Genomic DNA, 72,089 nt, shown 5'->3' with positions numbered 1-72,089 from the left:
ACTAAGCGCTCAGGCTGAGTTCCAAATTCCTGGGCCAGAGATCTGGATTGGCCTGACTTTGGTTAGATGCTCCCCTCAGGCCCAAGCAGCTGTGACAGATAGTGGGGAACTTGTAGTATAAACATGGCTGCCAGTACTCAGCTCTGTGAAAGGGGGTGAAGAAGTCTCCTGAGAGAGGGGGAGCTGGGTGGCACCCTAGTAGTGTGAAACCTCAGCCTTTCTGTCTGTCAAGTCATCCCATACAGGCAGTAGGTTTTCTACAGATGGTGTTTCCTTCAACTGGAGCCTTCTAAAAGTAGATGAGTTTGATCACAAGAATTTTGAAAAGTATAATAGCTCTTGCTCATTAAAAAGGCCCCCCAAAAGGACTCATGAGGCAGTTTATTGGGTACTTTTGGAGAATGTTAAATAAAATGGTTTAGTCATAAAACAGTTGGAGTTAATCAGTTGAATAAAAAATGTAAGAGGGCTGCTTCAGTGAGCTAGCTAGTATAAGTCTTATTAAAATTAGAAATGCAAGCCAATGCCAGCAGCCACACAGCACATGAACAAAGATCGTAATAGATGTATTAAAGTGGTTCCCAGGGCAACATATCAGTGAAAGGCAGGAGCTTTTATTTTGGAATAGCTGCTGTGGAAAATGAGGGCACCAAAGACTCAACCTGAATGCTGTCACTGGGCTGTTTTCAGGCAGGAACTTCCATTCTTTCAGCAGGGAAGTGAGGATGGTGGGCGGTTTCATCAGCTATACCAGAGTTGCAAAAGGTAACTTGACATCAGATTTCAGAAGCTATGTGACTTCATCCTGATTGAGGTACTTTAAGATTGGGAGAGAATCTTTTATTCACTCCCTAGAAGTAAATTTTACAGAAGTAAATTTTATCACTGGTAAAGATAGCACAGGGCCTGGCACCAGAGATGATCATAAAAGCAGGCTTTGCTCAGATGTGCTCTGAATGTATAAAGGTGAGAGGGGTGGGAAGGCAGGAAAGAAAGTGACTGGGACTGAAAGCTAGCTTTGAATCCCTAATACTTCAACCCAGAGCCAGTTTTGAATGAGAAAAATGTTTTCCTGCATAAAAAAATGTCTGGGAACAAAATAAACTGTATAGCGTAGGGAACTATATTCAATATCTTATAATAACCTATCATGGGAAATAATCTAAAAAAGAATAAATATATATGTGTATGCTGCTAAGTCGTTTCAGCCGTGTCCGACTCTGTGTGACCCCATAGACAGCAGCCCACTAGGCTCCCCTGTCCCTGGGATTCTCCAGGCAAGAACACTGGAGTGGGTTGCCATTCCCTTCTCCAATGCATGAAAATGAAGTCAAAGTGAAGTCACTCAGTTGTATCCGACTCTTCTCGACCCCATGGACTGCAGCCTACCAGGCTCCTCCATCCATGGGATTTTCCAGGCAAGAGTACTGGAGTGGGGTGCCATTGCCTTCTCCGATATATGTTTTTTCCATTTTTGATTGATATGTAGCTGATTTACAGTATTTCATATCTATAACAAAAGGACTCAGCTACATATCAATCAAAAATGGAAAAAACACATACAATAAAAATATATGCAAATAAAAATTGGGGAAAGTCTACTACAGCCTAGTTTTAAAGGAGAAAAAACAGAGGAAAAATACTGGCTTTGGGTACTTACAAGCTAAAAATCTTTTAATGGGCTTCACCTATAGAAAGTCAGGGCTTTCTGAGATGTGGGCCGCAGTAATACATTCCAGTCCAGATCAGATGACTGAAAGGAAATGGTGGTAGGTGTGGGCCCCATATTCAAGGAGCTGTGAAAGGAGGGTAGAGCCAGGTTTGTTTCAGATGAGGTACGGGGACCTGACTCATTAATTGAGTCTTGGTGGCCTATTGTGCTTTCACACGATAAACAAAATCTCAGAAATCTTCCCTTTAATTTCACTGATTGTCTAATGCCATTCACGAGTCAAGGCAATGGATCTAATTAAGTGTACTTGTATAGGAAGGTGTTCCCATTAGAGAAATAAAGAACAATGGGAGAGTGTGTTAATTTTCACAGCCAACAATATTGGCCCACATTATTGGACTGTTATTATAGTTTGCTATCTATTTATGTGTTGGTTACTTTTTTTTAAAATGACACCATCAAGTATAATTATCAAGTAATCTTCAGGGCATAAAAGGAGCTTCATTCAACTTCTCAGTAATAACAGTCATTACTGTACTCTTTAAAAACACTTGGCTAGTTACTTTCAGCTTCCAAAAGGCTCCCAAATCTGGAAACTGCAAATTACATCATAATGATTACTGAGGTTCCGTGGTAACTTCTGTCATAATTTCAGTGTAATTGGTAGAGCATAAACGACTATGAATTATGTCACATATACAACCTATTTACAGGGAATTCACATAGTTATTTGTGGAATGAATACAGGAGAGCTTAAACTGAAGGTTAATTTTAATAAAAATCACTTTTAAACTTCATTTTCATTTGAATGGATCCATCTGTTTCAAGGTACTAGCAGGGAGGAAAGTAAAAATGAACTTCAAAACTCCAACTATTTGTTGTTTCCCACCTTCTCAAACCTCATGCTGAAAGTCCATGAATGAAACAAGAGACATTGATCCAGTATCGTTTTCCAGGGCGGGGGATTATCAAAGACATCAACAGATGTCCATTTAGAATATTAGGAAAACAACAACAACAAAAACAACCCAATCACAAAACAGGCAGAAGGTCTTAAGAGACATTTCTCCAAAGCAGACACACAGATGGCCAGTAGGCACATGAAAAGATGCTCAACATCACGATTATTAGAGAAACGCAGATCAAAGCTACAGCGAGGTGCCACATCACACTGGTCAGAATGGCCACCATTAACATCTATAAACAATAAATGCTGCAGAGGGTGTGGAGAAAAGGGATCTCGCCTGCACTGTTGGTAGGAATATAAATTTGGGCAGCTGCTATGGAAGACAGTGTGGAGGTCCCTCAGAAAACTAAAAGCAGAATGACCATATGGTCCAGCAATCCCACTACTGGGAATACAGCTGGACAAAACTATTATAAAAGATATAAGCACCCCTACAAGAGTTCCAGAAGAAACATCTGTTTCTGCTTTATTGACTGTGCCAAAGCCTCTGACTGTGTGGGTCACCACAAACTGTGGAAAATTCTGAAAGAAATGGGAATACCAGACCACCTGACCTGCCTCTTGAGAAACCTATATGCAGGTCAGGAAGCAACAGTTAGAACTGGACATGGAACAACAGACTGGTTCCAAATAGGAAAAGGAGTATGTCAAGGCTGTATGTTGTCACCCTGCTTATTTAACTTATATGCAGAGGACATCATGAGAAACACCAGGCTGGTTGAAGCACAAGCTGGAATCAAGATTGCCAGGAGAAATATCAATAACCTCAGATATGCAGATGACACCACCCTTATGGCAGAAAGTGAAGAACTAAAGAGCCTCTTGATGAAAGTGAAAGAGGAGAGTTAAAAAGTTGGCTTAAAACTTAACATTCAGAAAACTAAGATCATGGCATCTGGTCCCATCACTTCATGGGAAATAGATAGGGAAACAGTGGAAACAGTGTCAGACTTTATTTTGGGGGGCTCCAAAATCACTGCAGTTGGTGACTGCAGCCATGAAATTAAAAGATGCCTGCTCCTTGGAAGAAAAGCAATGACCAATCTAGACAGCATATTAAAAAGCAGAGACATTACTTTGCCAACAAAGGTCCATCTAGTCAAGGCTATGGTTTTTCCAGTAGTTATGTATGGGTCTGAGAGTTGGACTATAAAGAAAGCTGAGTGCAGAAGAATTGACGCTTTTGAACAGTGGTATTGGAGAAGACTCTTGACAGTCCCTTGGACTGCAAGGAGAGCCAACCAGTCCATCCTAAAGGAGATCAGTCCTGAGTATTCACTGAAAGGACTGATGTTGAAGCTGAAACTCCAATACTTTGGCCACCTGATGCAAAAAACACTCATTTGAAAAGACCCTGATGCTGGGAAAGAATGAAGGCAGGAGGAGAAGGGGACGACAGAGGATGAGATGCTTGGTGGCATCACCGACTCAACGGACATGAGTCTGAGTGAACTCCGGGAGTTGGTGATGGACAGGGAGGCCTGGGGTGCTGCAGTCCCTGGGGTCGCAAAGAGTCGGATACGACTGAGCAACTGAACTGAACTGAATGTTCATAGCAGCACTACTCAAAAAGCCAAAACATAAAACAACCTAAATGTCCATCAACAGATGAATGGATAATGAAGATGAGGTACATATATACAACACAATACTACTCAGCCATAAAGAACAAAATAATGTCATTTGCAGCAACATGGATGCAACTAGAGATTATCATACTGATGAAATAAGTCAGAAAAACACAAATACTACATGATATCACTTATATGTGGAACTTAAAACATTGCACAAATGAACCAGCTACAGAATGAAGGGTTGGGAAAGGGAGAGTCTGGGAGTTTGGGATTAGCAGATGCAAACTATTACATATAAGATGGATAAACAATGAGGTCCTACTGTAATTGCCTTGGGAGACTGAAAAAGTCCTAATATTCTTTTTTTTTTGAGGTATAATAGATCTACAGTGTTGTGCCAATCTCTGCTGTATAGCAAAGTGACTCAGTTATATGCATATATTCTTTTTTTAATATTCTTTTCCATTATGGTTTAAGACAGGATACTTAATACAGTCTCATGTGCTATACAATAGGATAGTTAATTAAATATCCTGTGATAAACCACAATGGCAAAGAATATTAAAAAAGAATGCCTATATGTCTATAACTGAGTCACTCTGGTATACAACAGAGATTGGCAAATGTTGTAAATCAAGTATACTTGAAAAAAAAAAGAATATTAAGACTTGTTCAGTCTCCCAAGGCAAAATAAGTAAAAACAAAAATATACAAATGGCACCTAACAAACTTACAAGGTTTTGCACAGCAAAGGAAACCATAAAACAAAACAAAAAAAAACCCAAAATGAAAGGTCAGCCTATAAAATGGGAGAACATACTTGCAAACGATGTGTACAAGGGTTTAATTTCCAAAATATACAAACAGCATACACAACAACAGAAAAACAAATAACCAAACTGAAAAATGGGCAGAAGACCTAAATAGACATTTCTCCAAAGAAGAAATACAAATGGCTAATAGGCACAAGAAAAGATGCTCAATATCACTATTATGATCCAGCGACCCCACTCCTTTTTCCTGTGAACCAGTTAGAAGAGAACTCTGAGGCTACCAGAGAGGGTAATTATATGGAAGGAGACTGGGATTCTGAGTTACCATGTAGAAAGCTGCCTACTGCACACCATGTAGAATTGCAATATGAAAGAGAAAGAATTAACACAGCACTGTAAGTCAGCCACACGTCAATAAATTTTTTTTTTTTAAAGAAAGAGGAATAAGTATTCTTTGTGTTAAGCAACTGAAATTGAGTTATCTGTTACAGCAATTAGCAATACCTTGTGTGTGCTTAGACACTCAGTTGTGTCTGACTCTGCAATCCCATGGACTGTAGCATGCCAGGCTCCTCTGTCCATACGGATTCTCCAGGCAAAAATACTGGAGTGGGTTGCCATGCCCTCTTCCAGGGGATCTTCCCAACCCAGGGACTGAACCCAGGCCTCCCGCGTTGCAGACAGATTCTTTACTGTCTGAGCCACTGGGGAAAGCTGTACATCAGGGTCCCCCTTCCTGACTCTGGACTGGCTGCCTGTGGGTAGACTATACCACTGTTTAACAATATCTGGTTTCCTTCCCCAAGGAAGGATTATACTTCTCACTCCCTTGATTTCAGACTTGGCCATGTGACCTGCTTTGGCCACTGAAATGCAAATAGAACTGATATGCTTAATACGCAGATGGAAACTTTTTAAAAATCAAAGCATGATTTATCACCACAAAGGAAAAGATTACCAGGTGGCCTGAATCTATTCTCCTTCTGGGGATACCAACATGTAGCAGGGGGCAATTCAAAGAAATTATTCCTTATTAGTGTGCTATACACACCTCCTGATGGCAGATAATGGAGAGTCTTCATGTATCGAATGTTATTAACAAGAGATACTTGGTCTGTTTGGTTGCTTATCGTCAACAAATCTGGAATATATGCATTCATGGGGCATGGCCCAATGGAAAACTGTCAATCAGCTATGTCATGACTGGAGTATAAGTTGGAGATATTTCTTAGTTGAAAGGCTCCTTTTTCCCAAGTGGTGCCCTTCTTAAAACCTAGATTTAGATTTTAAATCTAAACAAGAATATCCTCTAACCCAGAAAGAAAGGGAGAACTGTATTGATAGTCCCAAATTCCTCCATGTTCACTTATATCTTGGAATTGCCTATATCTTTTGAATTATTAATACATTTTAGTATCATGTAGGATCGAGGATCCCTGTACGTTTGATCTGACAATTCAGTCCCTTGTATTATGTCAGCCATTTTCTTGTTTTTATTTCATTTTTTGTTTTGCAGTGACCAGCAATGCTCTGAAATAAGTGACTGCCCCTTCAGCCTCTCTTGGATTGAGGACAATATAACATGACATGTTGTAGACAGGGAGTGTGATCAGGAAATCAGCCCACGTTCCTCCCTCTGTTCCATGTTCTTTTAAGCCACTAATAATGTGGATGTTATTCCTTAAGGCAGCATAACCTAACCTGTCTTGACTGTCCTAGGATCAGTCCTAACCTGTCCTAACCTGCTCCTGGCCAGCTGCAGGGTTGGAATGACGTGCTTAGATCCCCATCTTCATCAAGATAGTCTAGACAGGACTGTCCCTGAGAAGGGGATGCGGGCAGGTAGATATAGATCACGTTTACTGCCTTACTGCCGCTTTATTTCTGACCACTGGCCCTCTCCAAAGTCCTCTGCAATAGGACTGAGTAGATGTATTAGTTAGGATTCTTTTGATTGTGAGCACCAGAAACTCAATTCAAATGAAACTGGACCACTATCTTAGAGCATACCCCAAAATTAACTTAAAATGGAATTAATACTCAAATATAAGACCAGAAACCATAAAGCTCCTGGATGAAAATATAGGTGGCAAACTCTGACATTGGTTTGGTGAGGATTTTTGGGATCTGACATCAAAAGCAAAGGCAACAAATGCGAAAATAAGCAAATGGGGCTATATCAAACTAAAAGCTTCTGTGCAATAAAGGGAACCATCAACAAAGTGAACAAGAACCCTACTGAGTGGGAGAAAATATTTGCAAATCATATGTCTGATAAAGAATTAATATCCAAAAAATATAGAGAAGGCATACAACAGCATAAAAGCAATACAATTCAATTAAAAAATGAGCAGAAAATCTGAATAGACATTTTTCCAAAGAAGATACACAGATGATCAATAAACACATGAAAATACCCTTAACATCACTCATCATCAGGGAAATGCAAATCAAGATCACAATGAGATATTACCTCATACCTGTTAGAATGGTTTTCATCAGAGATAAGAAATAACAAGTATTGGTGGGGAAATGACAAAAAGGGAACTCTTATGTACTATTGGTGGGAATGTAAATAAAATGTAAATAGTGGCTGCATGCCACTATGGAAGGCAGTATGGAGGTTCCTCAAAAAATTTTAAATACACCTACCATATGATCCAGCAATTCCACTTCTGAGTATTTACCTGAAGAAAATAAAACTAACTCAAAAAGATAAATACATCCCCATGTTCATTGCAGCATTACAACAGCCAAGACATGGAATCAACTTACATGTCCACTGATGGATGAGTGGATAAAGAAAATGTAATATATATATATAATATATATATCTAATAGACAATATTATATATATATAATAGACAATTATTTAGCAATAAAAAAGAAAACCTTGCCATCTGCAACAACATGGATGGACATTATGGAACATGAGGGCACTATGCTAAGTGAAGTAAGTTAGAGAAAGACAAACATCATATTATCTCACTTATATGTGGACTCTAAAAAGCAAAAACACAAATTCCTAACCTCACAGCTGCAGAGGACAGATTGGTGGTTGCTAGAGTTGGGGGTTGGGGAGTGAGAAAAATGGGTAAATGGGGTCAAATGTACAAACTTCCAGTTCTATTTTTTAAATTTTATTTTATTTTATATTTTTTTTACAAACTTCCAGTTCTAAAAAGTCATGAGGATGTAATGTACAACATGGCAACTATCTTTAATGATACTGTACTGCCTATTTGCCAGCTGCTAAGAGAGTAGATCTTAAAGGTTCTTATCAATTTTTTAAAACTATCTATGATGATGCAAGTTAACTAAACTTATTCCAGTGATCATTTCACAATAAATCCAAATTTGGAATCATTACGTTGTACACCTGAAACCAATATGTCATATGTCAACTATAACTCAGGAAAGACACCTCAATTCACACTGGCTGAAACATTCCTTAAGCCCATGCTCCTACGGGCCCCAGGAGTTCTCTCCAGGTCCAGAACGCACCCGCAGTGGTATAAACTACAGAACGGACCAGAGGAATGACGGTCCCTGGCTAGAATGAATCTCTCCACTGTATTTCTGCTGGCTGGTGCCACTGCCTTGAATAACAATGACCTTCTAAATGTCAGATCTCTGTCTTGAGGACCAGCGAGTTCCAACCTGCCTCAGCAGGCACCCCAGGTTCCGGACCCTCAGCTTCCTGCTGCCCACAGCTAGCTGTAAGCCCTGGCCAGTCTTCAGCCTCTCTGGTTCCCAAGTCCTGTCTTGAGTCTGGCAGCCACCGAAGCCCCTATGTCTACCCCAGCTCTCAGGGCTCTCTGGCTCTCTTGGGCCACTTTCTGCTAGCCTGAATCACCTGCTGCCTCTACCCCCAAAGTGAGGGGCAGCTTTTCAGAGGCGAACACACCATTTACACCTCTGGATTTTATAGGTGAAGCAAGGTAAACAGGAAATATCAAATCTGGGCTGGCCGCGGTTGCCGGCTGAGTGCGAGTCTGCCATTTGCCCACTAGGTGGCGTCTACTGAGCTTGAGGCGAGGAGAGCTTTTCTGTTAAAACAGCACAAAGGAAGTGTTCTTTTGCTTTTCTTTTTTTCCACCACCACCGTCGCCACCTCCAACCCTAAAAATAACATTAACACAAGGCACCTTTCTACATCTGCCTCCCGGGAGGACTCAGCTTCTCTGACTGCCCGGACTAGATTAACGCAAGAAGGCTGTTCTTTTATTAAGCCTGAAACGACTGCCCAATCTGTTTCGTTCTCTATTAGGTTGTAATTGGAGCCAGCTGAGCACCGGTAACCCTCACTCCGTCCCATTCCTTCCTTTCATCTTATTTTCTCCAAGGCTCACGACTAAGTTTAGCCACAGATGTTACTTTTTAAATCTCTTCTTTCCCTCCGCCCTTTCTTCCCCCCACCCCTCCCCCTTCTTTCTTGTTGTCCCTTCTCTCCAAGATATTTGTTGTTTTCCTTCCAGGAAAGGGCAGGGCAGCTCGCCTACTTTCAGGAGAAAATGCGATTCTTGGTGCTTATTCTGCCATTATTGTAAATTCGTTGTGAACATTTTTGACAATCTTAACTTGGGGGGGGGGGGTAAAACACGAACCTGCTTTATTTGTTTTCCAACCTTTAGCCCCACAAACTGAAACTTTCCATGTAGGGGGTCCTTGGCAATAGATTAGATTGTGTTACTTCCTTGTCATTCTTGATTATTAAGACAATCCAGCTTTTCAAAGCTGTCCTCTCCCCACTTTGGCGGCCCACCTGGAGGCTCACCGACCTGAGTGGGAGGGGCAGAGCAGAGAACCGCTTGTTCCTCTTCTTTTGCCCTCTCCTCGGGTTCCATCCCTGGGTCTGGAAGATCTCCTGGGGGAGGAAATGGCAACCCACTCCAGTGTTCTTGCCTGGGAACTCCCATGGACAGAGAACCCTGGCGGGTTACAGTCCATAGCGTCTCAAGAGTCAGACAGGACTGAGTGACTAAGAGCAGCAGCAGTGTGGAGGAGCTTGCATCTCCTCTGGAAGGCCTCTTCCCTGTCAACCTCCAGGTTCCTACTGCTCCGGGGTCTTGGGTCTCAGCTCACAACCCTGCATCCCTTCCTCTCTGGAAAGGTGGTGGGCTTGGATGAACAGTCTAAGCTTTCATATGGGGCCTCTGTTCCCTCTGTTGGGTCTAGGCCAAGATTGCTTAGACTTCTCCCATGTTACTTCGCTGGTAGAGTTCTTGTTGACTAGAGCTTCATCACCTCACCTGTCAGCCTGTTCAGGGTCAAGAGTCCATCCCTGTAGCCAGGAGTGTACACTGATTGGCCACACTTAACTCAGATGACCAGCTCTGGAATCAGAGGGTGGGCTTATTTCTCCAATTACCTGGGGCAAGAATGAAGAAAGGATATTCTCTCAAAGCAAAGTTGGAGTGTTATGATCAGAAGAAGCAAGATTAGATGTCTGACAGGTAAAAAACACAGATGTCCACTATGGACACTGAGGGAATCAGGAGTTTTGAGGTGGTTTTATTGGAATATTAAAGCAAACTTTGTATTATAAGATATTCTGACCTTCAACCCCAAATAAAGTGAGATTCCCTTTGTTAAATTGCTTTGCATCATTTGGTCAGATTAAAGGATTTTAAGATTCTTGCAGGTAAATTTGATGCATATATCTAGTTTCTTTTATCTGTAAGAGAACAGAATCCCCATCATGCCTAGAAGCAGGGTCCCTTGATGTGATGGGAACATTTCCTGTTTAACAAAGTCTGCCTTATCTAAGAGTTACCTTTTTCAGCTTCAAGGGAGCAAATAGCTTAAATAACTGTGCTTTCAAATCAGCCTCACAAATGATGTCCAGGAACCAAAGTTAGAGAGTCTATTCTCAGAGAGGGGTTATTAATAAGCTTCAATAAAGAAAAGTTCAAACACATGCAGATCAAGGAAAAAGAAAATGACACAAATGGAAGGTCTGAGATGTAAAAAGGAATCATGCACAGGGGACTGGTAAATATGCAGGTATATCTGAGCAAAAATCAATTGAATAAAACTATTAATAATGTATAAATTATAGTTAAAAAGAGATCTAAAATATTGGATAACAATGGCATATGTATCAGGAAGAGAGTGATCAGAGCAAAAGTATCTAAGGTTCTTTTGTAATTCATGAGAAGGGTAAAATTATTAACTTTTGAAATGACATGCATGCCAATATCTTTAGGGTGGACATAGGGAGTATAATTTATGAGCAGTTATACTCTCATAAGTTAAAACTGAAAAACAACAGAAACAGAAAACAAACCTCAATCCAAATCTTTTACAAGAAAAGAGAAAAAAGAACAGAAAAAGTGGAACAAATGGATAGCACAAAATAAGGTAGTAGAATTAAATCCAAATATATCACTAATCACAATCAATAAAATCTTTCAGTTAAAAGACAAAGCTGGTCAGATGGAAAAGGTGTTGAAACCTAGCTGTTTATATGAGACACATCATAGTTCAAAGAAGAGAAAATACATATTAGGCAAAGACTAAAGAGTGTGGTGTATCTGTATTAATATCAGACAAATAGACGAGAAGGAAAAAAAAAAAAAAGTGGGTCACTGCATAATAATAAAAGTTTTAGATCACCAGAAAAATATGCCAATCAGAAATTTGTTTATATCCAATAACAGAGCAAAAGTGAAACTACAAGGAAAAATAAGCAAATACAATATATTTAGAATTGAATGATAACACATTATTGTGTGTCAAAGCTTGTAGTATATAGATAGAGAGAGGACATTTGTGGGAAAATATATATCCTTAGAGGCTTCCATTAGAAAAGAAGAAAAGCACAGAATTTGAGAAGTTAGAAAAACAAACAGCAGATAAACCTTAAAAAAGTAGAAGAAAGGAAATAATAAACATAGAAGCAGAAATTAATGATGTAAAAAGCAGTTAAATGATTGAGTATTGACTAAAACAAATATTTTTCTGAACAGCTTAATGAAACTGACAAACTTCTGCTAAGATTAATCAATTAAAAAACAAAGAAGATACAAATTACTCCTCTAGGGGAAAAATGGAGACTATAAGTACAGATGCAACAGATTTTTTAAAAAAGAAAATATCGTGGACAACTTTATAATAACTTGAAAACTTCAAAATACGTATAAATTCCTGGAAAAATGTAATTTGCAAAAATAGACACAAGAAGATATGGAAAACTTTAGTATTTTATGAATAATAACATGAATTGAATATTCATTTATTACAGAAATTCTTAGCAAACTAGGAGTAAAAGGAAACTTCTTTAACCCAGTAAAGTGTATCTTAAACTTCTTTAACCCAATAAACAAAGCTCTCATTATCCATAGATGGTATATTCCTGTATTTGGAAAACACTGAAGAGCCAAAATTATGTTTCAATAAAGAAATATAAAACTACATGGTGTCTGCTGAAACCATTCCCTCCGACATCTGGAATAAGGCAAGATGCCTGCTACCACCCTTTCATTTCCTCATTGTACTAGATATTCTGGCAGTGTAGTATACCAAAGGAAAGGAGGAAAAGGTATGAGGGTCAAAAGGATCAAAAGGTATAAGGATCAAAAAGGAATAAACAGTCAGAAAGAGGAAGACAATATTATGTGTTAACACATGTGTACGGAATCTAGAAAGACGGGTACTGATGAGCTTATTTCTGCAGGGCAACAGTGGAGACACGAAGAAAACAGACTGGGGACACAGTGGGGGAAGGACAGAGTTTTACACTGCCATATGTAAAAGAGATAGCAAGTGGGAATTTGCTAAGTGACAGAGGAAGTTCAACCCAGGGCTCTGTGACAACCTAGAGGGGTGGGATGGAGTGGGAGATGGGAGGGAGACTCAGGAGGAAGGGGACATGTGGACGCCTGTCGCTGATTCATGTTGATGTATGGCAGAGGCCAACACAATATTGTAAAGCAGTTATCCTCCAATAAAAAAAGAGAGAGAAGGGGGAATAAAAGGAATAAACAAAGCTCTCATTATCCACAGATGGTATATTTCTGTATTTGGAAGACACTGAAGAACCAAAATTAATTGAGTTTTAGAAAGTTTTCTGGAAGCAAAATCATTACTGAGAAGTTACATTTCTAGACATCAGTAACAGAGTTAGAAAATGTAATTTTAAAAAGATGCCATTAAAATAACTATAATATAAAAAGCACATAGAAGTAAATCTATCGAAAGCTGTGCATGTCCATTATGAAACTTTACTGAAAGACATTAAAGCTGACCTAGTTAAATGGAGATATAAACTTTGTTTAAGGTTATTATATTCAATATTGAAAATATGTTAATATTCTTAAAATTGATTCACAGAGTCAATGAAACTCCAATGAAAATTCCAACAAGATATTTTGGTGGAACTTGATGAATTAATTCTAAGTTTATATGGAAGAGAAAAGGGCTAATAATAGCTCTTTCATTCTTGAGGAAGAGCCAAATACAAAAATCAATTCTAGGTGGACTGAAGACTTAAATGTGAAAGGTATAAAGCCATAAAACTTAGAAGTCAATATATACATGAGAATATCTTTATGACTTTGGTATAGGGAAGAATTTCTTAGAGCAGACAAAAAAAACCAAAAACTGTAACGAAATATGTTGCTAAAATCCAACTACATTAAATGCATGTTTTCAAAAAAAGACCATTAGTTAAGTGAAAAGTCAAGCCCCAAATTAGGAGAAGATATTTATTAAACATACAATCAAAAGGAATTAGTGACTGGAATATATAGAGAGCTTCTTAAGACCATATGAGAAAAGCAAACATTTAAACTTAAAATTGGACAAAGAGTGTGATTTAGGCATTTCAAAGAAGAGAGAACACAAATTCTTCATAAAATGTGAAAAGATACCCAACTTCATTTGTAATTAGGGAAAGACAAATTAAAACCACAAGGAGATACAATTTCAACCCACTAGACTAGCAAAAAATTTAGGCAAGTGATGGTGAGGTATGGAAAATACCTCACTGCTGGCGAAAGTGCAACTTGGTTTGCCCACTTTGCTTTACTCAGTTAAATTCAACAAGTATTCTATGATCCAGCAATTTCACTTCTAAGCATTAGGCCTTAGAAAAAATTTTGCACATGAACACCAGGAAACAAGTGCAAAGAATGCTCATTGTGGAAAATAGTATGGCGGGTCCTCAAAAAACTAAAAGTAGAGTTGCCATATGGTCCTTCAATCTTACTCTTGGGCTATCTCCAGAGAAAACTATAATTCAAAAAGATACATGCTCCTCAGTGTTCACAGCAGCACTACTCACGATAGCCAAGACATGGAAACCACCTAAACATCCATAAACGGATGGGTAAACAAAATATATCAAAGTCTATATATAGATAAGTATATACAATAAACAAAGTATATCTATATTTATATGTATATACACCATATTTTGTTTATATATAAATATATATATGTATACACACACACTATAGAATACTACTCACCCATAAAAAGAATGAAAAAATGCCATTTGCTAACACGGATGGACCTAGAGATAAGCATACTAGGTGAAGTCAGAAAGAGAAAGACAAATGCCACAAAATACCACTTATATGAGGAATCTAAAATACGACACAGATGAACTTATGTATAAAACAGAAACAGTCTCACAGAGAACAGATCTGTGTTGCCAAGGGGAAGGAGATTGAGGGGAGGGTGGAGTGGGAGGTTGGGGTTGGCAGATACAAACTATTAGATCTAAAATGGATAAATGACAAGGTCCTACTGTGTAGCATAGGGAACTATATTCAATATCCTGTGATAAGCCGTAATGATAAAGAATGTGCATATATACTATATGTGTATATACATATATATAACTGAATCACTTTGCTGTACAGTAGAAACTAATACAACATTGTAAATCAACTATTCATCAATAATTTTTTTTAAAACTGAAGCAAAAACAAAAACAAGACTACCCATAGCAACATTATCACTAAAGGCAAAAACTGGGAGGAAAATCATATATCTACCCTCCTAGAAGAAATAAACCAACTTAAGTATATTCATACCAGTGAAATGGGATTACCGCCATAAAAATGAATGGATTATAGTATCATCAAAAGTGAATCTCAAAAACATGAGGCTGCCACATAAGGCTGTGCTTGCAGGTTGTGGGAGTAGGCTCAGTAGGTGCTAGAATCCATTATGTGCGTCACATGCCAAGCTGAAAACACTTGCACAGGGATGTCTATCCCTGAAGGAAGAGGTGCCTTTAGGCTCTTTATGGGTTAGCACTGGCCCTACAAAATCATAATGTTGAACAGGTGGCTAAGTTGTAAGCGTATATATTCTGTAACATTTCATTTATATAGAGTGCAAAGCCAAGTAAAACTAAACAATGATTCATATATAGGTATTAAAACTACATAGGAAAACAAGAGAGTGATTAACACAGAATTCAGAATAATGAACCTAGTGCCTGGGGAAAGGAGAGCATCTAGTTATGGAAGAGTTCATTATGGAGTTGGGGACCTCTTAAGATACTGACGATGTTCTACTTCCTGGGCTGAGCAGTGGGTACTCAAGTATTCTGGGATAGTCGTTCTTTATCCTGTACGTGTACATTTTAAAAGCCCTCCTTATGTAACCCACATAATTGATTTTAAATAAAAGAGATTCCACCCAAGAGTACTATCTAGAGAAGGGGTACCAATATAAGGTCTGGACAGGGTGGATGGCCAAGGGCCCAGGGCTGAGGGGCTGAGTCCTAAGTGGTTACGGGAGGAGAGACTTTGATGCCTCATGTGCGATGAGGTGGAAGGACTCCAGTGGGATCTTTCAAAAGTGCCCCATAAGAAAAGCAAATTAAAACCAAAGCAAGATACCACTATTAGTGTAAAACAATACAAAACATAATGTCAGTACAAAAACTTGTACACAAATATTCATGGTGAAAGTGAAGTCACTTAGTCGTGTCCGACTCTTTGTGACCCCATGGACTGTAGCCTGCCAGGCTCTTCTGTCCATGGGATTTTCCAGGCAAGAGTACTAGAGTGGGTTGCCATTTCCTTCTCCCGGGGATCTCCTCCACCCAAGGATTGAACCCGGGTCTCCCGCCTTGCAGGCAGATGCTTTACCATCTGAGACAAACGGCAAAGCCTAGTATTATTTATAATAGTCAAAAAGTGGAAACAACCCTAATGTCCATTAACTGAGGAAGAGATTAAAAAAAAAGTAGTGTATCTGTGTGATAGGATATTACTCAGCAATAAAAGGAATGAAGTAATGATGCATACTATATCATGGATAAACCTTGAAAACATCCGAAGTCACATTTGGTCACAAAAGATTACATACTGTGTGATCTCATTTATATGTGATGTCTAGAATAGACAAAAAGCCCTGTAGTGGCTTCCAATGGCTGAAGAGGATATGTATATGGGAATGAGGAATGTCTGCTGATGGGTATGAGGTTTCTTTGTGGGATGATTAAAATGTTCTAAATTTGACTGGAGTGATGGCTTTAGAGCTGTGTGAATAGTTTACAAGCCAGGGAATTCTATACTTTAAAATGAGTGAATTACATGGCATACGAATTATATTTCAATAAAGCTATAGCAACAACAAAAGAATTGTTAAAATTTTAAAAAATCAGCAACACCAGATGCCAGCAAAACATAGAGCAACTAGAAAATTTCTACAATGCTAGTGAGAATACAAAATGGTACAGCCACTTTGGAACTAGTTACCTCATAGATAAACATACTCTTGCCATAGGATTAAGCAATCCTACACCTAGTTATTTACCCAGGTTAAATAATAACCTATGTTCACACAAAAATCTGTACCCTACTGTTTATAGTGGCTTCATTTTAATTGCCCCAGGCTGCAAACAACCCACATTTCCTTATGAGAGAACAGATAAACTGTGCATTCATACAAACGGAATACTGTGCAGTACTAAAAGGAACGAATGATACAGACAACAACATGGGTGAATTCCAAGTGCATGGTGTTGAGAGAAAGAAGCCAGACGCAAAAGGTTACACGATTCTATTTACAAAATGGGAGAAACAAAACTCTGCTGTTGCTGCTGCTAAGTCGCTTCCTGCTGCTAAGTCGCTTCAGTCGTGTCCAACTCTGTGCAACAACATAGACAGCAGCCCACCAGGCTCCCCCATCCCTGGGATTCTCCAGGCAAGAACACTGGAGTGGGTTGCCATTTCCTTCTCCAATGCATGAAAGTGAAAAGTGAAAGTGAAGCCGTTCAGTCGTGTCCAACTCTTAGTGACCCCATGGACTGCAGCCCATCAGGCTCCTCCATCCATGGGATTTTCCAGGCAAGAGTACTGGAGTGGGGTGCCATGGCCTTCTCCAAAACAAAACTCTAGACACAGACAAATCAGAGGTTGCCAAGATTTAGGGGTTGGAGAAGGTGCTACTCACAAAGGGATGAGGGACAATTTATGGGTGTGATGGAACTGTTCTAGGTATTGTGATGGTTACATTACTGAATGGGTTTGTCAAAATTCATATTATACTATAAAGATTGAATCTGACAGAATGTGGTCCGCTGGAGAAAGGAATGGCAACCCACTTCAGTATTCTTGCCTTGAGAACCCCATGAACAGTATGAAAAGGCAAAATGATAGGATACTGAAAGAGGAACTCCCCAGGTCATTAGGTGCCCAATATGCTACTGGAGATCAGTGGAGAAATAACTCCAGAAAGAATGAAGGGATGGAGCCAAAGCAAAAACAATACCCAGTTGTGGATGTGACTGGTGATAGAAGCAAGATCCGATGCTGTAAAGAGCAATATTGCATAGGAACCTGGAATGTCAGGTCCATGAATCAAGGCAAATTGGAAGTGGTCAAACAAGAGATGGCAAGGGTGAACGTCGACATTCTAGGAATCAGCGAACTAAAATGGACTGGAATGCGTGAATTTAACTCAGATGACCATTACATCTACTACTGCGGGCAGGAATCCCTCAGAAGAAATGGAGTAGCCATCACAGTCAACAAAAGAGTCCGAAATGCAGTACTTGGATGCAATCTCAAAAACAACAGAATGATCTCTGTTCGTCTCCAAGGCAAACCATTCAATATCACAGTTATTCAAGTCTATGCCCCAACCAGTAACGCTGAAGAAACTGAAGTTGAACGGTTTTATGAAGATCTACAAGACCTTTTAGAACTAACACCCAAAAAAGATGTCCTTTTCATTATAGGGGACTGGAATGCAAAAGTAGGAAGTCAAGAAACACCTGGAGTAACAGGAAAATTTGGCCTTGGAATGCGGAATGAAGCAGGGCAAAGACTAATAGAGTTTTGCCAAGAAAATGCACTGGTCATGGCAAACACCCTTTTCCAACAACACAAGAGAAGACTCTACACATGGACATCACCAGATGGTCAACACCGAAATCAGATTGATTATATTCTTTGCAGCCAAAGATGGAGAAGCTCTATACAGTCAACAAAAACAAGACCAGGAGCTGACTGTGGCTCAGATCATGAACTCCTTATTACCAAATTCAGACTCAAATTGAAGAAAGTAGGGAAAACCGCTAGACCATTCAGGTATGACCTAAATCAAATCCCTTATGATTATACAGTGGAAGTGAGAAATAGATTTAAGGGACTAGATCTGATAGATAGAGTGCCTGATGAACTATGGAATGAGGTTCGTGACATTGTACAGGAGACAGGGATCAAGACCATCCCCATGGAAAAGAAATGCAAAAAAGCAAAATGGCTGTCTGGGGAGGCCTTACAAATAGCTGTGAAAAGAAGAGAGGCGAAAAGCAAAGGAGAAAAGGAAAGATATAAGCATCTGAATGCAGAGTTCCAAAGAATAGCAAGAAGAGATAAGAAAGCCTTCTTCAGCGATCAATGCAAAGAAACAGAGGAAAACAACAGAATGGGAAAGACTAGAGATCTCTTCAAGAAAATTAGAGATACCAAGGGAACATTTCATGCAAAGATGGGTTCGATAAAGGACAGAAATGGTATGGACCTAACAGAAGCAGAAGATATTAAGAAGAGGTGGCAGGAATACACAGAAGAACTGTACAAAAAAGATCTTCACGACCCAGATAATCATGATGATGTGATCACTAATCTAGAGCCAGACATCTTGGAATGTGAAGTCAAGTGGGCCTTAGAAAGCATCACTACGAACAAAGCTAGTGGAGGTGATGGAATTCCAGTAGAGCTATTTCAAATCCTGAAAGATGATGCTGTGAAAGTGCTGCACTCAACATGCCAGCAAATTTGGAAAACTCAGCAGTGGCCACAGGACTGGAAAAGGTCAGTTTTCATTCCAATCCCAAAGAAAGGCAATGCCAAAGAATGCTCAAACTACTGCACAATTGCACTCATCTCACATGCTAGTAAAGTAATGCTCAAAATTCTCCAAGCCAGGCTTCAGCAATACGTGAACCGTGAACTACCTGATGTTCAAGCTGGTTTTAGAAAAGGCAGAGGAACCAGAGATCAAATTGCCAACATCCACTGGATGATGGAAAAAGCAAGAGAGTTCCAGAAAAACATCTATTTCTGCTTTATTGACTATGCCAAAGCCTTTGACTGTGTGGATCACAATAAACTGTGGAAAATTCTGAAAGAGATGGGAATACCAGACCACCTAACCTGCCTCTTGAGAAATCTATATGCAGGTCAGGAAGCAACAGTTAGAACTGGACATGGAACAACAGACTGGTTCCAAATAGGAAAAGGAGTATGTCAAGGCTGTATATTGTCACCCTGCTTATACCCTGCTTATTTAACTTATATGCAGAGTACATCATGAGAAACGCTGGGCTGGAAGAAACACAGCTGGAATCAAGATTGCCAGGAGAAATATCAATAACCTCAGATATGCAGATGACAGCACCCTTATGGCAGAAAGTGAAGAGGAGCTAAAAAGCCTCTTGATGAAAGTGAAAGAGGAGAGTTAAAAAGTTGGCTTAAAGCTCAACATTCAGAAAACGAAGATCATGGCATCCGGTCCCATCACTTCACGGGAAATAGATGGGGAAAGAGTGGAAACAGTGTCAGACTTTATTTTGGGGGGCTCCAAAATCACTGCAGATGGTGACTGCAGCCATGAAATTAAAAGACGCTTACTCCTTGGAAGATAGTATAAAGTATAACCTAGATAGTATAGTGAAAAGCAGAGACATTACTTTGCCCACTAAGGTCCATCTAGTCAAGGCTATGGTTTTTCCAGTGGTCATGTATGGATGTGAGAGTTGGACTGTGAAGAAGGCTGAGCTCTGAAGAATTGATGCTTTTGAACTGTGGTGTTGGAGAAGACTCTTGAGAGTCCCTTGGAGTGCAAGGAGATCCAACCAGTCCATTCTGAAGATCAGCCCTGGGATTTCTTTGGAAGGAATGATGCTAAAGCTGAAACTCCGGTACTTTGGCCACCTCATGCAAAGAGTTGACTCATTGGAAAAGACTCTGATGCTGGGAGGGATTGGGGGCAGGAGGAGAAGGGGACAACAGAGGATGAGATGGCTGGGTGGCATCACGGACTCGATGGATGTGAGTCTGAGTGAACTGTGGGAGATGGTGATGGACAGGGAAGCCTGGCGTGCTGAGATTCATGGGGTCGCAAAGAGTCGGGCACGACTGAACGACTGAACTGAACTGAACTGAGTGAATCTTACTGTACCTTAATTATATCTTAAAATTTTCTTCTCAAAATATTGTCCCACGAGAAAAAAAATTTCATAGACCAGAGGCCCAGAGGCCAACTGACAATTTAACAGTTATATAAAATTGTGCCTTTGTTACTCTGACCCCTTCTCTCCCTAGATCTGACTAGATGGGAAAATACAGTAGCTGAAAGGAGTTAAAAAAAAAAAAGAAGTTGACTGTATCTTGACCATCAGCCTTGCCACCCTGGACATGCACCGCCACCCCCCGCTCTCCACCGCAATGGATTTCAGCCTGAAACAGTACCAGCAGGATCAAGGGGAGGAACTCTATACTGGATACAAATTTGAGGTCCTGCTTATTACACAGAGTTGGACATTCAGTTTCTAAAATGAGGTTGTTCTGTGGCCGAGAGGCCAGGAAAGCTATGGGATTAGCCTGAATTCAAATAGAGGCATGGAAACGATCAACCCCTCCTTCAGAGGGGATCTGAAGGAACAGTTAGAGGAAAAAAGTGACTTTAAGATCACTTTCCTATGGAGTCTAGTTTGTTTAATACAATGGTTACTTGTGCAAATGATACACTATTAAAAATGACTCATTTAATCCCTGCAAGTGCCAAATAGGGAATTCCTTGTATTCCAAATGAGTGAGATGGTATTATCCTGGCTTAACAGAATATTCATGGAGAATGGTCTCTATTTCATAATGACCCAGCACCAAAATTTATTTCTTGAGGAAGTGAACTGGGCCCACTGTACAAGCATAAGCAGCTGGAAGGCACAATTCTATGCTCTTAGAGGTATTCAGATTCTGTAGATGCCAAGTGGTGGAAGATGCCCATGAGAAGCAAAATTTTTCAGCCATGCACACTTCTGCAATCCTAGAACAGTGCCTGTAACAGAAAAATAAAAATTTGTTGAATGAATGAATGGAACTCTAAGATACAGATAGGAACATGAAAAATAGGAATGATTTTTTTTTTCCAAGTGTGAACCACAAATTTTATTTAATTAGAATCCCAATGATTTTTAGATATGGGGCTTGGGAATCTTAAGACTGTGGATTGAGTCCCAACCTAATAAAGGTATTGAGCATCACCTGAAGTCAGCTGGTGAGCATGAATGGGCTATGGTGATCCCAGCAACCATAACTGGAAATCTCTCTTTTCTGCATGAAACACATACTGAAAGAAAAATTTGTTCAAATTCTCCACAGAGAATATTTTATTTATTTATAGTCTTCTTGCATACTCTAAAATGCACAGTGTGAATTTCCTTTCTTCAAAAACAGTTGTGAGCCTGGTCAGTTTGAGATCTTCAGAAAGTCTTCGGAAACATTGCCTTAGGTTTGTGCTAAGGGAGTCACAGAGATTGGTCATGAACTACTACAAAATTACAGAAGACCTAGTTATTATCCAACAGTTACTAGAAAAGCATAGAGAACACCCAACATACAGCCAGACAGAGTAATAGAGCAGATGCTATGTAAGTCACGGGATTTCCATATATAGGATGTTATATACAGTATCAGAATTCTCTTATAGATGGCAAAGTTATACTTAAATCATTATTTTAAGGGCACTCGCATATAATACAAGTCTTACTAATTTCAGTCTTTTCTCTTTGGCTCACAAGTACACAGAAATACCATAAACAATTTTTAGAACTTACTGCATTAATATATAAATAAGATACATTACAAATGGGAAGAAAATACAAGACACCTCTTTAACATGGTAAATCTCTGAATATAAATAAGCAAATATTTCATTTACCTACAAACAGTCATTGAGATCATTACATATATTCTTCCCCTCCCCCTCCTAAGGACAAACAACAGAAATATGCACAACCTACACAAATTAAACTCTAAATATACAGCAATAGGACACCTGAAACAATGACTCTGCTACTATTTTCCCCCTAACAGGATCCTAATAGGGAGGGCGGGACTCTTGCCACCCAGTGGCGCTTTTTCTCATCCATCATGACTTCAGATGGGAGAAATACTGACAGTGAGGTCAATGCCTGCCAACAGCATTTTCCTTGGTCCCCAACACACAGCATTTTGAAAAAACATCTTTTCTGGGGTGGCTGGGCAAGCTGGTTTGAGGCATGTTTGGCCCCTCAGTAACTGAGGAAGAAGGTAAAATGGATTCTCTTGGAGCGGGAGACATGCTGTGATCTATTACCACACTCACTATACAGACGTGTATTTATAGAGAGAGGTATATATAACTGTACATATATACTGTGTTCCTAATGTGCAACTTTTGAAAAAGAACATTATTTCTGGCTAACTCTAATAAGCTTAAGGAAGGTTTTAACAGTATTCTTCAAGATATTATGTTTTTCCTCAATGAAATGGCCTATGTGTCTCAGCAACATATAGAGGTTTGTTCTAAAGTGTGGAGGGGAAAGGGAAGTCCCAGAAACTGATGTACTGTGGGTGGCAGTTACAGATCCTGGCCTAGCCTCTCTATCTCCTCAATGAGGAAGTCAATATCGGATTGGGTGGCGGCTGGGTTGGAGATGACCATCCGGAAGAAGTTGGCCTTGTCCCCCTGAGGCTGGTAGCCAACCATGGTTGTGCCAGATTCCATCATCAGGGCTTTGATTTTCGGGGCCACCTTGTAAGGGAAAACACAAGACAAAACTCAAGATCGATACTAACACCATGCTCTATTTCATAATGCAACCCATTTCTCAGTTAGAAAAAAGGAGCAATCTGCTTTTCATTATGTATTTACACTGACACAAAGGCAAAGAAGTATTTTATACCCAAGTTTCTTCAGTGGCTAATATCTAATGACTAATTTTTAAAGTGACATAAACAGTTGATTTATAATACTGTAACAGTTTCAAATGGACAGAAAAGTGATTCAGTTACACACACATATATGTTATTTTTCATACTCTTTTTCATTATAGATCATTACAAGATATTGAATATAGCTCCCTGTGCTATACAGTAGGATTTTGTGTTTATTTTATATATAGTAGTGTGTATCTGCTAATCCTAAACTCCTCATTTGTCCTTCCCGCCTACCTTCTTTCCTCTTTGGTAACCATAAGTTTGTTTTTTATGCTTGTGAGTCTGCTTCTATTTTGTAAGTAAGTTCATTTATATAATTTTTTAGATTCCACATATAAGTGATATCATGGGATATTTGTCTTTCTCTGTTTGACTTTCCTCACTTATTATGATAATCTCTAGGTTCATCCATGTGGCTGCAAATGGCATTATTTCATTCTTTTTATAGCTAACTTCCATACCGTTCTCCATAGTGGCTGCACCAATTTACATTTCCACAAACAGTGTAGGAAGATTCCCTTTTGTCCACACCCTCTCCAGCATTTATTATTTGTAGGTTTTTTTGATGATGGCCACTAATGACTATTTAAGTCTACCCAGTCATATATTCCTACAGAAAGTATTGTGCAACTGATTTCGAAAGTCAGACACAGGACAATGATAATTAAGTCAAAACCAAAAACAAAAATGAAAACTTCACACGGGCAACAATACAAATTAAGACTTCCGTACAATCCAGCACTTGGGATACTGTCTGGCACATGAACTCTGCTCACCAAATATCTGTTGAATGATTAGATGAGTGAATATTATATAAGTTAAATACAAACAACTACAGTAACATATAAACTAGATATAGAAACCAGTAACTAAAATGAATCAGCATTAGAGTTGACTCAAACTTAGTAAAAGATATTTTAACAGACATGGTTTGGTACGGACATTGCAAGGAATATGTATATTATTCAACTGTACAGCGCATGACCCCCCTGATGACAAACACCCACCTAATGCAGGGATGCGTTCCCTAGAAATTCCTGCTGCATCTGAACCACAGTGGGGACAATTCAGACCCAAGGAGAAGAATATAACAGGGTGTCTCTGTAGCACCACAAACCTTTAGCTTTCATTTCTTCCTTTTCAGACAGACCCCTAGAGTGAAGATGTTCTGACCAGCCAGAGAAACTGCAGAGGGTTAGAAGAGACAAGGAGAGATTCCATACCCTGTGTAGCTTTTCCCGTCGTTCAGGGCTATCTGGAACACCCCTGAGGCTTTGTGGAATATACCAGAAACAGACGTTCGTATGCTCAGGCTGCAGCGATTTTCACAAACAAGCACGCAAAAACCAAAACAAAACAAAATTAACAGAACTTGAGAGAAAGCTGTTTTAACTCCCCATCCCACCCCTCAAAGAGGCTTCATGTTACTTCTATACTTGGGAGAACAAAGCTGGGTTTATCCTATCATATCTGGGAAGAGAGCTATTTCCCATAACCAATTTTCTAGATGATTAAAGTTATCCACCTTTGAACACTGAAATGTTAACAAAAACTACATTTGGGTCATTTCAATAAAGGGTATTATCCATCTTGCCATTTTGTAGTGCCTCATATATAGAAGATGCTCAAAGCATTGTTAATTTTTTTGGTACTGAATGTTTTGACTTTATTCTATCAATACTAAACCTTCTCCTGAGAACTCAGGATTATCATAATGAACATTGATAGTGGTTCTAAACTTTAACACAGGGCTTATTGAGAGGTACTGAATCGTTTAGTGATCCTTCTCTAAGAACGCTCATGCTTTTTGAGCCCTTCTGTATTCTTGCAGTAGGTTTTCAGTTTCCTTCCTAGCTGCTGTCTGCCATCACTGTGCCTACCTTTCATGGGTTGGAGACATCACATTCATCTTAACCTGCTAGTGGAACGCTTAAAATAGTGTAAGTGATGAGCGTGAGGCACCAGAGGTGAAACGCAGGAGCACTGTATGATGGATTTGAACTGCTTAGGGCTCTTTCTTGTTCATTTGGCGACTCTCCAGAGTGTTACTAGTAGTTTAGGTGGTGATAAATAGACTGAGTTGAATGCAGGCAGTATTTTATTACACTGGATTATGAGTGTAATTCCTTCTATTCAGCACTGGCTCCTTCCTATTCCAGCTTTCTTTATTCAGCTGTGAGCTCCAATAAGGGAGAGATGGTACCTGTTTTGGTCACTACTCTACAACCAAGCTCCCAGTCTGGGGCAAGACACACAGCAGGCACTCAGCCAACACCAGAATAACAAGCACCTTACTGTGTGCAGTCTGGATCTGAACTCAGGGCAGAGACAATTTTATCTTGCTCTCCTCATAAGGAATCTATGTAAAGTACAACTTCATTTTAGGACCAGTCTTGGGAGACAAGGGTATGGGATTGGTATACCCATCCATGAGCTTCTTGGAACTGAAGAACACTTTCTCATGGAGGTACAACACCACAGTAAGTTCCAAGAATGATACAGGAATGATACAGGATTCAGACCTGCCAAGGAAAGACCTCTGGTCTATGAAGGGCTGGCTGAGAACTACACCTTTCTGGAAGAGGCAAAGGGGAAAAGTTGTCCCAATGCTACTGGAAGAAACATTTGTGAACACAGAGGGAAGTAAATGAGGAGTGCATAGAATGAAAATTCAGAAGCAGCTTCTGGGACACTACAGCTTCAGAAGCTTCCCTCAATAAACTTCCCTCAATAGATATTACATATATCTAGTCCAGACAGCTTACCTCACCATCAAAAACCATCTCAAATTCTTCTCTGTTTTTAATCTTGGCATAGAGGTATTCAGCCAGTTCCAAGCATTTGTTGATCTGATTTTCAAAGCCCACTGTACCCTGTTTTTTTTTTTTTTTAAAAAGAAAGAAAGTCATATTTGTTGGTGAGAAGTTGCATTTCCCTGCAATGGCACTGAGAGGGCTTTTCTGTCTTTATCTATCAGAAATATACAGAAGAGTATTCTTGGAGATGGTTAGCAAGAACCATCTCATTGAACGTGTATGGCTTTCTCACAGCTCTGTATGTGATAATATGTGCCAAATCTCTTTTGAAGACATTCTAGTCTCTGGGCAGTTATCCTCAACAGGGCTTTTAGATTCTTGCTAGTAATTCCCAGCCTGAGCCTGAAGCCCATTTTTGGTCTGCTTTAGGCTACTGCCACCCAAATTGTTGTCTATGGACACACACCGTAACCAGTCCATGATGAGATGAGTTGAGAAACTGAGATTAAGCAATAAGAAACTTCTATGGCCATTTGACAGAGTAATTTTATGTCTACTGAATCTCATTTTTTAAATCGATGCTTATATTTCTTATGGCTTTCTATTTCATTTTCCTAGCAATTCATCTTTATTGTATTGGTCTATGACAGATTAAAGAAAACCCCAGCTGGTTCTTCAGAGAGTTGGAGAAATAGTACTTTGGAACCTACCTTCCCCAGAAGGAAGTCCTGACCAAACACATCCCCCTCACCCCCAGGCAGGCTACCCTCCACATAACATCATATTACCCCTTTGTGGTGACAGGCAGGCAGGCAGAAGGGGGAGCACTGGTCTTAGGACATGCCCTGAGACGGCAGTAGCTCCAAGTATTGGCAAACTGACTGAGCATGAGTTTCCAAAGCCAGCGTGGCTGACTAGTGACAGCAGCGCGTGGGGTGTTGAGTGGGTTGGTGTCAACAGGAGAGCAGATGCACAAGGCGGGTTGCTAATGCACCTGGGCCAAGTCCAACAGTGGCAGAGCAGCAGTCATCGCTGAGCACGTGCCTGGGCCCGTCTGCCTTCCTCTTGAGAATGAAGCCCACACAGGATCCCACCTTGGTAACCAATTCATTGTGAGCCAAACTTCCGGCAGATGGTTCAAGGGGTTATTGTTAGGCAGAACCAAGGCACAAATTACTGAGACAGGCCATGTGGTTATTACATTTCTGAATCATAGGGCTCTCTCTTTTCCTACAATTCATGGCTATTTAAATGCTTAAAATACCTGTGATTACTTTGTGGTAGAAATCAAATTCAGACCATTTCTATATTAAGACAAAATGACTTATCAAGGAAAAACACTAAGAATCCATCAAATTCTTCCTACAGAAGAACATTTGACTAGATGTTTGGCTGGAAAACCTTGTTATTTTGGTATTAGCAGACCTAATCTTGAAACTTATTAAAATTAATTTACAATAGATAAAGAAAAATGATGGTGGTGATCTAAAGCTGTGAAATCAAAATTGCCTTTACTTGACTGCATAAAAATACTTTTGAAACAAATAGTCACATAGTATTCCTTTTCCTCATCCAAAATCTGAGGGAAATTCCAAATAGCTTGCTTTTGTTCTTCTAGACATAGAAAAGCAGCCTTAAAGACTGATGAATACAGACACAGCGTGCCTCGGTTTAGGATTTCTTAGAATCAAGTATGCATTTTCTAGAAGAGGGTACGAAAGAGGCCATTATTTACATAGAACTTAAAACTGACATATACATCCCACAATTCAAATACAAGAACTCAGGGTTCTGCACAGAAAAATGCAGTAATTTTATCTTTATCTCTTTCTCGACATCTGCACTAAAATTTCAGTATCCCTAAGAACTGCCGTGGAAGCCCTTGGCAAAATTTGTAGCGCCTATAAGAGAAAGTTAAAGAAAATGTCATGCTAATTCAAATTGAGACTGAATGGAAAGAGAGAGAATTTGACATAAGGGATAAAGTTATTTCATTCACAAGCAAAGAAAATAGTTAACTCAATTATCTAGATATTGATTACACACATAATGAATTATCTGTGATACAGCTTTGCCTCTCTTTTGCCAGCCAGCCTGTGCAAATTACACTTCTGCTCTATTTCCTGAAGGCCATTCTTCGTACCTTTGCTTTCCACATCAGCCAGAACTTGAAGATGTCTACGTGGCGGCCGCACTGAATGGCCTTGTCCCCAGTGTCATAGGAGACATCATACTGCTTGTCCGGCTGGAAAAGGTATCCTGCACACATCTGGTTGCATCCTTGGAGGATACCCTGCCATGGAAATCAACACATGGAAATCTGTATTCTCAGGACAGAAGTGTGGATGGCTTGGAAACAAGGCATGCTGGACTTGGGGTCACATACAACCTTTCTTCTAATATCTCATGAGGACTTGCACTTGTCCTGATGTCCTTCTCTAAAACCACCCTTGGAAGAACCTTTGCCCCTTCTCCTCTGTCACTCTATTTGGAAAATTATCTTTTGTCTCAGATGCCAACCATGAGGGCCCACCCCATTGTCTCTCTAAGGGGAATTTGGAAATGTGTGTGACTATTTTGGGTTATTTCACAGACTGGGAAGTGCTATGGCATTCAGTTGGCAGGTGTTGGGGATATAAACTTCCTATAGAGGGTGGGACAGTCTCATGTGTAGAAGAATCTTCCTCCCCAAAGTGCCCCCTAAAAGGTGTTCCAGTCCACTCCCAGATCATCTATGAAGTTAACAGGCACTCTACTTAGGAGTGGAGTAAGGAGCACCTGCATTTGTGGCTGCCACAGGACAGAGACAGGCCTTTGTGAATGCTTCAGCGTGCAAAGGAACAAAGCTCTCCAGGGCAGGGTTCCATGATCAGATTCTTAAAGAAGAGAGTAGGCTACTAACTCACAGCTTTTTGGCCAACATTCCTTGTTGTCCTGAGTTGACATTTGTAGTTGTGGTTCTGAGTAATTTGTTTCAGCTCTTGGGGCCACAGACTCACGCTCAGAACCTGAAGTATGTTCCCGCCACCGCTTTTCATCCTAAGGTGAGAGGTGGCAGCTCAGCCAATCTCTCTCACTTTTGAGAGAAGGAATGTGGAATGAAATAATGCCCTTGTAGTTTCCTCCACTGGCAGGGCCTTGAGCACTGAACAAGGAAGAAGGAATGTGCAGAGCAAGAGCCAAGGGAAGGTGCTGGGTTAGCTGAAGCCTGACAGACAGGAGGGAAACAATAGCTGTGGCAGGCCTAGCCAGGCTGTCAGCCTCGTGACTTCCTCAGCAAGTACTGTAAGAAGACCCCCAAGCTTTCCCCTTCTCATGCCTTCTAAAAGGTGTGCAGGCCACTCGCGCATCTCTAGGGGAAGGACAGACCTTTTCTTTTACAAGAATGGCAGAGCACTGCAGCAGCACACCCATCATCTTGTGAGGGTTCCAGGTGACAGAGTTGGCCCTGAAAGAAGCATATGATACTCTGAAGAGAAGGTGCAGGGGTCAACAAGCGGCAACTGTCCGCTTGAGGAAACCATCACCCCCCACAACTCAAGTCAATGCACACGTTTTCAATGCCTAGTCCCCTAAACTGACCTAATACTGGAGTGACCTTTCCCTTCTCCAGGGGATCTTCCCAACCCAGGGATCAAACCCAGGGCTCCTGCATTGCAGGCAGATTCTTTACCAGCTGAGCCACAAGGGAAGCCCCCTAAACTGATCAATAAGTGGTAAATAAATACTTTGGGGGCAGTCTCAGGGTACTAAGTAGCAGATTGCCTCTTCTAAAAAGCTGCTATTAATACTAGCTAACATTTATGAAGAGCACTTATTATGTTTCCTAGTATTCCAAGAGCGTTACAGGCATTTTATCAGTGTGGTGTCATGGTTATGAACTCAAGCTTTGAAGCCAGATGACCCAAGTCTGAAACCTGGCTCTGACATTTGCTGGTTTAGGCAAGTTACACAACTCCTTCGTGACTCAGTTTTCCTGACTGTAAAGTGGGGAGAATAATATCTACCTCAAGGAATTGAATAAATTTAGTAAACTGAGTTAGTAAATATAATGCTAATAATCATGCGTGAAATACTTAATTCTTACAACAACCCTATCATATAGAGACTACCGTCACCTCTATTTTAGATGGAAAGTGAGGCACAAGAGGGTTCAATACATCACCCAAAGTCACACAGCTGGGAAGTGCTGGAGTCAAGATTCAAATTCAGGGAGTCTAACTGTCAATCTACTGTTCATAACCTCTCTACTAGACTGCCTCCCTCCAGGCAACAGATTCAGGTTCTTTCTGCCTTTTTTTTCTTATAAGAAAGGACTGGTGATGCTGACCTACTTGCTTATAACGTAGTATGAAGACTGACACACAAAAGCAAAGATCAGTTGGGCAGTTCTAGACTTTGACTACTTAGTAGCATTGTTAAATGCTAAATAAACATAATCTTGCCTGTTTAGTCTGCAATGGTAGTTTAACAAGCATGGTCTCCTAGCAACCGCATCACTCCGTCAGACACAATTAAATGGTTAAGGAGCACACTAGCTAGGACATTATAGAAACAAACAAGTGTAATGTATGATGATTAAAACTTGGGTAACTCCTTCCCAATGGCCTAGCCCACAGCTGGGTTCTGTGCTTTAATACCTGTGAAGAATGTTTTCCCCAGACAGAGCAATTGGCTTGGAATTATACTGCCTCTGCTCTCCCTGGAGCTAAATTCCTGCTGTGAATTTTTAACCTCTTCATCTTGCTTTGGTCCAATAGAGGGAAAACAATTTAGTGTATACTTGACTAGAGAGTCTATACTGTTGTTCAAAGAGAAGAAAGGCTTGAAGTACCTTCCACCACATGAATAAAGAAAATCTTTATGAAAGAGATTCATGAAAAGTTGTAAGTTGACTCAATGTTATCTCATTAAAAAGCATCACTGTCAAGCCATATTTTACAAGGTAGTGAATTTAATCCATTTTCTCACAGTTATCATGTACTGAACCATTAAACAATCATACACAGTTCTCACAAAATATCTGAAAATTTTTTGAATGTCCTAAAGGACTGAAGAAAATCATTCTTTGGCGCTACAAGTGGAAAGTAGTAACATATGATGTAGATTCAGTTTCTTTCAGAAGACATATGTGCTTTAAAATGTTAGGCAAGAAAAAGTCTAGTGCAAAGTGTTTCAAGTTTCCCCCTTGACTCACAGATGGAAAATGGAAATTGCCTGGGAAATTTAAAGTACAGTTGGACTGGCCCATATACATATAAGATCTTGTCCTCCAAGTTAAGGCTCATATAACTATGCTTCAGCAAGTTATGCTTCACCCACTCACTCAGATATTGGCCTCTCCAAGCTGAAAGGCAGGGGGAGAGGCACAGGAGAGGTAAGAACACTTGGCCCCCTGGAGCGCCTCCCTGACGTCTGCTGCCGGTCCACCCTCCACCCTCATCTGCTCTTGCTGCTCTCTCATTGCTCCAGCCACAGTGGCCTCGATAGCGGTCCTTCCTCCAACTTGCCATGAACATCCTTCTTCAGGGCCTTTGCATTTGCCCTTCCCACCACCCGGAACATTCTTCCTTGTATGTGTCTTTCTATCTCCATTTATCCCAGGATCTGCTGAAATGCTACCACCCTAGAAGGGCCTCTGACTATCCTGTCTAAAATAGCACACCTTGGCAGATGAAACATCTCTTTGTTTATGAACATCTAGTCCACTGGACAGTAAGATTCGGGAGGGGAAATCTTTTAGCTGACACCACCTTCCATATATTGCCTTATTTTTTTTTTTAATGTGCCAGGTACACATTTTTAGAAGAGTTCCCCGGTGGTTGGGCTGAAGACAGGTACCTGGTTCATGATAGGTGCTCGGTAAATAGTTGCTGAATGAATCAATGAATCTATGTGAGTTCATTTCAGATCAATATTTAGGAGTTAGGTCAAAATCATATTTGGCTTAGAACACCCATGGAATGTGAATGGTAAACAAGAAAATAAGTAAGTAGGGCATGCTGAGTGTCCTGCCCTTTCCTCAGTTTAGTGGGGAATGTAAGCTTAGTGAGAAAGAAGAATGAACTAAATCAGCACCCCTTCATGTGCCCTTGACGAACTCTCATTTAGCCTCCAAATGCCCACCCTGGTAAGTCTCTCTTTTCTCCTGCTCAGGCACCTTGCAATCAATCTATTGTTGAGCTTATCACAGGGTGTGGTAACTCTTTGTTTGTCTTTCTCTTTTACTAAACTGTGAGCTCACTGAGGTGAAAACTCACTTGACTAGGAAATCTATCATCTTTCATTCCCCAGTGCCTGGCACACAGTAAGTGCTCAATAAGTGCCTGCTGAACAAAAGTGAGCTTAAATTGAATAAGATGTTGGGAATCAGTGCAGACACATCAGTGGACTCAGCATACCACGTGTTGCAGGGCCTGGATGGAGGAGGCCCTGTGCTCAGCCCTTACCTCTCGATGCCACTGAGTTTATGGCGGTGCTTCTGGGACATGAGCAGCCCGCCGCCCCAGGCAGCCTGTGAGGACAGAGAAAGGAGAGGGAAAGGGACCCTGAGCAGCACTGATGAATCTGAGCCCGGTCACACCACACCTTTAGCAAAACATAACGAGAATGTAAATGGTGAAAAACATGAGCTCCTCTGACAAACAACCCACACAGATTGTTCCACCAAGGGCAGTTGTAATTATTCATCATTTATCACATCTTCTTCAAAAGTTCCTCCAGCTTCATGTCAGGGTCGCTGTGCAAGTAATACAGATAAATGGGGCTCAGCCTGTGGAGCTGAGATCCAGGGCCTAAAGTGCTCTAGACAGCCAGGGACATTTGAGATGACCCCCTGGGGGGCTCTGGGAATAGGAACACACAGGACTAGAGGTTGCCATCTGAGTCTACCCAGAGTAGAATTCTAAGGGCTTCTGAAAACCTCTGAAGGCAGCAGCCCTGGTGGGCTTGGATTTTCCACAACTGCTCCTTCAAGAGCAGGACATTTTTGCGGGTTCCCTGGTGCATGTTGATCAAATAGCTTGGGACACCATGTGACATAAGAACAGACTTTGTAATCACTTGTCCAGTATCAGGGTAGGTAATCCCGTCGTCCACTTGTGAGAAGTTAAACCCATGAGAGAATGGAGAGAGAAAGAGAAAAAAACACACCCAGTCACACATGTGAAAATGTACCTCTTATGTTCCTAGGAAATGGAACAAAATCTCTTAATTGATAACACCTTCCATCTACAGCCTTATTTTTCCTACGTGTACCAGATATGCCTGTCTTTTCTTTTCATTCCTTCCTTTCTTTTTAAGAAAAGTGTCATAGATGGTTGGACTGAAGGCAGATACCTAAGTGTCCATATTCAGATTCATGGCCAATTTCTATACATTGTATCTTACATTTTTTTCCCCTTTGAAATCAGTTGTATTTTACTCTATAGCCATTTGTTCAGAAGTTTTCTGGGATAGTGATAAGAGTTGAACTTGTAGGTTGAACTATAGAAGACAGCAATTGGCCAGGAAGGACTGAATAAGCCAGGGCACAGACAGGCCTGGGTGTACACCTGTCACGAACAGCCTGCTGGGGACAAAAGTAATGTGGTGGGAAGAGAGGTTACGGGAGAAGCTGGAGGAAAATCATAAAGCAGAGCTGCTTCCACCCCTCAAAGGGCCCAGGCCACTCTGTTACAGCACTTACATCAACATGTAGCCAAAGGTTGTATTTCTCACATATATCCGCAATCTCCTGTATCGGATCAAAAGCGCCATAAACAGTGGTGCCAGCAGTTGCATTGACGTACAGAGGGACGTAACCCTATAAGAAGGACACTCTGATTAGTCTTTCTAACCTCCCTCCTTTCCACACAACGAACTGCAGTAGCATTCATTTCCAACAGAGATCAGCTAAGCTGGTGTGTATCTGATACTATATGTGGGACTACTCTCCGTTGGTGCATTCACTCATTCCTTCATTTAGTCAACCAATATTTTTAGTGACATTCATGTGCCAGGCCCTGTAGAGGATGTTGGGAACACAGCAGTGAGCACAAAAGACAAAGACTTCTGTCTTCGTGGAGTCTGCACTCTAATGGTGAGTGACTGACAATCAACAAATTTAAATAAGAAAAATAAATAGTGTGTTTAAGAGTGACATGTTCTATGGCAAACAATAAAGCAAGAAAAAGTAATAAGTGTCTGGAGTGATGGCGGGTATCTGAATGCCATCTGGACAATACTACATTTTAGAACCTGTGCTGTTCTAAGTGTATTGATGTAATAATAATATGGAAGCCTTGTTTGGTTATTGAAAACAAATCTATGCACTATTTCTCTAAGGACAGATACAGTAAAATTTTGGTGTGAACAAGAATAAATGAGAAAGCAGAGTAATAGAGCTCAGACAGGCTTGGCAAAGTCTATGAATCCTAGGAGAGCCTCCTCTCCCTTTGCTCAGTCCTCACGACATTTCTATCTATTTCCTCTGCTGCTGCTGCTAAGTCGCTTCAGTCATGTCCGACTCTGTGCAACCCCATAGATGGCAGCCCACCAGGCTCCCCGTCCCTGGGATTCTCCAGGCAAGAACACTGGAGTGGGTTGCCATTTCCTTCTCCAATGCATGAAAGTGAAAAGTGAAAGTGAAGTCGCTCAGTCTGTCCGACTCTTCGCGACCCCATGGACTATAGCCTACCAGGCTCCTCCATCCATGGGATTTTCCAACCAAGAGTACTGGAGTGGGCTGCCATCACCTTCTCTGAATGCCTCTGCTGAGACCCAGGCAAACAACCACAGTTAGAGAAACAGGCACAAGAATGTAACCAAAACAACTAAGAGTTGGTAAATGGCCTGACAGCTGCCTGGCAGTGCTTTGTGATATATCTGTTCTGTGTGATTTTTCTGTTTAATAGAACTTACTGAGGCTGAATTCACCAAGTATCATGGGCCATCTGCCAGAGGATGGAAGCAATTTGCTAAATAGAATCCTAACCTTAAATAATATTTGTTAAAATGAGCTTACACCTAACAAGTAGCAAGTGAAAAAAATCTCAATTAGGCTGTATCTTTGTGAGACTTAGATAATGGATTTATTGAAATACATCAAACTAGTCATTTGCACAATGAATATAGAACCAGTGGATTAATGACTGAATTTTTCATTTTTCAAAATAAAAAATTATACTTTGTAGACACAGCTTTAAAGCCAAGTCATCACAGAAGCTAAAAATAAGCAAACATCTGAGAAAAGAATTTTAGAAACACAATAAAATTATTATCCCATATCATCAATGACTTTTATTGTTGGAGGTAGAAAGAAGATTATTTTTAAAAATCTGTATTCACCAGAATTTAGATACATCATAGAGTACATACCTTTTGCTTGGCTTCAAGAATTTTTGTCTCTAAATCAGCTGGAATTATCTTCCCCCTGTAATTATAATAAAAGGAGAGAAATTAAAATGAAGAATCAATGAGATTGCACATGGAAAAAAACTTCAGCAGCAGCAAAAAGTAATTTAATCGGATATTTTCAACAGACCATTAGCAGCTTGGCACACTGTACTGAGTCAGTTCTTAAGCACAATAAAACAAATTTAACAGATGAGCACATTTAATACATCACAAAGCTAATATTCACTCTCCCCTGCCTACCTTTCATTGCACTTTATCAAAATCACATTGTCGGTTCCGAAGCCAAGTGCAGCCCCAGCTTTCTTTATGGAATAGTGACTCTGCAACAAACAGAAGCTGGACATTAGATGTTAGAGAGTTCCTTGGAAAACACCACAGTCCATGAGCAAGTGCACCCAACTCACGTGTTCTGAGGTGAAGAGGACAAGCTTGGGCACGGCCGCCATACCCTTGGTCTTAACTTCCGGGAAGTACTTGAAGCGAGCAGCCATGATGCTGTACATGTTGGATATGGCTCCCCCTATCGTCAAGAAGACACAGTAGGAGCTGTTGGGACGCCCCCGTTACTGTTTTTAGCAACAAAGGCTGATGTGGTATCTTAAGAGAGTAGAGAGGTCAGAAAGGGGAAGGAAAATATCCTGATAGGTTTTGCTGGCTTCCCTATTGCCAGAGCTTCCCTCTGGTCCCTTTGCCTGGAAATACAAATAATCACACTCATTAACAAAGCCGTGAAGGCAATTTGGCTGGAGATGATTCACTTACTCTGGTGCCCGTCCCACCTGCAGCCTAGACAGCAATGTAAGAGGTGGCAGCAGCAGCGGCTGCAGAGATAGGTGAGTTACAACCTTTCTGCTCCTACATTCTGCTCAGTCTATTTACTGGACAAAGATGAATCTTTTCTCTGAGCCAGAAAGACAGAGAAAGAGAAACAGAGCCTATGGAAGCAAACAGTGACACTGCCTGGGTACGGTCCTGAAAGAACAGCCCAACTGAATTATTGAGTCATTTAGGAGAATTCCAAGTGTATTAAAATAAGACCAAACTCATATTTACTTAAGTCAAGATGCAAGGAGAACTGAGGTCACCAGGTATGTCTGGACAACGAAAATGAGTCATGTTTGCGTTAGTTACCTATTGTTAAACGGCAAAATCTGTAGATGAAGTGCCTGGACAATTGCAATTTTAATTTCTTTTCTTTCCCTTATAGTGGCTCAGATGGTAGAGAATCTGCCTGCAATGCAGGAGACCCAGGTTCAGTTCCTGAGTCGGAAAGATTCCCCTGGAGAAGGAAATGGCAATCCACTCCAGTATTTTTGCCTGGAAAATTCCATGGATAGAGGAGCCTGGCAAGCTACAGTCCATGGGGTCGCAAACAGTCAGATACGACTGAGTGACTAAGCACAACCCAGCATATACAATCATGCTGTCTCTGACACCACTCCAGACTCCCCCCCACTTATAAGATTATTTGTCCTTGTTTTAAAGATTCTGATTGTATCTATACTGAACTACAGATTTAAAGCAAATATACTATTTTGACCAAAATGGATCAATCCACTGATAATCTTGATTCCCTAATTCCCAGCTTAATCAAACTGTTGTCATCAGACCAGAGTTGTTTAGCATGGTTTAGACACAGCCTTTGTCAGTTTGTACAGGTTTAGAACAGCCTTTGGTTGGTTAGAACACAAAGAATGTAGCGCTCTTGTTAGCCTTTGCTCTGACAAAGAAGGCAGAACTATTGAAAAATCATATTTTTCAGGTCATTGTTCTCCTACAAACTCATTTTGTGTTTAGTGTTCTCAAAGATCCTAAGGATCTGTACTGCAAACCTTGAGGAGAGTGGAAAAGAGAGCAGAAACCTACCAGGAGAAAATATCCCATCACCATCTTTACTTGACCATCCAACTATCTCTCTCATCTTCTTAAGTGTTATTTGCTCCATGAGGACAAACACTGGTGCAATTTCATATGTAAACCTGGACAGGTGGTGAAAAAAAAATAAATAAAGAAGTCAAATCACTTATTTGGAGAACACAAATCACTGGTTTAGTTTTGCACTTGGGTTTGAAAAAAAGATGTTCAAAATCACTAAAACAATTCATTTCCTAGAAGGGTATTGAGTCACTAATCACAAAATATCAGAAACCAGCCTGGGTTACTGAGAGAGGTGGTGGAAATACCTGCTCTGTGATTCTTCAGCAACAAAATAGACTCTCATCTGAAAGGAATGTCTTAGGTATGGTCCACCCAGAGAAATAGAAGGAAATAAAATGACTTTTCTGGGTTCCTTTCACTTCTAAGAGTATAGGATGATGAAAATGCTAATTGAAAAAAATATTCTAAGTTCTATATAAAATCTGTTTGCAACATTTTTTAAAAAGAGACTGCCAATTTCACACTTGTAGAATCTATTAAACCCAGAACCAAAGTTTATCTTTTAAGAACAATGTAAACATCTGAAAGCTAACCATGAAGATAATTGGAAATATTGACCATATTTTAAAGATCTCAATATAATTATCTACATAGTTTTTTACTGATGATCCCTAGGGACAGTTAGGTTTCTATAACTCTCTGAAGTCAATACCTGTCAAGAATAATTATAAGTGATGATTTCTAATGACCAATTACAAAAAAGCCAAGAAGAATGTCAACTGGCACACAGCTGACTGAGGGCATCAGATATACTGGTAGGTTAGCTTTGACTTCTTATTTAAAAGTAGAAAGCCATGCTCTTCTCAAAGCAATTCAAACACAAGCACGGTGTAGTGAGTAGTCATTGAAACAAGATCATGGTACCAAGGCATAGGGCTTAAAAGAAATCAAAGAAGGTCAGTCTATAGAAAATTAAGCCAGAAAACAAAAAGATATTTACTGTGAGGCTTTTTGTCTTTCTTCTTTTTGCTTGGCCTTCTTAAGCATTGGAGTTTGTGGGCTCGGCTCAGACCACGCTCCCTGAAGAGAGATTCCTAGATTGACTCAGCCAAATGATAAGGGGAGATTTTATCCCTGGTTAGGATATTCAGGCTGAATGTCAATGCTGAGGACCAATGGGAATTTTTGCTAGCTTAATGATTTAGAAAAGCTGTTTGCAAGAATGAGATAATAATGGTTGTACAAAGACACAGGTGAAGATACTAAGTTTTAAACATGGAGAAAAATTAAACAATCCAATTAATCACATGGTGGTAAAAAGAGGACAAAAAGATCTTGCAGGATCCTCAGGGTATATCTCTTGGTGGAAGAATTCTGTTTTCAAAAAGAATACGTCTGTTTTCCTTGGGAAGACCCTTGAAATTTAGGAGGAACACCCTTGGAAATCATGTGTTCAGTTACCATCACCTCTGGAGGTCACAATCATGCTTTGGTTCTGCTCTGAGCCCCATCACCGTAGCAACCAACACTCCCTCATGTCTGATGGCCTGATAAAGGAAGAAGAAGAGAAGGATTCCTGGTTTAGCCTGTGCTGCTGAGTGTACCAAGGGGCAAACTCATGATGTGGTTCTATCCGTTCTTGAACAAATGCATTATAAACAGTGCCACCGACTGTTGGCAAAAATGTATGCATGGTAAAGAGATACTGGTGGCCGGCTGTGTGCTAGAGTCTCAGAGTACCAAATGAGACAGCTCTCTAGGGTAAGGCAAGGAATCAATGGAATCATATACCATAATATCAGAACCTTGTCAAGGACTGGATGAAAGCTGGACCAGAATCAAGTCAGTGCAGGAACCACACGGGGAAGGGAGAAAGGATGGTGTGGAAGGCCAGAGGGTTGGTCCACTTCATGATTGGAATCAATTTAGGCCCCAGATTTGCATGAACTAGTCTTACCAGGAATACGACCATTACTCTCAGGATCAGAAGGAAGAATCTAGAAAGTTTGATCATGAGACCATCTGATCACATCAACCTCAGATTTCTTATTTATGCCAGGTTCATGATTCCAAACGCCTTAGTTCTGTTCAATAAATAGTTAATGAATGACTATTCTCTGCCAAGTGGCTTTTTATATACCGAGGAGACAAAGTTGTCACAAGACACCATTCCCAGTCTTGAGGAAGAAGTTTACTAGGATGAATCCATTATCTTGGCCTTAGCTGAATCCTATTTGACAGTCCTTGCCTGGGTCTGAAGGACTAGTTTAACCCCACAGCTAACACTGAAACTTACTCTGATTCATGACCTTAGTCCTGACATCCTCTCCTGGAAGCTGGTAGCTTGCCCCATGGTTGTTGATCCTCAGCCAGGCCTGTCACATGGGCTGACATGGCGTCCCCATTCCTGACACTCCCTTCGGAACTTGCTTTCTCATCCGGGCCATGTTTACAACTGGGAGTCTGCTTGTACCCAAAGCCTCAGAGAAGACTGTGAAGCTCACCCTAGAGCAGTGGTTCTTAACTGAGATCATGGATATCCTTAGGACTTCCAGGAAAGCTATAGTCTCTCTCTCCAGGAAGGCAACGAGGATACACACATCATTGTGTATACTCTTGGAAGAGACTCTTCTCTTGCAGCCAGGACTCCAGGTTTGGTACCCCTTCCGTAAATGACGGATGAAAGTGGATAAAGTGAAGAGATCAAAGGTCAAATATGGATTCAGAAGAAGCTGGTTAGGTGCCAAAGTCACAGTACAGGATGATATTTCAGAATCAGAGGATAAGAAGCTAAACCTGCCAAAAGCTCTAGGTTGAAGCATAAGAACACAGGACATAGGATTCAAAGTAAGGATTTAAAAACAGTATGATTTTGACATTCAGGGAGCGACACTAAAGGAGGGTTTCTATGTTCTGAGAAGGGGAGTGAGTCAGCCTGGTTAGAGTTCAACTCACCTTCCCAGTGGGTTTAACTCTGAACCAAGGCAAACCGATTGTTAAGCTGATTTTCTCTGGTGGCAGAATCCGCCAGTTGCTAACCAATATAAAGATTTCCTTTACTTCATTCAATTTTATTTGGGGTTGTAATTCATTCAGACCAAAGACTATTTTCTATCTTCTCTAGGTGTGACCATGGGATTAAGTTCTGGCTAAAGAGATGCTATGAGAAATGTCATATGGAGCTTCTGAGAAGGTTCTTGGAAGGAAAGAGTGTGTTTCCCTTTTGCCCTTCCTCCCTCTTTTCTTTCTTTCCTTCCTTTGTCCTTCCTTCCTCTGCCTGCACTCCTTTCTGAGATCTAGATCATATAAGTGATGGCTAGAACTCCACTAGCTAGCTTGCACCATGAAGATGCAGATACTGAAGGTGAGAGCCACATGCCTCAGTGTGGATCAGAAAGGCACAAGGACCCTGCGTCTTGGTGACTGCTAAAAACAGGAACTATTTTAATGAGAGGAAGAAATCATTTTTCATGTTGACTTACTAACTTGACACTCCTCTTAGATTTTATCCTCCTTTTGGATAGAGTGGTTACCTTAAAAGATAACACACCTGAGGGGGAGCTTAGTGAGCTCCTCTGATGTCCAGAGATGATGAGAGACAGGAACAAAAGAGCTGGAAGGGTGAAGGGAGGAGGGGTTGCAGACGTGGAACGATGACCTGTGGGGTGGCTGCCTTTCCTGGGTGTGTGCACTGTACCTTGTATGTACTGGGCACTTAACCCCGGTATCCTGGTTAGTCTTCACAACTACTCTGTAAGATGGATGTAATTCTTCATTTTTTTTTTCTGAAGAAGAAACTGAGGTTCAGAGAAATTCAATAAGTTGTTCCAAGATCTCATATTTAGGGTGTTTTCCAGCCTGAATTCCAAGTCCTTTACATCAGAGCTGCTTTTCTATGACAAACGAGAACTACTCATTACAGGCTCCTTTGTAACAACCTGCCTACTAGTATAAAGTGATGGATAACCCGCAAAGAAAATTCCTTCTGTGTAGTTTTTATGAAAATAAAGTGCTAAATACTTGAAATCATAACTCATAACAAAGGGCTGTGATAGATCTTGCCACTGGGATTATGTATTGTCATCAAGTCCTTGAAGGCAGGCTGTTGTTTATACCCGGGCACTGCTCAACCTGCACAGTTGTGATCAGTGGCCACGTTTTGGAAGAAAAGAGCTGTATATGCTGTGGCCAACTACACACTGGTGATGTTTTCTTTGACTCCTCAGAGTCCTTTGCTTGGAAGAATGTATCTCCAAGCGGAATGCACAGGCAGGTGTGAAAGCATAAACATGAATGTTCCTTCTATTCTAACCATCAGGTGCCTTATACTTTGTCATTTGGATGGAAACATTGGATAGTTCTTTTAAAGAGACTATACTGAGGAATGTAGTTATTATTCTGCATTACCAGTGCCACCCAAACTCAATGAATATTACAGATCAAAAAATGAGTATATCACTAATTAAATCCTACTCAGCCAGAAAAGACCTTTTTGCCATTCTTTTCTAAACTTATTTTGAACACTGTTCCCAGTTGGAGAAGGTATTGTCACAAGGGAGCAAATTTATACATAAGCTCCTGACAGTCGTGCCACATTTCATGATCTTCCAGGGGACCTGGCTTAGAACAATTTCTAGATAATAGTTATTACTTCTTCAGACAATGCCTTGTCTTGAGAACTGACAGAAACTATTTCACAATTGTAAATAACCTTTGCGATCGATCTGTTGGAATCGGATCATATTTTATAAATATCCACTGTTCAGTACAGCTGCAATTACTATGTGCCATTTAGTTGGACTGGCCTTGACCTCAGATGGCTGGACAATATTTTAGCATTTCATGGCTGAGCTAAGGGAAGAGTAACAGACTTTGATTTTATGAACACATACCAAAAAAAAAAAAAGGAGAATTTGTGAGATCTCCTTGGTTAAAGGAAAGCCTTTTAGGAGAATATGTGGTCCTAAATGGTTCAACAGGGTGAATTTCTTTTATTTACCTTGAGATATAGATATAGATATATAAGGAGATCACAGCCAAGAGGCCTACAGAATACACATTTAAAGACACTGTGTGAATTCAGTGCTTATATATAATTAAGGGTCCTTGGGCCTTAATGTGTATATACCTTTTACTCTATTTTTCTCATTTATTTTCTAAATACTTAAGTTTCTTTCAAAAAGCTAAACTTTCTAATTAAAATAATTCCTTAGTGTGAGATGTTCAATTAAGCATTAGCATCTTTTTCAAGTTATAATTAATATATTATGATGTCTATGTTTGCTGATATATTTTTTTTATCTCACAAACCACAAAGATTATAAAGACTGGAAGAGGAGGTTTTGTTGAGGAGATCATACAGGTGATTGTATCTTTGACCAAAATTCCTCCAGTTCTTCAGAGCCTCAGTGATCCAACATGAACAATCCATGAAGTTAACTTTGATTTACAAGCATGGAGCAGGAAAACCATTTTGCTTTTCAATCAATTTAATCTTTCATGCCTTTTAGCACTAACGGCCTTGGTTATCACATTTGCTTTTTAAATTTTGTCATTGTTTTAAGTTAATAAACAAAGAAGGAATCCTTAATTAATAGACAATTTTCTGAATGTAGTTAAGTCTTTTGAGTCACAGCATTAAACAGCTTTGGAACACACACAAATCAATATAAGTTTAAAATGACCTTTCAGGCTTTGTGGCTGGTAGTAGTTTATTTAAGAAAAATAGAATACCTAGAACTTTAATAACTTACATTCTATCTTGATGTCAAATGAAATTTCTCTCTTTAAGTAATACCACTCTTTAAGCTAAACTTATTTTTCAAGCCTACTTTCAGTTCAGTTCAGTTCAGTCGCTCAGCCGTATCCGACTCTTTGCGACCCCATGAATCGCAGCACGCCAGGCCTCCCTGTTCATCCCCAACTCCCTACTTTACCACAACAAGCCTACTTTACCATGAACTTAAAAAGTAGATGGTTATTTTCCAAATATTTCTAGTGACTAGAATCCATATAACTCTTATAAAGTCACTTAAAAATTATTGCAATAACCATATTATTTCCCTCTGGATACTTTCACAGAATGTGGTACCATTGTCTGGATATACAGAGAGTGGTAAACGTTATCATAAAGTTAAAGAAAAGACAGTACTCAGTAGGTTATGCTGACTTTCCATCAACCTGTAATCTGTCCTTGTCTCCAGAGAGGGCATGCGCATGTAGAATAAACTGTGGGGCGATTACCAGAAGAGTACCCAAATATTACTTACACACCCCCCTTCTACTCACCAGGATTTGAGAGTCAGTTTCAAATAAATTTACAAGAACTTAGAAACAAACAAAGACTTTGGCTTTGCCTACTCATATAAATATGAAAAAAATTTCACATTCAGAAAAACAATCAATTATTTTGAAAGGAACATGTAATTCCTTTCAAAGCAATATATAATTCCTTTCAAATGAATATGTAATTCCTTTCAAAGGACTATCACTACATGAATTGTTTTAGAATTTTTAGTTAAGCATAGGCTGATCAAACTGGTTTGTGGCTGGCTTTACAGTCCCCTTTAATTTTGAAGAAAATATGACCTAAATGATAAGGAGCAATATGCTTGGGTGGAAAAATGGACCAAGATCATACCCCAAAACATGACTTCTTTAAACATATCATTAAGAAATGCTAAGTCTTTTAACATGAAGTTTCACACTAAACTTTAAAAGTTAAAGTTATTACTTCTTATGATCATGTTCTTATTAAACTGCATTATTCAATTAAAATATAGTTTATCAACCATCCACCATTAATTCAGAACTGTGATAAACCTAAAAGATTTTAAGAGAAAAGACGACTAAGGTAAATGTAATAAAATTTTTATAGAACCATTGGAAGTGGACTTTTACCCCAATAATCCATACTCAGACAGGATGTTGCTTATATGAAAATAATATGTGGGACTTACATATTGGTATTGGCAGTTGATGTCAGCCACTCGCCAGCTAAACCAATGATATCCAATCCTGTGGAGAGCTGGTTGAAAAATCGAGGATGACCTAAAGAGGTGAGTAACAGAGAAGTATCAAGGCATACTCAGATTTTTCAAGCTGTCTTCAATTCAAAAGTTCCACTCCACTAGGCCACAGTGATGGGACCTCCATCCCAATGGCCTAACAGGGCTGCCCAAGAATACTGAAGCAAGGGCAGGTTGACCCACCCTTTATCAACATTTAGCACTGAAGATGTCTCTCAAACTCATGTTTCTAAAGCATAATGCTTTTAAATTAAAAATCCAATGTCATAAAAAGAAAAATCTGTCCAGTATCTTATTTGTTGATTTCCAGATGAGCTCTGCTACTGTGTGTTTTTTTTTTTTTTAAAGTACAAATCTGGATGTGGTGGTCGTATTTCTCTCCATAAATATTCCAATTTTTAATTTAACATCTCAAGCTTTTGATCCCCAAGTCAAGGTATACTCATGGAGAAGAAGAGGCTGCAGGCCTCAGAGGGGGCCTGTGCCTGTGCAGAGCTGATGCCAGCTCTGCGGCTGGTGCCTAGGCATGCCATCACTCTCTGGGCCTCTGTGTCAGTCCAAAATGATGTCAAGCACTGGTGTGTTTTGCCCACATATAGTCGGGTGACTATTAAAGTACATATGTTGTTGAGGTGACCTGGCATCTGCTCTGTGAAACAGGGGCAGACACAGCCTCATTCATTCACTGAGTTGTTGGTAGAATAATTTATATTATTATATAACTCAAAAGCCCTTTTCAACCCACCACATGCTTTATCAGGCTTTGTTCTCGGCAATGGCAAATTCAGGATTATTGCCAAATTTTGGCCAATTTGGCGTTCACGGGAAAGCTTAACCCCATACAGCAGGTTAGGCTGTCATGCAGGAGCCATCGCAATAGATTACCTAGGGGTGTCTGACAGAGAACTGGTGTTAGATGTGCTGACTGCTGTGTTTCCAGCGGAAATTGCTTGTGCTTCTGAAATAACTGTCAGAGAGCTAATGTTGGAATGTTCCTGATCTAAGTCCTTCTCTTTGAAAGTCTGCCCTTCCCTCCATGTGACGAGGACTCATTCAGAACATCTGGACTAGGACTTCTTATAGCAGAATATACCAATCTCTGCACTCCAAGGGTCCTTGAAAAATAATACTGATCTTTAGAGAAAATAAAAGAAGCAGAAATAGTAAGCTTAGTGTAAGTTCAAGGCCAGATTCCAGACATTCATGTAGATTACTCTAAATAGCTTAAACTAGTTCATTTTCTTCTACTATATCTGTATCTCCTACAACATAACTAATTTTGTTGAAGTCCATTTAAGTAAGTGTGTGTGTATGTACATACGTATATCTTTAATACTCACATGAAAATAAATATTTCATTTTAATACAGGTTTGAATCATAAATAAAGGCAATCACACCAGTTGACAATATATCCAAATCATGTTGCATAGCAAAGACAAAAGATGGACATAGACTAACAAATACCTTCAGACAAAAGTGAAACTATCCAGGAACAGATTAGCCATCAGACCAAGGTGAGATATAACTGGACCGACGAGCACACTTTTCTTTAAAAATCAAAAGCAGACTTTGTAATATAATTGAGTCTTGGCCATCTTTCAGTTATTCAAGGAAGCTACCCTTATACCAGTGGTGTTGGCAGACTTCAAAAGCTGTTTGGGATTCTTCGGCAAGCCTCGTTATTTCATCATAACCCTTGTTTCTAACATCCAGTAGTCTTACTCAGCTCTATTACCACACCCTCCCCAGTCATATCTTCAAACAACTAGGAAGAGTGAGCAAGATAATAAAGGAGAGAGAGAGAGAGAAAGAGAGAGAGAGACAGCACAAGACACTACCAGTCATGGCCCCGGGGGCTTCCCTGTGGTGACATCTGTGCCACAGACTGCCAATTCCCATCCATCTGTTTGCCCAAGAGCTCAGGAAAGCCAGGATGCAGCGGGGAAAGACGGTAGGAAGAAGAAACCACTGCTTGATCCCTAGGCTTAGAAAGAGCCAGACAGAGATCCCCAAAGTCTTTGAACTTGAGGCACTTTGGCCAGGATTACCAAGTAGAGAGAGCTCCTATAACACAGAAAGGAGGAAAGAGGGTATTACCCCTCCAGGGGTCCCCACTGGAGACAGCATTTGGTGCCTCAGAACCTCTAAACTCCACAGGATGGAACAGAATGAGAAGAGAGTATAAGTGTGTGACCATGGGGCCTGGAAAATAGAAGGTGCAGTGGGTTCAACCATGTCCCGTAAAAGACACGTTCAAGTGTTAACCCGATTCCTGTGATTTCATTTGGAAATAGGGTCTTTGTGGATGTAAACAAGTTAAGATGGGGCCAAACTGGATTGGGGCAGCCCCTAATCCAAAGAGGAGAGAAATCTGGACACACACACGTGGAAAATGTCATGCGAAGGTGAAAGCAAAGATTGAGTGATGCATCTCCAAGAGAGGGAATGGCAGGGAATTCCCGCAACAACTAGATGCTGGAAGAGGTGAGGATGGATCCCACTCAAGTGTTCAGGGATGGCATGGCCCTGCAGACACCTAGATCTTAAACTTCTAGCCTTTGGAACTGTGAGAGAATACAAATTTCTGTTGTCTTAAAGTTACCCAGTTTGTAGCAGCCATAGGAAACTAGTATAGAAAGAAAAGGAAGTGGGCCCAATTCTCCCCAGTTTCAGGGACAGACAAGCATAGGATTCATCAGAAATGAGGCAGGGATGAAAATGGAAGAGAGAAAAGAAGTGAGGGATGGACCATTCTGCTCTCTTTAGGTTGTGAATAACCCAGAATCAACAATGAAACTTGACACAGCACCATGTATCTGTATCTTTATCCTTTAAGTCTATTTTTACAACAATAAATAATAAGGCCAGGGTTGGGTCTTCCACCAACTGCCGGTGCCTCTGGAGGTTCTATGGTCAGGGAGTATTTTGCTGCTTCCTTCACCAGGGTCTGTGTTTCTCTTTCAACATGACTTTGACATCCTGACCATTGGAAAAGGTCTGCTGCAGGGCAAAGGTGCTTCTGCAGGTCCACTTGGCCCTCAACATTACCTGTGCGGACCCCATATTTCAGGGTGTCTCTGCAGTCAACCAGGATCTGCTCCAGGGACTCAGGGTGGTCAGAGAGTTCCAAGTTGAAGCCCTCCATGCCTTCCAGCAGCTGGTGGGGGTGGTGGAAGTCCAGCACTTTGGTGGAGCGATCGAACGTCTTCCGGACATAGTTGAGGAGTATGTCCACCACCTCCAACAGGAACTGCACAGTTTGCTCCTCCCCGTTCTTAGCCGGAAGCAGATCTGAGGGGGAAAAATCAGTGTGTGGTTATCACCTGACTCCTATCTGGATTCCCTCAGCTTAGAAATCCCTACTATCCATGGTATCTTTATAGGCCTAATTTTCTCCCAGGATACATACATGCATTATCTGTTGGACCATCTTTGCAGAAAAGTGTACATAATCATGTACACAGAAGTGTTGCTTATACTCCCTGGGAGTTCACAGACTTTCTGACAGTTAATATGCTCATAAGTAGAAAGCTTTGAGAAGCCACAAGCAGCCTACCACTGCTCAATACCACTGTTATTCCTTTGGGCACCTGTCAGGCGTGTGATGTACAGGGCTTCTGTCTTGCTGCCCTAGTACCAGGTATGTCTCTGTACATCTGGCTCAGACACTGGCCTTTTGGTTTGGTGTTATTATGATGTGCTTGATCTATTGCTGGTGGAAGGTGAGGCTTCTGTGGGTAGAGGCTGAGGACTCCCTGAAGACGGTGGTTCTTTGTCCTTAGACTGAAAACTTATGAGGGTGGGAGAGGGAACTCCTGCCTGTCTCTTGACCTTATCCTTTGCAGCTCGGCTTTTGGGATGCCAGGACGTGACTCTGTGTTCCAACTTTTGTTAGGCAGAGTCAGACAGGCGAGGCAGCCATGGAGAAAAGCGGAAGCTGTCAGTCACAGCTCAAGAACAGACTGGCTGTAATGATGTTCTTTGTTTATTCTTCAGATTATCCCTCTCATATTTTGTGAGTCTTGTTTACTGTTCCGGTTTTGCTGGGGTCCAGCCTCAGCAGAGTCCAGGGATATCCTCAGGATGGACGACGTCGGCGAATGAAGAAAGATAGATAAAGAAATAAAGAAAGAGACACGGGGTGACCAAGCTTCTCTGAGCGAGGCCCCTTTACTTTATTCTTCTCGGGGCTTTTATACCCTGAGTTATACATACAGCAAGGTGAAAAATGCAGAGTCAACTCAACATTCCATCAGTAATAACTTTCATCAATATCAGGTTCCTTCCTGCAAAAGTCTTATTTTTTGTACGTCATCTTTTATTCCGGAGACCTGTTGATATTCCATGACCTCCTTTTGATAAAGGTTGGCCAGCCAGAACACCAGAACAATGATTTTTCCTTAAAGTGTTTCTTCTTAAATTCTTAGCCTGCGTCACCCTTAGAGTATAGAGTTACATTTTTATGGAGCAAAGATTCAGCGGGTTACAGCAAAGAAAGAACTTATTAACTCAAAGTCTAATGTTGCTAAGGCTAAGGCTATTACTTGTTTTTTCTACATCCTGAATATATGCACTCCCAGGAACACAATGGATAAGGGATGTGAGAACTTGGCAGCAGGCACTGCATAAGCTCAACAATGTTGCAAGAGTCTGGATAAAGCTGCCATGTAAGCTAGAATGCTAACAGAGGGTTTGAAACACTCCTTTCATGCCCAGGAGATTTATCAACTAGAGCCCTAAGTTAATTCTTTTGGTCAGAGACAGATCCCTGCTAATGTCAGAAGAGCTGGTGAAAGACATAAAATAATAAGACAGACAGATTCTGGTTCGGGGGTAGATGCTCGAGCAGGTCCAGGGGGTCCGTTTAGTCCTGAGGCCTTGCTCATCAGGACTCTTCTGCATGACCTTGTCATGGGTCGGATGGCCCAGGGATTCCCTCGAGTCCTGCATGACCTTGTCATGGGTGGGATTTCCTGTGCTGGCTCCTGGCAAGGTTTGGCCTCCACGGCCTGTGGGGAGCTCATAGGAGGAGGTGGTAATGGGTTTCCCTCTGAGCTCATCGGGAAAGACTGGGAAAGCACCTGCTGAGACTGTAGTAGGGGCAGCAATAGTGACTGAAAGATCTTCAAAAGAAAAATGAGCTTTAGGACAGCAATTTGGTCATGAGGCCCAGTTACACAGCTTTCCACAGAGTGATTTTGTTGTGGTGGTGGCCACCACCTTGGAGCATAAATGCTATTAAAAGAATCACTGGATTTTCTTATATGTAAGCTTGTTCTGGATTTTCAGAGTCTATGAATCTATTATTTGTCCCTGCAAGTATCTTTAGAGTTGATTGTTTTACTGATTATCCTCATCCAGCTTTCAGAGGATGGCGACCTGGACAGTATGGAAGGAGGGAGAGTATTCTAATCAGACATTGGGAAAGCAGTTTCACGATGCTTCAGAGGGAATAATAACTTCTTTTGGTAAGATCAGCAAAATTTCAGGAGAAAGTAAAGAAACTCCAATAAGGAGCCTACTGGGTAGCACTGGGGCTGGGGTCGGGGTGGGGAGTACCTCGGGCGAACAGGTTGGAGAAGTCTGTCTCCGTGCGTCGGAAGCGGCCATCCTTGTCACTGTTTTCACAGGAAAGCAGGTTCTTGGAGGACTGCCTCTCCTTGAAGGCACTCACAAGCCTGCTCTTCTCTTCCAGGCTGTTGGTCCTCTGCAAGAAGCCTGTAGCACAAGAAGCTGGGTCAGAGGAAGGGCAGCAAACTCCCGGCCTCACAGGATTAGCTGCCGGCCCAGGTTGACTCTCCAAGCAGGATCCTCGCATCCCCTGAGGAGAAGCCGCGTGTCTGTGTTTTCAGTGTAAGGGCTCTGGCACTGCTCGCCTTCAGGCGGGGAGGGGGCAGCGTCAAGTGTCATCAGTGGTACAGACCCAGTCATGCAAGAGAGAAAAATAGTGAGTGAAGCCCATTCTCCTCTCTGAACATGACCGTGAATGCAGAATTAAGTCAATTGGACAGCTTCCACACCAGTAACCAGCCCCAGGATGGGGTTTTAAGGGAAGGGATGCAAAGAGAGAGGATGCTGCCAGTACTGGGTTTATGGGCTATGCAGCCAGAGGGAGGAGGAGGTGAGGACCAGCACTGAGCACTGGGGAAGATGCTTTCCTTGGGTATACCAGGTAAACGCTACCAGGGTTGAATGTAAGTTTAATTTTTCGGACCCAAACCTAAAGTACAGCTTTCCCTGTTCCCTCCCCCTCTTAAATACAGGTATAGGAGAAAGAGACAAGAAAGCCTAAAATTTAATTCTATAAATACTTATTGAGCACCTACTGTGGAAAAGGACTTAAGCTAAGCATTTAGGATGGTGGACAAATAAAGATAAATGAGAGAGATCCCCTCTTCTCCAGGAGCTTACAGGTTGGCAGCTGGTGACCCACAATGTAATAAACTGAGAAGAACTCCATGGAGATGAACTCTGAGTCCAAGGTGGGAGTCAAAGCCCTTCCCTCTGCCCCTCAGAAGGGGTGGAAATCTCTCCTGCTTGCGGAGAGCAGTGCAAACATTACCAGTGGCAAACCTAGAAGCAGGCTGAGCTGAAAGGGCTGGAGACTCTGCCAGCCAAGAGCACTATTTCTTCCCTCAGTACCGCCACCCATCCCTGCTTCTGTTCCTTCCCTCATCTCCTCCAACTCAGTCTCAATCTTAGTCAGAAATACGACACCCTGACAAGAGGAAGAAAGTTTTAAGTTTCTTGGTGACCCCAAAGCTGTATTTGTAGATTCCAAGATCCTCGGGGAGTCACAAATGTCACAAGGCAGGCTTGGAGTAAAGTCCCAAGAGGTTGGAAGAGAGGCAAGTTATTCTGGGAAACTCAGCTTTACTTCCCCAGGACTGCAATTCAGTGGTGAGGAGTGGAGGGAGGGATGCAGGGGGAAGGCCGGGGTGATTAGAATCCTCCCACATGCAGGAGCAGGGTCTATTTTTGGAGGGAAGAATTGAAAGGCAGAGGCACCAGGCCTTCCACTGTTCCCAGCACTTTTTAAACGTATCACTAAAGCTCTAAAGGACATCAGAAGGATACCCTATAATAGAGCTCCACACTTAGATATGAAGATGGGGATTGCATCTTCTCCCTCACCTCTTCTCCTACTTTCTGAATTCCTCCTTCGAACCCTGAGTCCAAAACCAGAAGCCCTCATTCATTTACCAGAGGGGTGCAGGATCACCTGGCTCCTGGGTAAGACTGCTCCCCTATGCCCAGAACTGGCAGCTGTGGAATCTCTCAGGCTGAAAAGACCATGTCCATGTGCCCTAATGGAGATGAGGTCCTGCCTTGCTCAACTCCCGCTCTCCAGGTCTCGGACTTCTGGTTGGCTCTGACTCACTCCCTGGAAAGGTCTCTGCCTTGAAACCCCTGAGCATCTCCTTTCCTCTGGGAAAGGACGAGGACCTGCATTTGGGCTTTGGGTATTATCTCCAAAAGAGTTCTTGACACAGACATTCCCAGAGGTGTCCTAATAGGAATGGGAGATGACAGTTACAACGCAACTTTAAACCTGCATCCCATTCCTGAACCACACTTCCTGGAGTGGTGGCTCAGAGGTTAAAGTGTCTGCCTGAAATGCGGGAGACCTGGGTTCGATCCCTTGGTTGGGAAGATCTCCTGGAGAAGGAAATGGCAACCCACTCCAGTATTCTTGCCTGGAGAATCCCATGGGCGGAGGAGCCAGGTGAGCGACTTCACTTCACTATACCTCTTGTAATTATCTTATGCATAGCACAACTTATACTACATTATGAAGGTGAAAGTCATTCAGTTCGTGTCCAGCTCTTTGCGACCCCGTGGATTGTAGCCTGCCAGGCTCCTCTGTCCATGGAATGCTCCAGGCCAGAATACTGAACTGGGTAGCCATTCCCTCCTCCAGGGGATCCTCCCAACTCATGGATTGAACCCAGGTCTGTAGCTCAGATGATAAAGCATCTGCCTACAATGCGGGACACCTGGTTTCAATCCCTGGGTCAGGAAGATCCCCTGGAGAAGCAAATGGCAAACTGCTCCAGTATTCTTGCCTGCAAAATCCCATGGACTGAGGAGCCTGGTAGGCTACAGTCCATGGGGTCACAAAGAGTCGGACACGACTGAGCAACTTCACTTCACTTTCACTCCTGCATTGCAGGCGGATTCTTTACCATCTGAGCCAATACTACATTATAACCCATGATAAAAGCCATTAGTTTGCTCATGTAAACATTTAATGGATATGATTTTCAGAATAGCACTTATTTGGGAATGTATATGTTTTCTAAAATATTGGGAGCCTCAAAAAATGGTCAATAGCCCCAGCCTTTCTGGGCTCTGAGAGGTTCTAGAAGGAACTGTATGCTTCTCCAAGGATGAGGTGGTGGACAATGTCCTCAAGGACACTGAGGTTAGTGTTTTGACAACCTCCCTGGCTAGCAAGTGGTCTTAGAAGCAGAGGCCCCTGAGACCTGGTTTCCCTGGTGGCTCAGACTGTAAGTAAAGAATCTGCCTGCAATGCAGGAAACCTGGGTTTGATCCCTGGGTTGGGAAGATCCCTGGAGAAGGGAATACCCACTCCAGTATTGTCCATGACTACTGAAGTCCAGAAATCCATGAACTGTATAGTCCATGGGGTCACAAAATCAGACACAACTGAATGATTTTCACTCACTTTAAGCCTGTGAACAACTGGTCACTTAACAATCTCAGGAGGCAAAGAGGCGCTACAACCTGATCAAAGCTGACAGCAGCTTTGGCTCTCTTCCACTTGCCTCAGCCTCTCTGGGCTCTGCTGCTGGTTCCTCACAGCTGACCCCAAACTCAAAGACCGAATCAGCCCCATGAGTTGGGGGAAGTGTGAGGAATTAGAGAGCACTGGGTTCAAGCTGGTTGTTTCCAAGTGGGGCTTTGAACTGAGCCTGACATAAGGCTCACCTGGCCAAGGAAGCAAGTGAGGCCTGAAGCCCAAGCCCATGCTGTCACCCATCAAGCTATAGTGTGGAATTGCATCTCCCTAGAGGAAGGGGCTCTTTTCCTGATTTTTCTGGGATATGAGTACCCTGCCAGATCTCTCCCCCACCTCAAACACCTTTTTTTGGTTTGTTTCAAGAAACTGTAAGTATAGAGAATTTGAAATCTATGTTTAAAAGCTGGTGACTGACACAAAATAAGACACACATGTAAACACACTGCATGGGGCTAAATAAAACAGCTCAGGGGCTGTAACTGGGAGCCAGTTTGGGAGCTCTGCATAAAAAAGTGGTTGAGGCCCAAGGACTCACCAGTAAGTCAGCAGAGCACAGAACCGGAACTCAGGGCTCCCTGTATCTCCTTCTATTTGGGCCACACCATCATGCCTGTAAACCACCCTGCTCTCCACCTCTTGGCAAGTCCTGGGGTTTCTCCTGGCTGACTGCTCTCCCAGGCGATTCTGCTTCCGGAACTAAGGGTCCCACCGGTGAGACCAGGGGCCTTCCTAGCAGCTTTGTTTTTCTGGTCGGGGATGGGGATCTAGGAGAGGGGATAGGAAAGTGGATGAGGTTGAATCTTGGCAAGGCACTGAAACGTTTAATGGGGGTTACCCAGGGCAATGGATTTGGAAATGAGAAGATCACCATTAGTCCCCTCAACCATCTTAAGGTGAAAGGTCAAACCAACCTGGATAGGGTCAGGCCAAGAGGGCACCTTTCAAGCCCACGAAGGCCTGAGATGAAAGCGGGCTGGGTATCTGTGTGTGGAGGAGGGGACGGGCTGTGGATTCAGGTCAAAACCAAAGACTGCACTTTGCCTCCGGGAACTAGACTAAAATGGAAAGCCCAAGCTGGCTCAAAGTACAGAAAAACAAATCCTCTCGGTGTTTCCTTTCGGAATCGAACGTATTGGAAAGCCTTCTAGCCTGTGGCCCCCAAAGCTTGCATACTAGCAGAAGCCAGTTTCCCGTGGGCAAACTGCCAGCCCTCTCCTGTTTCAGGGGTTGCAACGTTCTTGAAATTAGTGTTGGGGAAGAGAGTAAAAACAGAAGAAACTCCCCAAGGATGGTAGCCCCCAAATTCCGCCAGAGCTCCTCTTCCGAGGAAGTTAATGCAAGCCTCTACTCCCCAGTTCTCGGACCCCAGTTCCGGGACACCTAATCCCGGATCCAGGGATGCTCCTGCCCCTCTACCCTTTCGGGGCACTTCGAGTGTGTCTCTCGAAGCGGCGTTTAGTTTTTTTTTCCTCCCAGACTCCCCTGTTGCAGTCGGGGCAACAGGGAGCACCGCCCACGACCGAGGCCAGGAAGCCAGGACCAGGATGGTCGAGGGCCGCCCTCCAGGCAAAGCTTGCACCGCGGGGAAAGCAGCCCTCGGCCCCAGCCGCCCGCACCCCGCCCTCGACCGTGGCAGGCGCCCAGGGCCCGCTCAGTTCTGCTTGCCCAGCTGCATGACAATGACGGCTGACGAAGCCAAGCGCCGCGGCCACCGAAGGGACCTGGCGCGAAACGGGCTATTAAGTTGGGAATGGCGGCTGGGGGAGGGGGTTATTTATAGAACAAAGCTCGGCCGCCGCCTGCTGCCCCCGCGCGGGGACGCGGCCCGGGACTCGCGTGCAGGGGAGAGGGCCAAAGCCAAGGCTGGGCTTTCCCCGCAGAACGCCTAGGTCCTGGAGTTGAGCAACCCTTCCTCGCCGTAATTGCTGCTCCTCGGATCAAGGGGACGAAGCCCCAGAATCGCAGGGAGGGCGCCGCGCGGTCAGGCAGGGGAGAGTGGGTTTCTCCCAGAAACTGCTAAATAAGCCTTCTCTCTCAGGTCACCAACTGCCGCCGCCCTGGGGCCCCGGGATGATTTGTCCCAGAGGCCAGGGGCTCGCGGGGCCGGGTGGGCGCGCGCGCCCACGCCTGCGCCGCCGCTATCTCCCGAGCGCAGCAGCTGAGGGACTGCCTTTTAATAAGCCCCTCGTTAATCTTCCCCCGCCTGTCCAGCCCCTGCCCGGGGACGTCCGTATTTTCTGGGCCCGATAAGGCTAGAGATTTTAGACGGTGAAATGTATCAAGGAAAGCAAGTCCTCATTATTCAGCCGGAGCCACTCAGCTGTGTTCCTTCGAACAAATCTTTTTTTTTCCTTAAAATAAAAAAAAAAATCACACCCCCTTGGGCGTTTTCATTTCAGATTCTCACGTCTCTGGAGAGCTGTTCTTTCCTCCCCTCCAGCTCCCAGATCTATTGTTCCTTCCTCTCTGACGAATCGTGCCCGACACCCTCTCTTTCCCTCTTGCGGCCCCACGCCCCCTTGGCCCCCTTTCCCTTCCCGCCTCTCCCTTCAAGGGCAAGCTCCGCAAAACCTCTAGCTTGCACTGCCCGCACCTCCTCCAGGCAGGCCACCTAAGGCTGCAAGCAATCCTTTCTTTGGGCCTCCAAGGCCTCAAAGAACGTAAGCTGAATGCATTTTGACATCTCGGGGCAAAAATGTCCAGCCGAGAAGCCCACTTTCAACCCGCAAAGGTGGAGGGGGAAGAGGTACGACGCGTTAGCCACCGTCTTAGCTGTGTATCTCGCCTTGGGCCTGCTCTCCAGGAAAGCCAGACCTTTTACTCCACCTTCGCGACACACAGGCCGAGCGCTCCGGTCAGAACTGCCCCAGCGCGGGGCACGAAGAGCGAGGCTGAGGTACTGGGGCGCTGTGCTCGAGCCTAGCCAGGGGAGCCCTGAACCCTGGACCCTATCGGAAAAGCTCCCTTGGGAACAGGTCAGGAGAGGGCAGAGGAAGGTCAAGACCCGCAGAGGAGCGTCTCCGCCCGGCGTCGGGGCTGTAGACACTTCCGAAAACACTCAGAAGCCAGGATCCCCTTCCGCTTACATCCCACTCTCCCAACCCGCCAAACCAGCTCGCCTCGAAGCCCTTTGGGGCCCAGCGGGCCCTTTCACTCACCGCAGATCTTCAGCCCCAGTTTTCTGGTGCATCCATGGGCCACGCCGCACCAGGTGTCATACGCTAGAAAGCAAGAGACGCGCGTTCAGTGAGGCTCGGACAGTCTGGGACCCGGTCGAAGGCAAAGGTGTTCTGGGGAGGGTGGGGGCAGGTCTTTGCCAGTGCGCCTCATTAAATAGCTCTTTCCCCAACGAGCTAAGAGTCTGACCTTTGGGCTGACAGAGGGACTCGTGCCCTCAGAGAACCCCCCACAGCCCCTCTCCGATTCCAGCTCAGATAGGGAACAGTGTCTCTGAGAGGCCGCGCGCCCCGCGCTCTGCTGGGCCTCCAAGCGACCCCAGCCGTTCCAGTCGGGTAGCCGCCGAAGGGCCGCGGAGTGGGCCAGGGCTGGCTCCTCAGTTGCCCAGCACCCACCCGCAGGCCCTGTCCCTTGGTCTCTGCCCGAAGGGCGACCACAGCAGCCAGGAAAGGGAACACCAGAGACATCTGGGACCAACGCGTCTCATAATTTCTTGGCGGGTCTCCAGCCGAGTGGCAGCTTAAAATAAACTGGCATGAAATGGGGTCGCGGAAGAGTTCAGGAATTAATTGGGTGAAAAATAGTATTTGACTAGACGATCGGGCTCGCTTCGCTGCTCTTCAGTGGGATTGGGGGAGTCAGTAAGACAATAGTGCGCCTGGGGTCTTCATCCCTGCCCCCTCTTCCTAGCCTGCCCCTCATTAACCCTCCCCTCCGGCATCTCGAGAAGTAAAGGGAATCAGACACTTTCTCTCGAGGTCTAAATCGTGGACTCAGGAGCTGCCGTATTCTCAGACTCCACAGTGTCCATCCTGCTTTCAGGGTTCAGCTTCCCTCTAGGAGTACAGGGGTGCCTGAGGAGCCCGCATGCGACCTGGTGTGGTGCGCCTAGCGAGAAATTCTCAGATTCCTCATAGCAAGGCGTCTCTAGTCCCCCCCATCCCCCACCCCGTCCCGGCCGGTGCCTTCAGCCCGGCGCGAATGTTGGCTGCGATAAGGAGAGTGACATCCATTAAACCCGAGGCACAACAGAGCCTCAGCGGGGAGAGGAACTAGCCCGATGTCAGAGAGACAGCGTGTCACAGATGGAGTTCCTGCATCAGACAGTAAATCCGTGCGAAAGCTAAACCCCAGTTACAACACCTTTAGGGTAAAGTGCTATTTCCACCTTACAGTGCTTTCACCTTAAACGTCATCCCACCTAATCCTCATAACCCTATGAAGCAAGGGGAGTGTTAATCTTAAGACTCATTTTTACAAGTAATAACAGTGAGGCTCAGAGAGGTGAGGAGAGTTTTCCAAGGTCACTCAGCTACGGCTTGGAGTTCAGACCCACTGCACTGCCTTTTAGAGTTGGGGATAACAGTGAAAGAAAGAGAGTGAGGTGGGAAGAGGAAGTGAGAGAGCCCCTTTGATGTAGGGAAGGCTGAGTGGTCTAGGGCAGAGGCGGGGTCGCTGCAGGAAGAGGTTGTGTGAGATTGTGTGAATGAAGCAAAGCCACTTCCCAGGAGACCTTGGAGGAGCAGAGAAGTGGAGCCAGCTGGGCAGGCGGGAGTGGGTAGAGAGCCAGGTGAGTAAGTGCAGCCTGGGATGCTCACCGCCGCTGGGCTGTTGGGGCGGGAAACAAGACAGGTGCTTCTCAGAACCTGTGTTTCAGGATCTTCCCTCTGCCTTGGCCAATTCCGGGCGTCACCTCCAGGCCATGAACGAACTCAGGTCAGTGCCTCTGCTGGGTCTGGACCTGGGTTTGGGCACGTGGGCTCCACTGGGGGCTGCCTCTGGGAAGTAGGGGTGTGATGGGGGTGCAGGACTTGAAGGTGGATGAATACTATGGATACTCACCCTTGCCAAGGCAGCAGAAAAGGGGCGGGAAATGTGGAGAGAACTGGAAAAGAAATCCGTCTGTGCCTCAGCAACAGACAAAGGCACTAAGGCCTCTGAGCAGCTCTGGTGGCCAGTGTGCAGCTCACGAGCCACCAACACTGGCGGCTCTCTTGAGTCCTTTTTTATTGTGTGGGTAATTGTAGCTTCACTGGGGGTGGGGCATCGGCGCTGCAAAGGGAACTGGAAAGCAGTCTAAAGATAAGAGGAGGTCTCCTGCCAAGAAGCCAAGGGCAACACCTAATGGGTAGGATAAAGGGCTTACCTGACCACTCCCTCCTCCACCCCCTGCCAACCTTCCTTGTTGAGAACAATTGATGTTTTCTCAAGCTTATAGAAAGTGCCATAAAAGCGAAGCAATGAGCCCTCTTTCCGATCACAGTACCATCCTTAAGCCCCCTTTTTATACAGAAATTTTGGGGCCCTTACTCTCTGGAGCTGATAGATTTGGAGGGAGACCATTTCAATCTAAAGTGGAAAACGGAAAACAATTTCTCCATCTTCCCACCTCTACAAAGAGGTAGGAAATCAATCCGAATTAAGCCTAGATTCTACAAATGGGTTGAGGAGCCACACCGAGGGATGGGGAAACAATCTTCCCGCCACCTTTTTATCTGGTTCCCCCTTTCACCCTTTGGGAGGTGTCCACTGCTGACACGTCTCCTGCCCCGGAAAAAAGAGAGGGCTGCTCTCTCCTGCCCTGGCAAACCTTCTGGGCTCCTCCTTGTTCCCCACTTCTTGCCACTGAAATGGCGCCCCATTTTTTTTTTTTTTTGTCTTTGAAATGTAATTAATTGTCTGAAATGTCGAGGCTTAATCTCAGAACGTTTTATGCTCCTTTTTCGCCACTGGCTTCTCCCTCACTCGTCAATAGCTCGAAGCAAATTTGGAGCAATTAGGGACCCCGAGTTTTCTAAAAGCTGCAATTAACGTCGAAATTTCCGCTGATTGTAGACTTCCAGGGGGAAAGACGGAGGGGGAGGGGTCAGATCTCGGCTCAACGAAATCTGGAGATAGAAAGCTCTATTCCCGCTGAGTCTCCCACCTCCTCACACCACCCCGGGCACCGACCCCGGTCGTCTCACCTAGCAAAGAAACCAGACACAACACAACAAAAGCAACACTCCCACCGCGCGTCCTTCACCCGCAGCGAAAGATCGCCGCCGCTCCGACCCTGCATGGTTCCAACTCTTAGCCCTGCAATCACCTAGCATCCCTGGCAGTCTAAAGACCTCTGGCTGGACCTGGGTCAGGGCCCCATTTCTTTCTAGCCTCCATCATCTCCGCGCTCCCCCTTCCCTTTACGCCAGCGCAGACTCCTCAGGTCCCAGCGCCCCCATCTTTCCTACATTTGATAGGAAACTGGAGCAGGACCTACTTGTGGGGCGCAGGTTGGTAGTATTGGGGTCCACTCCCGCGTTCGAGGAGGTTGCGGACGAAGAAGGGGTCGAAGACGCCATCAGCTCGGTCGTCCCGAGGCCTCTGCTGTCCGGGGTCCTCGGCCGGTCGGGCACTAGAAAGGGCTGCAAAGAGATTCGAGAGCTGTATGGGGAGGGCTTCCGGGGTCCAGGCGCGCGGGAGGCGATTGTGGGGCGGGGGGCGCGGACGCTCCCGCTGAAGTCTGGGCTAGGGAGAGGCGAAAGGAAGGGCAGCTGGCGGGCAGGGTTGGGGGAGCGCCAGGCTGGGGACTAGGGGAGGAGACGTGCACGCGAGCTCTGGGATTCGGGCGCTCGCAACGTAGCCCCGGGCTCCTCTCCAGTCTGGCGGCGCGGTGGCGCGACCTGGAGCGCAGCGCTGAGACTAGGGGAACCCAAGGCCAGTGCAGGTCGCGTGGTTTCGGGCGGCTGGGTTAGGAGGGCTAGGGAGACTCAGTGCGCGATTTTCCAGCCCAGCCGTGACAAGCCCTATTGGGTCTCAGCAGCCGGCTGGCGGGCAGGCGGGAGGGGCGGGGTGGGGGGGTGTAAGCGGGAGGAGGGCGCACAGGGCGGGCACGTCTGGTTCGGTGTCTGGTTCCCGTTGTTGTGTCTGGCTAATTCTCTGAAAAGAAGGAGGCTAACTGCTCCGGGGAACGGGGACTTTGGTGAGACAAGGTGAGAGGAGAAAAAGGGGTTCGTGTTTTCACGGTCTCCCTCGGATTTGGCTGGGGAAGATATACAGTCACCTTGTACTCCAGACAGCCAGAAAGCAGCGAGTCGGAACCTCGCTCGTCTCCCTCTTGCCCCACCCGCTTTAAACCATTTCGAAGCCAAGAACCGGGCTCCGTCCTTGTTTCTGTATTTCCCCTCCATCCCGGATTTCTCGCTGTACAGACCCGGGGAGGGTGAGGGAGGCAAGGGGAACATCACCGGGGAAACCAACTTGCGCCCAGCGCGCGGGAGGCGGCAGACAGGGATAGGTGCGCGGCGTCCCTGCTCCGCGCTCAGCATTGGTGCGATGGCTTCCGAAGGCCAGGGAACAGAGAGAGTGCGGGCAAAGCTGGGTAGATACAAGAGCCTGCAGAATAGAGCCCGCAGGCCACCGCCTCCACACTCTCCATAGGACCTAGCCCCGCGCGCGCACTCGCACAGCAATGTAGGCAGCTGGGAGACAGCGGTTTCTGGGGAAGTAACAGGTTACCGCTCTGAGTCGCGCCTTCGGCTGCTGCTGGCCAGGAGCCCATTGGTGAGACCAGTGCTCGCAGCCGGGAAGCGGAGGAGAAAATCGCTCTCGCTCCACTTTTGCGTGAGCCTCAGCCTCTGTGCATCCTCGGGGCATGATCTCGCTGATGGGGATAGAATGATTGTGAAGGCTGAGGTCTCTGCATCGTGCAGGAACTGGGAGCCAAGACTGGGGCCGGCGGGACGCTCTCGGTTCAGGAGGGTAGATGACAGACTCTGGGGGTGGGGGTTGGCCATGAAACCGCGGCTGAACAGGACCCAGCTGAACAGTCGCGGCTGGGCACTGGGAAGGTCCCGGCGGTTGCGCGCTTACCCACCTAGGCTGGGAGACAGCAAGCCGCGCGCTCCTGCCGCTCTTCTGCGTAGCGCCCAGCGATCTGCCCGGCTCGGCCCGGCTCTGCCTCAGGCGTAATCTGCCCGGTGTCACCTCCAGCTGCAGCCTCTCTTTTGCTAGCACCGTCCCGCACGCGAGCTCCTGGAAGAGAGGAGAGCGATCCGAAGAGACGGCTGCTTGGCTTTGGGGGAGGCGGAGGCGGAGTGGGGAGGCGGGGACCGGCTCAGCAGGGGAATCACGAGGCCGCTGCTCGCGGGGGCAGCTCGTGGGCAGAGCGGCGGGGCTCCTTGCAGGTGCCTGACCGCCTCTGGAGCTTTATAGGGCGATTATAAACCCAGATCACGGGTTTGCACCCGGAAAAAAGAAAAGAAAAGGCCCTGTGAGTAATCCAGAACGTACTCAAAACGCTCTGTTTTTTGAGCTAGGCAGAGGGTCGGGTAAGGAGAAGGAAAAGAGAAATTCTATGAAGAATTCTGCCTCGCTGAGTGCTTCTCCCTCCCTTTCCTCTCCCTCATTACCATATCCTCGTGAAGACAAGAGCTGTAGCTTTGCCTTAGTTACTTGCCCCGCGGCTCCCCCAGCTCTATGATGCCTCCTTGAGCGGAAACCGCTCCCTGGGTCATGTCCTTGCTGGCTTTCTACTGAGCCAGGATTGTTGTAAAAGCAAAGGACGCAGAGATGAGGAGAGAACTCGCAGACCCGTAGAGGACTCCATCTCTTTTTCACTTGAGTTTTCTCATCCTGCTCGGAGCTTCCCCAAGTACTCCACCGGAGCACACTACTGAGTGCCTCCGTAGAGAAAAGGGTCCGATTTCCAACCTACTATACCCTCCCTCCTAGCTTCGGTTCCCTTGGTGATGGGGAAAGGAGTCCTCCTGATTGATCACATCTGAAGGTTAATAACACGCACGAGCGCCGCTCCACACACAAGGGGAACCCGAGCATAAAGGTGGCCCGGGGGTGGGCTGGGGGAAGCGGACCGGCCATCTCTGCCCAGGCCCGCACCCCTCCAACTCTCCATTCATCTCACGCTGTTTAAGGATTCTCTTTTTGCAATATTTAGGCGGGTTGAACGAACTGCCGTGTTCCGACAGCCCCTGGCGGTAAAAAGGCGTTCACGGAAAAATTTCCACCAGATGGCGCCAGGCGGCCAGAGAGCGAGAGGCCCTGTGCTGGCCGGGTCTTTCCTGGAGCCGCAGGGTCAACACCTGGAGGGGCTGGCGTGGCTGTTATTCTCCCGCCTTTTCAAGCCAACCCTCAGGCACCCTCGTCTCTAATTTATGGTGTGCTCTTTCCTCCACCCCAGTTTGTTTTTCTTTAGGGCAAAACAGAGTTGATCATTGTGTCTGGGTGACAGTGTAACCAGTGATTTCTTTCCTCGTTTTCACAGTGATTTTGTTGTTGCGATGCTGCAGGCAGGGGTTATTTATGGACACTTCTTCGACCTTGCTAGCCCACCGGAATCCTGATTCTTCTCTCTGAATGTCTTATTGCCTTTCACCATTACATAGTGGGAATGCCGAAAATCTTACAAAGCACTGAAAATTCCATAAGGGAGACTGAAGATTCTGCTCTTCCGCCTGAGAAGATACAGTCCGATTTAGTAAGAGGGTTCTCGTTGTGAGGTTTGAAATAACCGCGTTGCCCTTGATACTAAAGAAAATACTGTTGCCCTCTCTCAGTCTTACAGCAAGACCTCGGGCACTTTTTAAAGACGGAAGAGCATGCAGAAGGGCGGGCGTAGGTCACTGCAACTCCAGGTCCCAGAGCTCAGGACTGGGCAGGTGGGCGTGCCCACTTAGCGCAGGAGAAAACCCTCTAAACCGCGCACCGCGCAGCTTCTCCGCCACGCTTGAAAAGCTCAGTTTACTTAGAAAAAAGGCTCGGAATTCCACCCACGCCCCCTCCTCAGGTCTCCCTAAAAGAAATGGTTGCGCCAATCAAGGACCCGGGTGCTAGTGATAAATCATTCAAGATGCGCTGGGGCTAGGAGGCCAGCCGGAGGAGGCTCCTCTCAGGGTGTGCTGTACCAGGAAGACGCCTGCTCACCTTCTGTCCCTTCCACCTTCTCCCAAGACCCGAGATTCCCCAGAATGGAAGATTTGTTTACCTTCACCTGTGGCATCAGACACTTCCAACAACTCCCTCTTCTGATTTCTGTGTCCAAAACGCTCACCTCTAACGTTTTAGCAAATAAATAATCTCGGCGGAGAAAGAAATCTACAGGACTGTGTATAGCAAATTAAAGCTGAGTCCGTCCAGCTGCACGGATATCCCTCCCTTTCTCCTTAATATAGAGGGAAGGGAAGAATGAAGGTTCCTGCTTCTTTAATTTTAAAATGTTTAATATGATATTAGTAAGTAATATGTTAAATGTTTATTAATCACACGCTTGGTGTCAGGCGCTGTTTTCAGGGAACTTACACTGTCTTGGCAACTTATATTATCCCTGCATTCATGGACATTCCAGTTAGGAGGGGAGAGTCTTGGGGACTTCATGGGTTTGGTTTGGTTTCCAGTTATCTTCCACTCCAACCCAGGGTCTTGGGCTCAGCGGAGATGGTAAAGAACAGAGGGCCTAGAGTTTCACAGTTTCAGCACAGCGAGTTCGGACGTAGGCACGGCTCTTTCAGCACCAAGGACAGAGCCCACGACTTGGAAGCTGAAGCCTCCAGTTCGTCGGCTTAGGTCACCAGTATTTAGCAAACCCGCCTCCCTCGCACCATCCGCCTCCCGGCAGTAAATGCTGGGTTTGTTTTCCCCTGTTGGGGCGGGATGCTGGTGGCGGTGGTGGAGTACCTCGCCCCCTTCTTGCCTCGCCAGTAAGAATAGGCAAGAAGGGTGGTTGTGGTTGTCTTTTGGCTCTTCAGAATATTTGGGATCTATATTTTTGTTTATATTTTTCCACTCTTCTTTTTATCTTTTATTACTCCTGGGGGAAGATGTTTTGGATAATGGGGGTGGTAAAAAGATATCCTCTCTAGGGACTCGAACCGGTGGTGAGGGGTGGCCGGGAAGGGAGTGGTATCCGCCCAGCTGTTTCGTTTGCGTTTGATCTAAGGTTTAGCACTTTGAAAAAATGGGAACGAGAAGCCCAGAGGCAGAAAAAAGAGGCGGCGAGTGCGACCTCTCTGGTCTCTCTCTTCCGGGCGTGGAGGTTTTGCTAGCCTGCAGCTCCGGCTACTCAATTGTGTCTTCAGAAGATAACTTTCCTTTAGGTCAAGGATGCCTGGGGCTTGGGAACATGACCCTCCGCCCACAGTGCCCCTTCTCTGGGAGGTTTAAAGATACTCCAAGTGGATTTGGAGCCAAACCTTTCGGCAAAGGAAAAAAAGGAGTGGGTGAAGTAAGGAGTGCAAGGGGCACCCAAATGGGCTGCTGGGGAGATTTTTATGCGTAAAATATGGTCCACGTCAAGGTGAGTAAATATGAAACGTCAATCTTTTTTTTTTTTTTAACGCATTTGGCATTTTTAGCCTTCAGAAAAGGTAATTTTGGAGCCACATTGTGAATTCATTTTTGCCTGCTTGTTAAGGTCTATTTTAAGCATCTAATTTGTGACCAAAAAAGAGGGGGGAAAATGGCAGTGCTCACCGTTTAAACGTCTGTCTCCCGAGACGAGGGCTGTGGGAGGCGTTGTTAACCGTACACTCAGTTTTTCTTAAGTGGGAGCGAATTCGGTGATTGTGTACTTTAAAGGTAGTTCATTCTGGACTTTCCTTGGGAACCATAGCTAAATCGACACCCCTACCCACAACAGGCACCCCCAGAAGACACTCACACGCACCCCTGAAAGACAGGAAAGGGTTAAAAAATGTGGCAAGCGAGAGAGAATTCCAGCCGGAATTGAACGCAGCCGAGAGGACTCCGGAAATCACAACCTTTTCTTCTGAAGAACAGTGGTGAGTTCCTCAAATAATGGTCACATGGTCCCTTCCCTTTCGGTCACATGGTCCCTTTCTGAAGGTGAAAATATTCTAATAATAAAGAAATTAATCACAGAGGATAGAGTAATTTGTATTTGGGGCAAATCTTGTGCACATTTTAAGACGCCCAGTTCTTGCTATTTCCAACACGACGACGACGGAGGGACCACCAGATGGCGACAGATTACAATTTCTGACGGAACAACGGGTTCCACAAGGGAGCAGTACTTGAAGGAAAACTGCTGCTGGCAGGCCCTTTCCAGTTCACACTCACACTCTGCCATATTTCACAAAGCGGGTCTTTTTTTCTTTTTCTTTTTAATGCTTAGAGAGGCTGCCGGAAGTGGCCGGAAACACTCAGGATCTCTGTCCCTTTGGTGAAAGAGAAGGGGATGTAAAGTATCTGATTCTTTCCCACAAAACTGCTCTTTAAAGATAGCCTCAGGACAGAAACTCTGGTATTAGGCAAGGTGTTTGACTGTGAAACAGGACACCAAGGAAGTAACAGTCCTCAACTGCAATTCTGACAGACCTTCGAAAATGTATCTGTTTTCAATTCTCTTAGCAGAAACTTGGAGAAGGCATTGGGCAACCCACTCCAGTACTCTTGCCTGGAAAATCCCATGGACAGAGGAGCCTGCTGGGCTGCCGTCTGTGGGGTTGCACAGAGTCGGACACGACTGAAGTGACTTAGCAGCAGCAGCAGCAGCAGCAGCAGCAGCAGCAAATGAATAGGATGCAAGAAAGATGATGTCCTATATAAGATGTTTTTTAGTGAAACAGTATGTAATAGCAATACAGTTGAGGCTTGAAGGACCACTGGGGGCTGGGGTGCTGGCCCTCCTCACAGTGAAAATCCACATGTAACAAACAGTCCCCATATACAGAATTTCTCAACATCCATGGTTCCTTTGTATCCTAGATTCTGCATTCACACTTTCAACCAACCTGGAATTGTGTAGTACCATAATATTTATTATTGAAAAAATTCTCATCTAAGTGGACACTCACAGTTCAAATCTGTGTCATACGACCAGGTCAACTGTATTTTTTTTTTTTTTCCATGTAAAAGCTCTTGAACTATTTAGAATAACAGGTATTTAGACCTTGCTTCCAGAATTAGGTGCCTAGGACCACTGCTTGTGAGAGGTTCTTTCTGGAAGGTTCTGACTTAGTTTTGGAGAATCTGATAACTTAAATTTCTATTCTTGATCAGATTCCTTCCCTATCTGGCCTAATCCTGAGCCAGTTACTTAGGGAAGAAAACAGAACCTTAAAAGATGGGATTCATCATTGCTGTTCTAGCTGTTTCTTTCTTGTTAACAAGTAAGAGTTCACACCCAAGGTTCTCGGCTGTGTCAGCTGCAAACCAATGCTTTGGGAGCTCCTTCTATCTTTCTCTTGGGTACACAGCTGATATCTTGTTTTCTCTGCCTCTGGGTAAGTCAGGGATCCTTTAGATCTACAGGAAGGTAAAATCTCAAGAAGCCCCTAAATATGCAGATTAAATGATAATCAGTATCTTTTCACTGGGGCTTATGGGCACATTGTCTCAACTACATAGCTAGGGATAAACCACATACATGCATTGGCGCATGGGAAAACTTGAACTGGTAAAACGTTTCTTCTTCTCTAAATGTCAATTGTATACTCTTCACCCCCACTCCTTCCCGCCCAGCCCCACCAACTTTGATAAGGACTTGGCCATGTAAGTTGCTTTGGACACAGGAATGGACTGAACTTCAGATCCATGAGTTAATGTGTGATGCATCATTTCTGTGGAAGTAACTGACAAATGCAGCGTTGACCAGGGAGAACCAAGTTTGGACACAGAGAACGGCCTTGGTACTGGCTGCCTAGGCTTACTTATTGTGTGTGGGCCCTGTGCACGTGCATGTTCGGTCGTGCTGAACTCTTTGAGACTCCACGGACTGTAACCCAACAGGCTTCTCTGTCCATGGAATTTTCCAGGCAAGAATACCTGAGTGGATTGCCAATTCCTATTCCAGGGCATCTCCCGGTGACCCAGGGATCGAACCCACAACTCTTACATCTCCTGCTTTGGAGAATTCTTTACTACTGGAAAGCCCCGGTTGGGCCCAGTGTGGCCTACTAGTAGCGGTGGTGCTGGAAGGGGGTGGGGTCCCAGTCTGACCTACTTCTCGTGGTGGTGGTGGAAGAAGGTAGGGGCATGTTAGAGACCTCTGTCTGTCTCCCTCTCAGTGTCTCTCACTTTAGAATCATGACTATAGAAACAGTTACAGAGGTGAAAAACCTATCTCATGGAAATTATGTGATACGTTCATTGTCTGAACTCTCATTTAAACATCACCCAAGATCCTCTACTTTGAAGATGAGGAAACGGAAGTCCAGATAAGTTTCAGGGTTTCCCAGAGCACACACTTACTGAGAACCAGACTGGAAACTGTTCTTTCTTCAGACTCCGTGCCCTGCACGGCTCAGTGAGACCTTCTGGCTCTCCCACCTAACAACCGTTTGACCTTGGAAAATCACTTAATCTCTTTGGAGTCCCATAATTGGAGGGGTGGGGTATCAGGTGAGACCAGAGAAGACTTCATTCATCTGAAATAATTCATTAGTAGTGTTTGTTTCATGATTCCTCTCACGGGGGAATTTTCTGTTGTGAATGCTATGGACCTTTTGAGCCAAGGCAGTGTTACAGGAAGAAAAGCAAAAACTTTAAAGATATTCAGACTTGAATTCAAATCTGAATTCTATTTATCAGCTATTATTTAAATGCTCTCAGTCTAAGTTTTCTCATCAGTAAAATGGGAGCTAATCTTAGCTTTTGGGGTGTCCTGTTTGCTGTCCATAAAACCCATGTTCACAAGCTCAGCGGTGCCCAAGTTTATGGCTTTCAGTGTATGTCACTTCCTGCTCCTATTCCTTCCCCTTAGTTCAGAGTGATTTTGATCCATTTAAATATTTTCTCCTTGGAGGCTAAGCCTAATATGTGTTTTATTTTGTTGCCCATTTCAGTAGAGCTTCACCATCCCTTAACATGGACTTGAGGCCTTCCTCTTTAGTAGTTTAGAGGTTTTTTAATCTACAGAGTTTTGATTCTTAGAGGAGAAAATTTTCTGATGGAACATTCAGACTTGGCAGAGAAGGGGTGAAAGGGAGCCAGTTTTGTGCTGAAGTCTTCACTCTGCCCCAGGGATGCTGGCCTTCTTGGTGTTTCTTGAACATTTCTGGCATGTTCCTGCCTAAGGGACTTTGCAATAAATATTCCTCTGCTTGGAAAGCTCTTTCCCCATGTTCCATAGGATTTTTCCTTCTCATTCTGGTCTTTGCTCAAATGTTCAAAACTTTTCTTGATGCCCTTCCTTTATCCTTCTATTTTAAAATTACATATCTCCCCTAGTCTTGGCACTCCCTATTCTTATTTTTTTCCTATAGCACTTTTTTTTTAAACTACTTGACATAGTGTATATTTAACTTATGTATTGCTTCTTTCTTCTCACTAAAACAAAAGCTTTGTGAGGGCAGGAACTTCTTTTTATACCGGTGTATCCTCAGCACAGAATGGTTCCTGGACACTATAAACACCCCATGCATATTTGGCTGGGTTTTATATTTTGTGCAGCTGAATAGACAATATATTCCTACGATCTTCAGGTGGCCATCTGGAAGGCAGCTAGCGCCTACAAAATGAATATAGGCAGTTGTTTTGCATCATTTTCTTCATCTGGATTTACATAAGGAGGTGAGAAGAAAAAGTAGACAAGAATGAAAATAAGTCCCTCAAAGTCAGAACCACTTAGGAGACTTCAACCAGCCTATGAAGGAGCAGCCAGTATATGGACCACTGTTCTAACAAGTGACAAGTGAAGTGAAGTCGCTCAGTCGTGTCCGACTCTTTGCGACCCCATAGACTGCAGCCTGCCAGGCTCCTCTGTCCATGGGATTTTCCAGGCAATAGTACTGGAGTGGATTGCCATTTCCTTCTCCAGGGAATCTTCCCAAACCAGGGCTTGAACCTAGGTCTCCCGCATTATAAACGGACGCTTTACCGTCTGAGCCACCAGGGAAGTCCAACAGGTGACAAAAGGTGACTCAGTTTAGCAAGTTTCAGTTTTGAGTCAAGTTTCTCAAACGTATTCTTGTAAGTTCATTTAGTACATAGGATTTTTAACATTTTTCCTTTTATTCTCTTGCACTGGTGGGATGTGAGGTAAGGGAAGGTGGCTGTAGGCTAATGATGTTGTCTGCTGATTTAAGTATTCTGCTCTGCGTTTGGCTCAGTTCTTCAGTTGCCATCAGGAAGAAACTGAATTTGGTGCCTGTTATGATGGGGAAGCGGAGAAGGCAATGGCACCCCACTCCAGTACTCTTGCCTGGAAAATCCCATGGACAAAGGAGCCTGGTGGGCTGCAGTCCATGGGGTAGCTAAGAGTCGGACGCGACTGAGCAACTTCACTTTCACTTTTCACTTTCATGCATTGGAGAAGGAAATGGGAACCCACTCCAGTGTTCTTGCCTGGAGAATCCCAGGGACGGTGGAGCCTGATGGGCTGCCATCTATGGGTCGCACAGAGTCGGACACGACTGAAGCAACTTAGCAGCAGCAGCAGCATGATGGGGAAGAATCTTTCCTCCTATCACACTGTCCAGTGGTAGACAGGGAACTGTGAAATTTATCTTCTTTACAGAATGATTGTTTTCAAGTAATCCTTTTCATGGCAAGACATTCAGAATAATTTTTCTCTGAGGGGAAGATACATTCAGAGACCGAGGGGCATGAAACACCAAAAGCCTTGTTACAGAGTAGAAGGCAAGCCAAGTGTTCAAAAAAGGCAGGAAAGAGCTCAGGAAAGTTAACCAACTATTAAAACTTTTTTTTTGTAGTTACACAGCAATAGGAACTACATAATCAATTCTAAGAAAACAAGGGCTTTTTTAGGCTCAGTTCAGTTCAGTTGCTCAGTTGTGTCCGACTCTGTGACCCCGTGGACTGCAGCACGCCAAACCTCCCTGTCCATCACCACCACCCGGAGTCTCCCCAAACTCACGTCCATTGAGTCGGTGATGCCATCCAACCATCTCATCCTCTGTCATCCCCTTCTCCTCCTCTCTCAATCTTTCCCAGCATCAGGGTCTTTTCAAATGAGTCAACTCTTCATGTCGGGTGGCCAAAGTATTGGAGTTTCAGCTTCAGCATCAGTCCTTCCAGTGAATTTTCAGGTCTGTTTTCCTTTAGGATGGGCTGATTGGATCTCCTTGCAGTCCAAGGGTCTCTCAGGTCTTCTCCCATACCACAGTTCAAAAGCATCAATTCTTCAGCGCTCAGCTTTCTTTATGGTCCAACTCTCATATCCATACATGACCACTGGAAAAACCATAGCTTTGACTAGATGGACCTTTGTTAGCAAAGTGATGTCTCTGCTTTTTAATATGCTTTCTAGGTTGGTCATAGTTTTTCTTCCAAGGAGCAAGCGCCTTTAATTTCATGGCTGCAATCACCATCTGCAGTGATTTTGGAGCCCCCCCAAAATAAAGTCTCTCACTGTTTCCCCATCTATTTGCTATGAAGTGATGGGACTTGATGCCATGATCTTAGTTTTCTGAATGTTGCGCTTTAAGACAACTTTTTCACTCTCCTCTTTCACTTTCATCAAGAGGCTCTTTAGTTCTTTTTCGGCTTCTGCCATAAGGGTGGTGTCATCTGCATATCTGAGGTTATTAATATTTCTCCCGGCAATCTTGATTCCAGCTTGTGCTTCATCCAGCCCAGCATTTCTCATGATGTACTCTGCATATAAGTTAAATAAGCAGGGTGACAATATACAGCCTTGATGTACTCCTTTCCCAATTTGGAACCAGTCTGTTGTTCCATGTCCAGTTCTAACTGTTGCTTCCTGACCTGGATATAGATTTCTCAGGAGGCAGGTCAGGTGGTCTGGTATTCCCATCTCTTGAAGAATTTTCCAGAGTTTGTTGTGATCCACACAGTCAAAGGCTTTGGCATACTCAATAAAGCAGAAGTAAATGTTTTTCTGGAAAACTCTGACTTTTTCGATGATCCCATGGTTCATTTCAATGATCTAATGGATGTTGGAGGCTCAGTTCAGTTCAGTCACTCAGTTGTGTCCGACTCCTTGCGACCCCATGAACCACAGCACGCCAGGCCTCCTTGTTCATCACCAACTCCTGGAGTCTACCCAAACCCATGTCCATTGAGTCGGTGCTGCCATCCAACCATCTCATCCTCTGTCATCCCCTTCTCCTCCTGCCCTCAATCTTTCCCAGCATCACAGTGTTTTCCAATGAGTCAGCTCTTCACATCAGGTGGCCAAAATATTGGAGTTTCAGCTTCAACATCAGTTCTTTCAGTGAACACCCAGGGCTGATCTCCTTTAGAATGGACTGGTTGGATCTCCTTGCAGTCTTCTCCAACACCACAGTTCAAAAGCATCAATTCTTCGGCATTTAGGTTTCTTTATAGTCCAACTCTCACATCCATACGTGACCACTGGAAAAACCATAGCCTTGAGTAGACTCTAGACCTTTGTTGCAAAGTAATGTCTCTGCTTTTTAATATGCTGTCTAGGTTGGTCATAACTTTCCTTCCAAGGAGTAAGCATCTTTTAATTTCATGGCTGCAGTCACCATCTGCATGGTGATTTTGGAGCCCCCCCAAAATAAAGTCTGACACTGTTTCCACTGTTTCCCCATCTATTTCCCATGAAGTGATGGAACCAGATGCCATGATCTTCGTTTTCTGAATGTTGAGCTTTAAGCCAACTTTTTCAGTCGCCACTTTCACTTTTATCAAGAGGCTTTTTAGTTCCTCTTCACTTTCTGCCATAAGGGTAGTGTCATCTGC

General features: G+C 43.7%; 1 protein-coding gene and 1 non-coding gene across 2 annotated transcripts; both read right to left on the bottom strand.

Moving 5' to 3' along the window:
* Nucleotides 1-21,825: 21,825 nt before the first annotated feature.
* On the bottom strand, nt 21,826-61,479 carry GAD1 (glutamate decarboxylase 1). Its single transcript, XM_040229320.1, has 17 exons — nt 61,300-61,479; nt 59,704-59,848; nt 56,426-56,488; nt 50,063-50,221; nt 47,552-47,794; nt 44,434-44,524; nt 37,463-37,575; nt 36,001-36,116; nt 35,837-35,916; nt 35,558-35,612; nt 33,888-34,004; nt 32,650-32,714; nt 29,570-29,648; nt 28,344-28,493; nt 26,210-26,317; nt 24,668-24,757; nt 21,826-23,259 (listed from the first exon to the last, which is right to left on the bottom strand). The coding sequence occupies exons 2-17, from the start codon at nt 59,783-59,785 to the stop codon at nt 23,086-23,088; spliced, it is 1,785 nt and encodes a 594-aa protein (XP_040085254.1). The 5' UTR covers nt 59,786-59,848; nt 61,300-61,479; the 3' UTR covers nt 21,826-23,085.
* A 7,743-nt stretch (nt 61,480-69,222) lies between these two features.
* Nucleotides 69,223-69,294, bottom strand: TRNAY-AUA. The gene has a single exon. It is a non-coding gene; the product is annotated as a tRNA-Tyr (tRNA).
* Between the last annotated feature and the right edge of the window lie 2,795 nt (nt 69,295-72,089).

This window comes from Oryx dammah, unplaced genomic scaffold (assembly GCF_014754425.2).
Source record: "Oryx dammah isolate SB20612 unplaced genomic scaffold, SCBI_Odam_1.1 HiC_scaffold_27, whole genome shotgun sequence".
Lineage (NCBI taxonomy): Eukaryota > Metazoa > Chordata > Mammalia > Artiodactyla > Bovidae > Oryx > Oryx dammah.
This window is presented reverse-complemented; position numbering and strand designations above follow the sequence as displayed.

Coding starts and splice junctions, on each gene's coding strand:
- GAD1 (XM_040229320.1), bottom strand. CDS start 59,785: ATGGCGTCTTCGACCCCTTCTTCGTCCGCAACCTCCTCGAACGCGGGA. Junction 50,222..56,425: donor ACTGGGGCTGAAGATCTGCG/GTGAGTGAAAGG, acceptor CTTGTGCTACAG/GCTTCTTGCAGAGGACCAAC. Junction 29,649..32,649: donor AAACTCAGTGGCATCGAGAG/GTAAGGGCTGAG, acceptor TGCTTCTTTCAG/GGCCAACTCTGTCACCTGGA.